Here is a 72,089-nt window from a genome sequence, read left to right as displayed (position 1 = left end):
AGAAAAGCACGCATACAATTTTCCAACACAAGTAGTTTGAGCCATCGAAGACTGGTGGTACGTTTATGAAGATAGAATTCATGTCCATAGAGTCAGATCGCTACAAACACAGATAAGTTCAAGTTTTCACATACCTTTTTGTCGAGAAGTTCCACCGGTTCCTTTAGTAGTTCTTCTACTTGTATGATGAATCGCCATGAAGTCCTTGAGCTGAACTACACTTTCTATCCTAGTCCGAGACTTAGCTATAGTAGACTAGAAATCAAGACTTATAGTTTTGATCACTAACATTGACAAACATGCTTGAGATAGAAACGTATGCGAGTTCGACCGAGCAATGCTCTAACAATCTCCCCCTTTGTCAATTTTAGTGACAAAATTATCCATACATATGGAATACAAAAAAGATAAAGAAACTTAAGTAGCTCCTATTCCACATGTCTAATCTTCAACATTCCTCGAAATCTTCGTCACTTCCAAGTACTCCAATGATTCCAAAGGTTGTAAGTTTAGCATCACCGCTGTTGAAGATCCGTAGTTATAACAATGAGAAAGCATCGGTCTCGATCATTGTTATACATCGTCATGGTATTATTAGACAGCGTCAAAGTTCAATTGTATCCCAACTTCAACAATAATACTATGGTGATATGTATCACTCCCCCTTAGTCAATACTCCATCTCACATGGAAACCACTCCCCCTTACATAATGACCCGAAGACCATTTGTATTTGTAGTGTGAACTACATATTAATTCTCCCCCTTTTTGTCAATAAAATTGGCAAAGGTACAAGAACGAGATCATAATAAAATTTTCGTAAGAGACATTTCATGACTAAAAAGAAAGAACACACATCATCTTATTTAGATGCAATCATATAGCCGAAGCTAATAGCGTTCATCAAGGAGTTTAAAGATACAAGATAACCCCTCTAAAATTCCACAGCCGCACACCCCTCAAGATATGACCATTAAGCACAAGTTCAAAAGAACTCTCCCCCATTTGATGTCATTCCCGAAAGAACAACAAGAGCGACCTTAATTTCAAAAGAAAAGAAGGATTTTATTGGACATCAAAACCATAAGAATGATTTTTATATCCAAAACACAATCAAATTAATCATAAGTAAACCCATGATTAATTTAATCGGAATATGCAATCAAATTAAACACAAAAGTGGTCAACTTAATTGATTGTGCTCAATAAGAAAACTCATGGAGACACAAAAATACTCAACTAGATTAATTACAAGAGAACCCATAATTAATATAATTGGAATACACAACCAAACTAATTACGAAAGTAATCAATTTAATTGTCAATAATTTTGCTCGACATAAGAAAACTTACGGAGCAATAACTAAACAACCAAACAAGATGATTAATTTAGTTCAAAATGCTCAACATAAAGTACCTTACGGAACAACCAACAAAGCTAATCAAAAATAATCAACTTGGTTGTATCGTGCTCAACATAAGACACATTACAGAGCCTCACAGTAATACATACGAATCTGGATCAGGGATGATCAATACTGCGGAATACACAAGGATTCATTCTATCTTCAATCATTATTTGCATAACAACAATAATAGACATAATCCTTGAAAACAAAAGATTTTAACCTATCTTCCATCAACATAATTGACAATATAGGCTTAAATTTTGTATTTTTCAAAAGTCCGTTCATCCTTTTACCAGTACGTGAATACCGAACACGAACGACTTTACTTTTGACAAAGTATGAGACCTTCAAGTTCACGGACGCAAACATACATGTCACATAACAAGTTGCAATATCACAAATCATAAAGATTAATACTGGAAAAACATCATCCTCCAAATATTTTTAGAATGTAAAACCGATAAACCTAAAATATAATACAAGAAGATGAAAAATAATAGCTATGTGTAGTCACAATCATTGCTATTCAGAGCACTAGTTATTCTTCCAACTAAACCAAAAAGAAGACATACTAGGCAACAATAAAACTCAGTGTTCCTTGATGATTTCATACCTCTGGAATGGTCCATCGACATAGGAGTCACTGATATCCTTGATTTTGTTGACTGTAGAGACATCATGTTCATGAGTCAGAACGTTAGTTTTTTGATCAACAATGCGAACAAAGTGTCGAGCCTTAGCGCAGTCAAGAATAACTTTCTTCTGATTCCTGATCAAGATATTCTGAGTACCAAGGATTTTTTCCTGTCCATCAATAAGCTGGTTTATCTGCAGTTGAAGATTAGCAAGTTTGTTTTTTACTTCATTCTGAACGAGAATTAAATCCTTGACCGATTCTCCAATCCAAGATTTATACTCTTTTCTTTCATGCATCTTCTTCAAAATAAACTCTTGAGAAGGATCACTTGCTTTGAGATCATCCTATACAGTAGGGTTAACTTCTTCGTTGGGAACAGTTTCCATCGAGTTCCTTTCTGAAGATTAATGAACGCATATATGATATATATATATGTTCAAAAGTACATCCTGGATAGAAACCCTAGAGTTCCTTGAGGAGATAAGGACGTTTGTGGACTAAGCCATAAAAAAAAATGGACCCAACCGGGAAAACTGCATACTGTGTCGCTTCCAGCCCTAAAGAGAAGGTCACCGTGAAAGAAATACTAAAAACTCACATAAAGAGATATCAAACATACACACTAATGAAAATCAGCTAATTACTTGAGCATCTATCAAACATCATCCTTGTATCTCTCAAGCTAGATACAAGAACGGAACTTTCTGCTACTAGGTAGCAGAGGCAGACATAGTCTCACCATAGGTTTTGATAGAGTAGTTGTGATTCCCACCAGGATATCTGATCTCAGCATTTCTTGTCTTCCCATGGTAGTTTCCATTTTTAGGGAAATTTTTCATAGCTCTTCCTGAAAGCTCAAGAGAAGGAGCTTTCTGATTACTGAGTCTAGGACCTCTAGAGATCGGTTCAAGAGGATTTTCCGAGATGGGTTTCCACACTCTAGGCTTAGATTTACCAGAGTTGTTCTTATAAGCACAGGTCATGCTTTCTTCAGCAGCATAAGAATTTACACCACTAGAATGCACAGAAGTCCTGTAATGATTCCTGGGGAAGAGATCATTTTTATAAGATGTCTGGTTTCTTGTGAGCATGAGATTCACTTCCGTAGTCGACTGACTATTTACTCCATTGATTGTGGAAAGAAGCAAATTACGAAGTTTAGAAATTTGTTTCTTCCTGGGAAAGAAATGGATAGCATAGTGATTCCCTTTTCCACATAAGGTACAGTTTCGTGGAGAAGACGCAATAGACGACATCTGTTTTAACTTTACAGCCCTGTGAGAAGATTGTAAGTTATATAAACTTTTCTCGACACAATCTTCTTTTGGAGGATATTTCTTCATGTACTGTATGTCAAGAGGAACAATTGGAACAGAAAAACTTTTCCTTAAAACAGAGTTTTCCTTTTCCAAGGTCACCGACTATTCATGGGCTAGTGAAAGTGATGCTTCTAGCTTCTCTTTTTCAACACGAAGTCTGTCAAGATCGGATGAATGCGTCTTGATCAACCGTTTTTCTCTAATTGAGATTTCTTTGATAATCCTTTTAAGATCACAAATTTTTTCACGCTGTAGATTATTCTCTTGAAGAAGTTTCTCAATATCCTTAGAGAAGGACTCAATAATGTTATAGAGTACACATTCTCGATCAATAGACTTTTCAAATTCATCGACGAGTTGATCATGATTCTGAAGATCAACAAACTCAGTGGAATTTTTAGCGATTCTGGTGAGCTCCATTTCAGCTTTTGCCATTGTGTCCAATGTCTCATTGGAGGAAGTGTGATCAACACATGATGAGTCAATCTTCTTACCTCGGGATTCGGAAGAATCAACTAAGGAGCAATCCTTTGAGGTATTCCCGAGACAACTGACATAGTTGAAAGCTTTGGGAGGCATCTTGGTATGCGTAAGAGATTCTGTCCTCAGACTCAGATTGCTACAAACACAGACTTGTAAGGTCTTAAACGTGTTTGCATGCTCTGATACCAATTGAAAAAGCGGGGGTCTAACAACACCACCCAATATTTCGCTTAGCAATCTGTATGAACAAAATCGAATATACTTTTAAGAGAATCAACAAGACTCAATCAATTGAAAGTATATCAACGAGTTTATATCTCTCTCTTGATTTGATTCCTCAAACAGAAACTGCGAGTACTAATCAAATACAAGAAATAACTTGGATGGTACCAAAGACCAATATCCAAGTGTCAATCAATATCAATCAACAACCGTTAGGTTGGATTCTCCAATTGATTGATCTAACGCACAACCTGTATTATTTCAATTATAAAGATAAAACAATATAATGCGGAAATTGAAATAACACAGACACCAAAAAGTTTGTTAACGAGGAAACCGCAAATGCAGAAAACCCCCGGGACCTAGTCCAGATTGAACACACACTGTATTAAGCTGCTGCAGACACTAGCCTACTCCAAGCTAACTTCGTACTGGACTGTAGTTGAACCCCAATCAGTCTCCCACTGATACAATGTGCAGTTGTACTCCCTACGCCTCTGATCCCAGCAGGATACTGCGCACTTGATTCTCTTAGTTGATCTCACCCACAACTAAGAGTTGCTACGACCCAAAATCGCAGGCTTTGACAATAAACAAATCTGTCTCATACAGACAAGTCTATCAAAGGATCAATCTGTCTCCCACAGAAAAACCCTAAAGTTTTTGTTTCATCTTTTGATAATAATCAAGGTGAACAGTAACCAATTGATAATCCGGTCTTATATTCCCGAAGGACAGCCTAGATTAATCAATCACCTCACAACAATCTTAATCGTATGGTAGCGAAACAAGATATTGTGGAATCACAAACAATGAGACGAAGATGTTTGTGATTACTTTTTATATCTTGCCTATCGGAGATATCAAATCTCAAGACAATCAATTTGTTTGTACTCGTACGATAGAAGATGCAAGATCATATCACACAACTACGATAAAAGTAGTATCAGTCTGGCTTCACAATCCCAATGAAGTCTTTAAGTCGTTAACCTGGTTTTAGAAGAAGAAAACCAAAGGTTAAAGGAGAACCGAATCTAGTACGCAAACTAGTATCACACGAAAGGTGTGGGGATTAGTTTTGCACAATACTAGATGTCTCCTTTATATAGTCTTTCAAATCAGGGTTTTGCCTTGGTAACAAAGCAATCAATATTCACCGTTCGATGAAAACCTGATTTAGATTCAAGCTAATATTTCTCAACCGTTAGATCGAAAACTTAGCTTGTTATACACAAATGAACTGCACGCTTCTAGGTTTGTTAACCGTACCCAAACGTGTACATTGTTGGTTCAACAATAGTTAACCAAAAGGTTAACCATATGAGCATTTCATATCAACCATGTTCTTCTTCACCATAACTAGTTCAAATGACTCAAATGAACTAGTTAGAGAGTTGTTCAATTGCAAGGAAATCTTATGTAACTACACAAGACACAATTGAAGCAAAGATGATTTGATTCACTTGAATCGGTTCATGAACTTTTATAGCCACGGTTTGCAAACTGCATTCCTTAGTATTTTTAAGATTAAGTTTAGAAATTATCTTTAGATATATAACATTCTCAAGTTCGCAGACTAGGTTCGCGGACTTAAGACACCGGACAGAGTTTACAAACTCCAGCAGAAATTCTCGAGATGAGAACTTCGCCGGTTCGCGGATTGGGTTCGCGGGCTTAGCTCATGCAAGTAGTTTTTCAACTCTAGCAGAAATTCTCGGGTTTGAGAACTTCGGAAGTTCGCGGACTGAGTTCGCGGACTTGGCACTTGTCATTCTTCCGGTTCTCTTGATCAACAAAGTTCGAAAACTTTGGTTCAAGGAATAGGACTTATACATAAATGTTTTTCCACAATAATGCTTATGTCCATCATTGGTTATGTAATCTAAACTCTCATTCCAATCATTGAAACATTCTTAGAGGATATTATATAGTTGTTACACCATTTCTCGTCAAAGCAATTTTCAAGATGATTGAAACATATCATGACCTTCGTCACTAGGTAAAGATAAACTTGGTCGAAGCGAAAATCTTATCAACACATATTTCGAGATATAGATAGGCGAGGTATACTCGGCTCGAAATACCAAATGTGTATAATCTAAGTCTATATATAGCATATGACTTTTTGTCTCAAGAAGTAGGAGATAGAGTAGATAGACTTTTGAGTGACAGATAAGTTCAATTCTTCACATACCTTTTTGTCGAGAAGTTCCACCGGTTCCTTGAGTAGTTCTTCTACTTGTATGATGAATCGTCATGAAGTCCTTGAGCTCAACTACACTTTCTATCCTAGTCCGAGACTTAGCTATAGTAGACTAGAAATCAAGACTTATAGTTTTGATCACTAACATTGACAAACATGCTTGAGATAGCAACGCATGTGAGTTCGACCGAGCAATGCTCTAACAGTTTCAAGAGAATCAACTAGACTCAATCTTAATAAAGTATATCAAAGAGTTATAATATCTCGATCTCTCGATTTAATTCTTACTCAAGCAAATAGAAATCTGCGAGTCTAATTAAATATAAGAGAGATAACTTTGATGGTACCAAAGACCAATATCCAAGTGTCAATCAATGTAAATCACAACCAAAGGTTGGATATTCTAATTGATTGAACTTAGCGCACAACCTGTGATATTTCAATTATATAACAAAATATAATGCGAAAAAGAAATAACACAGACACCAGAAGTTTTGTTAACGAGGAAACCGCAAACGCAGAAAAACCCCGGGACCTAGTCCAGATTGAACACACACTGTATTAAGCCTCTACAAACACTAGCCTACTACAAATTAACTTCGGTCTGGACTGTAGTTGAGTCCCAATCAATTTCACACGGACCCAAGGTACAATTATGCTCCTACGTCTCTGATCCCAGCAGGATACTACGCACTTGATTCCCTTAGCTGATCTCACCCACAACTAAGAGTTGCTACGACCCAAAGTCGGAGACTTTAATAAACAAATTTGTATCACATAGAAAAGTCTACGGTAATCACAGAAATACCTATGAGTTTTGTTACGTCTTTTGATAAATCAAGGTGAACATGAACCAATTGATAACCCGGACTTATATTCCCGAAGAACATCCTAATATTATCAATCACCTCACAATAATCTTAATCGACGCGGCGAAAGAAGATATTGTGGAATCACAAACGATGGGACGAAGTTGTTTGTGACTACTTTTATATCTTGCCTATCGGAGATGTCAATCTCAAGCCAATCGTTACGGTTGTACTCAATACGATAGAAACAGCAAGATCAGATCACACAACTATAAGAAAGTAGTATCGGTCTGGCTTCACAATCCCAATGAAGTCTTCAAGTTGTTAACCTACAGGGTCTTGGTATAAACCTAAGGTTAAAGGAGAATCGACTGTAGCTAATACAACTAGTATAACATAGGAGGTGTGGGGATTAGGTTTCCCAGTTGCTAGAGTTCTCCCTTATATAGTCTTTCAAATCAGGGTTTGCAATCAATGTTAGCTTAGTAACAAAGAATTTAATATTCACCGTTATATGAAAACCTGATTAGATTCAAGCTAATATATTTCAACCGTTAGATCGAAAACTTAGATTGTTACACACAAATGAAATGCACGTTTTTTAGGTTTGTGTAACCGTACCCAAACATGTACATTTATTGGTTCAACAATAATTAACCAAATGGTTATCCATATGAGCACTTTCATATTAACCATATTCTTCTTCACCATAACTAGTTCAAATTACTCAAACAAAATAGTTAGAGAGTTGTTCAATTGCTTAGATCTCATAGAAGTATACAAGACACAATCGAAGCAAAAACGATTTGATTCACTCGAATCGATTCACGAACTTTATAGCCACGGTTTGCAAACTTGCATTCCTTAGTTAATATAAGTATAAGTTCACGAATAATCGTTTTTAGATATAACCAACCTAAGTACGCGGAATTAAGTACCCGGAATAAGCTTGTAACAAGTTTACAAACTCCAGCAGATTTTCTCGGGAAGAGAACCTCCGACAGTACGCGGACTGGGTTCGCGGACTCTTGTTCCGGTTTTCCTGAGCAGCAAAGTAAGCCTAGTTTGGTTCAAGGAATAAGGACTTATACATGTATGCGTTTCCACACAATGCTTATATCCAACATTGGTTATATAATCTAAACTCTCATTTCAATCATTGAAACATTCTTCGAGGACGTTATATAGTTGTTATTCACAAACCATTTTTCGTCAAAGCCATTTTCAATTGATTGAAACATAACATGACTTTTGTCACTAGGTAAAGATGAACTTGGTCAAAGCGAAAGCTTACCAACACATATTTCGAGAAATAGATAGGCGAGATAAACTCGGCTCGAAATAGCAAATGTGTATAATCAAAGTCCGTACAGCAAAACGACTTTTGTCTCAAGATAGGAGATAGAGTAGATGGACTTTTGAGTGATAGATAAGTTCAAGTCTCCACATACCTTTTAGTCGATGAAGTTCCACCAGTTTCTTGAGTAGCTCTTCGTCTTGTATGATGATCACCATGGAGTTCTTGAGCTTAACTACACTTTCTATCCTAGTACGAGACTTAGCTATAGTAGACTAGAAATCAAGACTTATAGTTTTGATCACTAACATTGACAAACATGCTTGAGATAGCAACGCATGCGAGTTCGACCGAGCAGTGCTCTAACAAATTGTTTAGTCCAATTCGATTCCGGATAAGAGAAACTAAGTTAATTCTGATCTTAGTAAGACTTATCAAAGTGGAGGTTTCGGTTATTCAAGTCTAATCGAATGCCTTAACAAGAAATGCTAGTTAACTAACCTAGTACTTGTCTTGTTTAAAAGTTAAAGGTCTAAGTTATATGGATAATTAGAACCTGATGAGAAAAATAGAGTTATCTTTATTTTGGTCTTATCAAACAAGCGATTGTATTTGTACAATCGGTTTAGCAAAGGGACTAAGGTGTTTAGTTGATTTTTGGTTTGCTAAACTATTAGGGAAAATTGCTTTGGACAATTGTTTCCTTGATAACATATCAAAACAAATTACTTTGTAGTTTCAATTTTGATATTGGTTATTAAAAATGGTGTGTGGAACCCTCGTGCTTAACTCTATAGGTTGCAAGTCTATTTTGAGATTTGTAAGATCCTTTCCGGTTTGTCCTTTATTTTTTCGTTTCTTTGTCATTTTGTGAAAAAAATGGGAGAAATATATGGAGTAAACAACTAATACTGGCATTGATTTTATATTGATTGGTATCACTAAGGGAAAGGACAATTGTGCTTAAACGTTTATTTAATGAAAGAGTGAAAGCATAGACTAAGGGGAGTAACATATCATTACAAAGGAATAACAAAAACGTGCGGATTGATAAAATCTACCTATCTTACCTTTAGCGGGAGTAATATTCTTTGTTATCATAATGTCAACATCGTCTTTTAGGGATTGAATGTATACAGGTTATTGTGTTGTTGAATTCGGTAATCAAGCGTATGTGTAATGATTCTTGTAATTTGTTTATCCATATGATGTAAGAGTTTTGTCACTAAAATTGACAAAGGGGGAGATTGTTAGATCATAGCTCGGTTGAACCCACCAAGCGTTGGTATGTCAAGATTGGTTGTCATATTTTAGTGAATGAAAACTCATTTAAAGAGTCGCTTGATTATGTACTAGAGTCAACTTCGTATATGTTAGCTTGAAAATATTAGGATATGAGACACTACAAGTATTGCGAAGACTTGAAAAAGTGAAGAAGTAAGAAGCTACAACGACAACATCATCCTTCCACTTGAGGTTAGTGATATTTGACTTGAAATGTTTCATTCCCTAACGTATCTTTCAAGTCGTGCATATTGAAAACAAAACTATGAAGCATGAACACTCTAAGGTTTATTACTTAACCATTAAACTTTGTAGATAAGACATCGACATAATCGTTTAAATGCTATTGTGATTATGTATGGGTATGAGGTGAGGATTTCATCCTAGGAAACAATGGTTTACATGTGTTTTAAGGAAGTAAATTCATGAACTTGTTCTGTTAATCGAAAAGGAAATCTCCAGGCGTTATTGGTATTGTTATTCATTGCATATCTTGTGAACAACCAATATTTGTGATTAGTATAACCGCTCATGACTTGGTTGTGTTCTTGGTAAAACTATTCACAAAGGCCTGACTTTTGTATTGGTATGACTTTTATTAGTGAAACCGATCTTAAGTAATAACCTGAGATGGTATGATCGAATTTGTGATTTTGTGTAAGACCGGCTCTGGGTAAAGGGGAACCGATCCTATTAAGAGGTGCAACACATCACAAAGGGGAATGGATCCTTGTATGAGGGTGCAACATGTTTTAGCAGAAAGGGGAACCGATCCTATGGACATGTGCAACACATTCAAGTTAGATACATATATATGTGGGGAACCGATCCTAGTACCCAGTCAACCGAATTTTGGAAAGCTAGTGTGATTATGCACGGTACTCACATGGAGGTAGAACCGAAAATTATTTTGGTAGAACCGTTAAACCCATGATTTGTGATTGGGTGTTCTTGATCAATCACATAGTTCTTGAAAGTCAGATGAACCAATTCTAAACTTGTTTGGAAGTGTGGCAAATCGGTTTCAAGGTTGTAAGTATGAAAGAGGACTTACAAATTAAGGATGTCAACATACTTTGAACATGTGCAATAACGCTTATCTTTAATTGTTCAAAGTTATTCCTTAATAGCTAAAGGAAGAAAATCCCAGGATCGAAACATAAATAAGTTAAGAATATTTTATTTAAGGTTTTTAATTTTATTTTAGGAAAATGAGAATTAGTAATGTGCATTTACTAGTTGAAGATTTTCCAAAGAGATTTTCGGTCCTTATTTTGGACAGAGCATTTCCAGGAATTATGGAAACCGAATTTGGAATATATTGCATATCTTGAGAATATTTTCGGTTTCGGAAATTCCTTGGTGTCTGAACTTCCTTGTCTATAAATACTTGAAGTTTGCATTTTAGCAAACTAATCCTTCGTGACAGCAAACTTCCTCGGTTGTGTTGTTACTGGCGAAGACGCCTATTCGGAGAGGAGAGTAACCTAATTAGGGGAAATCTGGCCACTCAGTTTAAAGTCTTATTTGGGATTGAGAAGCTCTATTAGTACCGTTGGTGGGAAACTAGATAATTGCGGTTTATCTTGTGTTTTCGATTGATTTGATTGACTAACGGTGGTTGAACTTTGGTTGCACCTAGTTTGTTTATGCTTGAGAATCTTCTCTTCTGATATAAGATTCACTCAAACTAGATCGAAGTTTTGACAGGGATCTTTAAACTGTTTGTAGATCTAAAGACGTCTTGTGATAATCCGTTGTTAACAGACTCCGTTCTGTGCGTGATTGATCACAAGAGATTCAAGTGGTTGTGTGCAGGCGTTTATTGAAGATCTAAGAATATTTGAAGACAAAGAAGATATTGAAGATTTATGATTTGGGGTTCATAATCTTTGGTGTGTCAATACTTGTTTCGGTATAGAGGATCCAACTATAATCGGTTTATCTTTGTGGTAGATTAGATTGATTAGTTGTGTAGATCTGCATCAATACAATTCTTTGTGATTAAAAGTATTGATTGCAAAATCTCAACAATTACCTTTGGTAGTTGAGAATAAGATATATCTAAAAACCCGATGAAGGAGTTTATTGAGATAAACAGAAGAGCCTTTGTCGAACTCACATCACTTGGTTGAAAAGAGTTGCTACCAAACAGATTTTTTGTTCCTTTACTGTTTGGAATACGAACCAAAGGAATTGTTCCAAGTACGTGACTTATTAAAAGTTGGAGGCGTGGGAATACAGACGGAAATAGGTGAACTATAGGTTTAGTTGCTTGGTCTCAACTATATGAAGTTGGTTTGATTTTGTATAGCGTCTTAATCCTGAGAGTATTCAATTCTGGACAAGGTCCCGGGGTTTTTCTGCATTTGCGGTTTCCTCGTTAACAAAATCTTGCTGTGTCTTTTACTTTTATATTTCCGCAATTATAATTAGAAGTAAAATACACAAACGTTAATTCCTATTTACTTGATAATAATCCTATTGTGTTTGGTTAAGTCCGAACCTTTTATCAAGTAAACATACTTCGTTGTTGTATTGTCTCGATCTCGTATCCATAGACGATCACACGAAGTGTGAACCGATTAGTTGTATTGTCTCGACTCTGTCCATAGACAATCACTTTCGGAGAAAGGACTTATAGGTGGAAAAGTTTTAGATTGAGGTATATTTGGGTACCCTCGTCTTTTCATTATCCTTCCAGCACAATTTCTCCAGGTTTTACAAATATTCCTATCTAGCTCTAAGTATAAATACAGAGTTAGAGTCAGTTGGAGTGGAATTTTGAATGTCAACAAGCTCCTTTCTGGTAGTATTTATATTAGTTTGAATAATATCAAAAGAGGTTTTGTTCCAGTCTCTAAAGCTCTTTTTAATATTTAAGAGTTTAGCTTTTTAATTTATAAGTTGGTGAGTCAACAACAAAGACATACCACGAGTTAGATATGATATCCCTACATGTAAGATCTTCAATCCACATAGCCATAAAATGAAAGGGCTTAGGCATGCAAATGTCTTCAAAATTAAAATCAATATGCATAGGGCAGTGGTCACAAGAGTTTTTAGGAAAACTATTAACACATAATCTAGGGAATGAATATTCATCTATTTGATTTATCAGACATCTATCAAGTCTCTCAAGAATTAGGTCGAGAACTTGCTGCATATTAGACCAGGTAAACCTAGGACCAGAGAATCCAAGTTCATGCATGATAGACGCATTTATGTGTCTAATATATCTCAATTGTATATAGTGTTAGTGCTCGATTCTATACTTATTTGGTTATTTTATTTATTTGTAGGTGTTTTTAGAAGAATAAGGTTTTGCGGCGAAATTGGATGAGAATGCGGTGTTTGGACCTCCGTTGATAGAGTACCGGAAGACCCCCAGAAATACCCCGGAGGAACCCCGAAAAAGTGCGGAAAATGTCCCAGAAAAATCATTATACGGACCCTCGATTTTGGATAAGGGGTAACCTAATTACTAAGGGGTGACCTATTTCCAGGAAGCTGCTAAAGGGAGAACAACACAGGATAGGGGGACACCCACCTTCTTCACGATTTGAATCAAAAAGATTTGGCGGGAAAAGATACCTCACGTCTGCAGATTTTGGACGTGAAGCTTTGGGCAGTTTTAAAGAGATTCAACACCGGAAATTGATTGGGCTGGACTTGATATGACTTAACAAGTTCATTAGAAGCAATTGGACCGATCAACTTGGGCTAGAATAGCCGGGAATTGGAATCAAAGTCAAATAAGGAAACACGGCTTCATGGGTTCAAAATCTGTTATTCAAGGAGATTAAAGGAAAGTAAACTCTTTCCAAAGATACATATATATCCAAGGAAGAGTTTGAGATAAGTGGGAAAGCTCAGAAACGCGTAAAACAAATTTAGGAAGCGATTATTGCCGTGACTGCCAAGAAAGGAAAAAGGGAATTTTGATGCATTTGGGAAAGATTCAATGACCCTTTTGTGTATAAATAGGATGCTTAGGTCCCCTAGAAGAGTGTCGAGAGTTTGGGGTCGAGAGGAGATCTCAGGAGGCGTGAATCAAGAGATTTCTGTACACTGCTGCTGCTGCCATTGAAGAGCATGAAGAACACGAAGAACAGACTTCTATAGACAGTCGTTCTTCAACTGTGAAAAGGACAGACGCCTGTCAGTCTTAAACAACAGCAACAGACGCACTTATTTTCTATCGTTCTTCTCTGGACGCTTTCTGTGGGTAGCAAAATCACTGATTTTATTATTTTCACTCTTTTAATCAACTTTTTGAGCTATAAACATGTATTTTGAGCAAGTGATTAATATGAGGAGCTAAACCCAAACACTGGGATGACGGAGGAAGCCCTATTTCACGCATGTGGTAATTCTAATAATTCTTTTATGACTATTTGCATTGATTTTTAATCGATTTATGATTTTTATTGAATGGTTGTGATTTCGTTTGATGGTGTATGCTTGGTCTATGTATTTTTGATACATCATGCTTTTGATTTACAGTCATTGCTTTTCAAAAATATATTTTGGCAAAGAACAAGAGTCTATATTTTTATTATTTGAACTATAATTGATTGGAATTATTATTTGAGTCGCATGAATGGAATTTGGTGGAATCCTGAGTCTCAGTCTCTCTCGACATTGTGACAAATCTTTTGTATATATATTTTCTATTTTTATTTTAAGTCTAGAACCCAATCTTATCGAGTCCGAGTTGAACGAACTTTACTACCACTTTCAAAACTACATCAATTTTTGGCGCCGCCGACGCGGATTTGCTTTTAGGGTTTTTAGACTTAGTTTTCATTTTTTTTTTTTTTTTTTAGGTTTTTATTATTTTTGTTCTTTTTTACGTTTTTGGGCATTTGTCTTTTGCCTACAGGTTTTGGATCATAAAGTGAATTGAGCCAAGGAGTTTGGTGATTTCGTAAAGACTGGAACTTAAAGCATAAAGACTTGGAGCAAAAGATTAAAGCGAAAAGAACGGAAAAGAAGACAATTTCTTTTTAGATATTTTATTTTTTTTAGGGTTTGTTTATTTTTCTTTATTAAAAAAAAAGAGAGAGAACTGTATTAGGGTTTGCTATTTTTGTAATTTTTTCTTTTCTTTTTGGACAGTTGGACATTGGACTTTGGACATTATTATTTTTAAAACCTAAGGAAGGGTTGGTTTAAATACAAACTGTGTGCAGGGAAGGACGGTGATTACGATATCACCTCGGCCCCTCGGGTTCGTACATAACATAGGAGTTGTGGCCCGAGTCGACTTCAGCGGTTCTTCGCCCGTCTGGTACGGGAGGTAAGTTTTTCGAAACACCCGCGAATTCCCTGTCAGCGGGTTTACTGTATTCCTTAAGGTGAATATATGTTGAGGACTTGAATACGGTTTCTTTTAATTCCTAGTAAAGGGCAAGGACTGTCCATACAAGATAAGGGTTCGGATTTCATCACCGTTCTCTTCTTGCCCGCCTTAGGAACACGAAACCAAACGCGAACCTAAGCCTAAAATTTTGACTAGAACGAGACCTATAGGGTAACGAGATTAATAGGAAATTCGTTCGAAGAATATTGGTTACTCTTTTGAGCATACTTCGAAGTTCTTGACGGTTTCTGTGAGTTGTAACCGGTGAGGCCTTGGGTATCAAAGCTCCACTGAGCTTCCCTCGCCTTGATTCAACTTACTTTGACTCGGATTGATTCCAGAGGGGTTTGCTCAGATTGTAACGAGTTCCTTTTCGAAATAATAGAAGCTGGTCTAGTGACAATCTAAGTGGAGCCATCATGCTTTTTGTTTGCTAGAAATTTAGGTTTGTTTTGGTCGAGTCAGCCTTGTTTGTGATTGTGTAGAATTCCCTTGCAATTAAGAATGTCGAACTGGTATGATAGAAGCCAATACAATGATTATCGACCTGAATTTGAATATGGACATCATCCTTTTTATGACCATGTTGGGAATAGTGGTTGGGAACGCCATCCTTTGGAAGGATATGGGTCATACCCTGGTGAGCCCAATTACTATCCACACATACATCAGTCTTACGAGCAAGAAGATTATAGTACTAGTTCTTCGTCTCTAGAGGATACAATATGATCCCTCTGTTCCTATTCCTCATTTAGAAGAGTCCCTCAGGGAGTTAGCTGAGTCGACGCGTAAGTTAGCTGATATGAATAGTGTAATTATAGACGAAAGAACTACAATAATGAGTGAACTTTCTATAGAGGAATCCCTCAAGCTGATGGCTGAGACGAACGAAAGACTTGCTCGAAATAATCTTACTTTCCAATACAGTGATTCTAATAGTACCCTTGAAAATGAGGATAGTTATTTGCATAATCAAGATGACTAGGATAAAATTGGTAACACTACTTGTTTAGATGAGGTTCAACCATTTTCATGCTATTATGATGATTATGACGAGGATAGTGTTGATGAATAATTTGAAATATGTAGGCATAGTGATCAGGAATTTGTTACTCCAAATGAACTTTATGATGATAGTGTTATTTCTGGTTCAGATCCCGATAATTTTAATAATTATTCACCTATTCAAAAGGACGAGGATTTGACTAGAGATACCCTCATTTTAGACGATGTGGTATTTCCTGTTTACAAAGTCGATAATGATTTAGAGGAACGAGTTTATTCTGAGAATAATGTTTTAGAGTCTAGCGATTTAGAAACAATAGTCTTAGACGAAGAAGATGAACTCGTAGAGATGAGTGAGGATAAACCTGACTTAGAAGAATCAATTGACCATTTCCAGGAATCTGATGACCTAAAAATTAGGGAAGTTGTGACTAGTCTTTCTAGAGACACAGAAAAATCTAAGTTTGGGGGTGATTATCATTCTCCATGTGCTTTAACTCTTAGAAAGTTCCCTCGTGTAGGACTTGGCATTTATGCCTCAACCATATTACAAGATTATCTTCATACATGTTTTCCCGAACCTAATGATGTCCATAGAGAAGCTCAGTTGTTAGAAACCCATCCTCTGGTTGATGTGGTTAACCCAGGCTATGATACCAAGATTGACTTTGTTTTCCCACCAAAAACTTTTCTTCCAATTGTGGGAACATATGATTTTCAGATGTGTCGGATATTAAGTTTTGAGACTAAACCTAATTACTTTAGGATATTAGGGTCGACACATTTTCTTAAGAATGACCATTATTATGGTCAACTTTGTGAGTCAAATCTAATTGACTTAGAGGATCCCCAATTATTCAGGTTGTTGTTATGTGCTTCTAAGTTCTTAGAGTTTTTCCAGACTCTAATACCTGAACCGGATCTTAGCTTTGAGGAAATCCAACCGATGAAAACCTTTTATTTAGACCCTTTTATAGATCCTGAACCTGAACCACAACTAGATGTAGTTGTCTTAAGCAAGGGTATGTTCGGTATCTTCTTGGTCTGTTGCAGATTCCTCTTCTTGTGGGTAACACTTTTTGATCCAGATGACCCACAGTTATTCCGGCTACTACTATATGATTTTACGTGGTGACTAATACTTGCTTAGTCTGGCTGAAGACTTTAAACTTAGCACTTCTTGGGAGGTAACCCAATATTCATGCGACACGGTAATATCTTTCCTTATATCTTTTGCTTCAAATGGTAACAGTTTTTCCTTGTTCATGCTTTTAATTTCATCTTTAGAAAATTGAGGACAATGTTAGATTTAAGTTTGGGGGTATGGGAGAAACTTTTTAGTTGCATTATGAATAAATAAACTCCAGAGCTTAGAAATGTATGCCTATTTAGGATTGCACTAACTAATCTAAGTGGATGGAAGCATTTTGATTGTAGGAGTTGAGGAACCAATCTGATTAGATGGCAACATCTAGAAGAGTCTATTCATAAAAGCACAGAGCTCAGTTGTTAGGAATAACATGTTAGTTTCACCATATCTCGTTGAGTCCTTTTCACTTCTATTTTTATTTTATTTTGTTTTTAAACTATGTTTCTCTAAGTGATAAGTGGGGCCCACGATTCAAGTTGTTACCAATGCTAGGGTGAATTAGAGTGATTGAGATACCATGAAAAAAAAATGGTAGTTACCAAAAAGTTGAAAAAAAATTATTATTATGAAAAAAAAAAAATTGAGACCAGACCATTTGACCAAAAGGAACAAATTCAATAAAGTCGACCACTGGTTCCCTTGTATATTCCAGTGTGTTGATATTAGTCAGACTAATATCTCAATCCATTAGGATAGGTTCATTTTGGCGGAGGCCTTCAGACAGATATGGGAAATGTCGTTCACTTAGTAAACATCAAAACCATCTATGTTTTTCTATATCCATCTTCTTGATCTATCCATGTGATTAGTTTTGACTCCGAATATGATGTCCATAGTGCGACTATCTGAGTAGAGCTCTGTCACTTATATATGAATTTTAGTATGCTTGAGTGCAAACTCGTGTACATCAATTGGAATTTCGCATCAGGGTACTTCCTCTTATAGTCAATAAGTATGCCAACCAAGGAGATTCTTTAGTGCCTTCCAAGATTCTGCGTAGATAGCTAGGGTCTGGAGTAAATATTTTGTGGGTATATCTCTGGTAAGCCCTCCCGAGACTATAACTCGTCCACTAGGGCCACCTAGGGGTTTAAAGGCTTATTGCATACGCTAAATGCAATCGACGATGCCTGCGACAGTGAGTTAGGATTTTATTTTGTAGTTTTGATTTGCTCGGGACTAGCAAATAATAAGTTTGGGGGTATTTGATAGACGCATTTATGTGTCTAATATATCTCAATTGTATATAGTGTTAGTGCTCGATTCTATACTTATTTGGTTATTTTATTTATTTGTAGGTGTTTTTAGAAGAATAAGGTTTTGCGGCGAAATTGGCTGAGAATGCGGTGTTTGGACCTCCGTCGATAGAGTACCGGAAGCGCCCCAGAAATACCCCGGAGGAACCCCGAAAAAGTGCGGAAAATGTCCAAAAAAAATCATTATACGGACCCTCGATTTTGGATAAGGGGTAACCTAATTACTAAGGGGTGACCTATTTCCAGGCAGCTGCTAAAGGGAGAACAGCACATGATAGGGGGACACCCACCTTCTTCACGATTTGAATCAAAAAGATTTGGCGGGAAAAGATACCTCACGTCTGCAGATTTTGGACGTGAAGCTTTGGGCAGTTTTAAAGAGATCCAACACCGGAAATTGATTGGGCTGGACTTGATATGACTTAACAAGTTCATTAGAAGCAATTGGACCGATCAACTTGGGCTAGAATAGCCGGGAATTGGAATCAAAGTCAAATAAGGAAACACGGCTTCATGGGTTCAAAATCTGTTATTCAAGGAGATTAAAGGAAAGTAAACTCTTTCCAAAGATACATATATATCCAAGGAAGAGTTTGAGATAAGTGGGAAAGCTCAGAAACGCGTAAAACAAATTTGGGAAGCGATTATTGCTGTGACTGCCAAGAAAGGAAAAAGGGAATTTTGATGCATTTGGGAAAGATTCAATGACCCTTTTGTGTATAAATAGGATGCTTAGGTCCCCTAGAAGAGTGTCGAGAGTTTGGGGTCGAGAGGAGATCTCAGGAGGCGTGAACCAAGAGATTTCTGTACACTGCTGCTGCTGCCATTGAAGAGCACGAAGAACACGAAGAACAGACTTCTATACACAGTCGTTCTTCAACTGTGAAAAGGACAGACGCCTGTCAGTCTTAAACAACAGCAACAGACGCACTTATTTTCTATCGTTCTTCTCTGGACGCTTTCTGTGGGTAGCAAAATCACTGATTTTATTATTTTCACTCTTTTAATCAACTTTTTGAGCTATAAACATGTATTTTGAGCAAGTGATTAATATGAGGAGCTAAACCCAAACACTGGGATGACGGAGGAAGCCCTATTTCACGCATGTGGTAATTCTAATAATTCTTTTATGACTATTTGCATTGATTTTTAATCGATTTATGATTTTTATTGAATGGTTGTGATTTCGTTTGATGGTGTATGCTTGGTCTATGTATTTTTGATACATCATGCTTTTGATTTACAGTCATTGTTTTTCAAAAATATATTTTGGCAAAGAACAAGAGTCTATATTTTTATTATTTGAACTATAATTGATTGGAATTATTATTTGAGTCGCATGAATGTAATTTGGTGGAATCCTGAGTCTCAGTCTCTCTCGACATTGTGACAAACCTTTTGTATATATATTTTCTATTTTTATTTTAAGTCTAGAACCCAATCTTATCGAGTCCGAGTTGAACGAACTTTACTACCACTTTCAAAACTACATCAATGCAACGCAAACACATTACATAAATTCCTAAGATTAGTATCATCAACCTCTAAACGACCATTCTTGTCATCAGTACCTATCAAAGCATTAAAATCACTTACAAAGAAAACTGATTCACTAGAGGGTATAGGTAGCAATTGACATTGATTATCCCAAAAAAACTTGTTTAATGCTTCTATTAGGTTCTCCATAAATGAAGTGAATATGACCTCTTGAACTTGAGGATAAAATGTTGAGTTCAATCCTTTTTTTCCAAGCCAAGACAAGACCACCACTTCTTCCAATGGCACATTAAAGGTGCAGGGAAAATCCATGTCTCTCAATTTCCTAGCAGCAATATCATTTTTCATTTAAGTTACAGACAAGTACACAATATCAGGGTTGATGTTTTTAAAGAGAAGGTTTAGTTTTTTATTAGCAGATTTTTTCCCTAAGCTACACACATTCCAGTATAACATGTTAACATTATTAACAGGATAATTAGAAACAGGAAACAGGTCATCAGTAGAATTGTTTAAAGGATGATGGATATAGGAATTAACCTGAATGGTGGAATCAAGAATACCATTAGGTTGTGCATTGAATTTATCACCATTCGGTTGAGATCCTTGGGCAGTATTCAGATCCAAATTAGCGGCCTCATTGGGTGAATTATTATGGATGCCATTTTTAGCTGAAGAATCACCAGTAGGCTCATTGAAACTACCATAAGGGTTAAAAAGATTGTGGGCATTGAGGGTACAATTAGAAATATTAAGGGAGGGGAGATTCCCCAATTTGGTAATAGGGGGACAGAGATTGTTGTAGTCTGGTTTATACCACTCAGCAGTTACAGGAATGATAACAATGCTAGCCAGAGTGGAGGTACTAGCTCTGGTTCTTTTACGGAGATCAACTATCATATTGATTTTACTTTTAACATTTGAGAGGGTGCCATGCTCAGCTGCAAGAGAAACAACTTCTTCTCTTGAAATAATTGGTTTCTGAGAAAGAAGAGCTGAACTTTTGAAACGCCTAGCTGAGTTGGAAGTACGAATCAGACCCGAGTTTGCTGACTCAGGAGTAACAATTGAGTCAGCTGGTTTATATGTATGACTAGAAATCTATTTGAAGATAACTGGTAATCCCTTGTCCAAATAAACGGGATGTTGAGTTTGAACATGACCAATATCATAAATTTTTAGAGTACCATATATGTTGTTGAAAGGAACCATGTGAAGATTTTGTTTCAATAATTCTTCCTCTGTCCTTTGAGCACTTTGCTCAACAACAACTGCTTTACTGTTGTTTTTATCATTCTGACTAAGAGTATCATCTTGAGTATCCAAAATTACATCTACATAATCATAGTATAATCTCTCAGGTCCACAGCAGATTCAAAATCAGAAGGATGTACTGGAGGTTGTGGTGGCATTAATTCAAGAAACTTATGGTAGAGTGTATTCAGATCCAAATGAGTTTGCTTCATTAATTTATTTTCGTTTGGCCTTCCAGTTTGGACACACAACATCTTTATGATCAATCACACGACAAGAAGTACAAAAACACCTTGGAACCCTGAACTATCTACATTCAATGAGAAATAGTTGTATTATTTCTGTAGTGACTAGAGGAATGCCTGCTGGTAGAGCACGTTGAACTGAGATACGAATACAAACTTTAACATTCTTCTTGAAGGTATGGTTACCATAAGTTTTTTTTGCATCAATTATCTCCCAAAGTTTGAAGGTAAACTTCTGAAGATCTTAAAATTCGGTATATTCGCATGGTATATTACATAGAATAATCCACATAAGTTCTTCAGCAAAAGAAATTTGACAGTTTACTGGCCAACCAGTAGGAAGAACAACTCTGAGAACAATAACATATCCACAAGCAAACCAAGGATGCTGCTCATTAGCTCTGTTAAAAGCATTCTTGGCTAAGAATCTTATCAAAACTTTGTTTCTTAATCCGCTGAAGGTTGTGACAGTTGGACTTTGAGATAATGACCATTGAGAGCAAATGTGGTGTATGATATAAGCAGTTGGAACCAAAGTCTCACCGCAAATATATCCAACCATACACCATTTCAAATTATTATCATGTTAAACTAAGACCTCAGTTTTATCTTGAAGATCAGTTCAGTAAGAGTTGGGGGGAGTTTTGTAGGTAATGTGAGTTTTTCTGCCGTTTGAGAGGATAAATCTTGAATATCAGAAGCTGTAGAGTTGACAGCTTCTTGGGTTTTGTATGAATAATCAGCCTGATAATAAAATAAAAGATAGGTTCTGCATGAATTTTGAAATGAGTGATTAGGGTGTGTTTATACAAGCATATCTGGATGCAACAATTCCAGATGGTAGTAGAGCATGTGATATGAATGCGACAATGCACTATGATGTTCAGAAAGATACAACATTTGGAGACTATTGGAGACCGAGCCTTAAACTGGGAAATATTTGAAAGTTGAAACTGGTCTATGTAAGTAAGAGGGAATGAAATTGATGAAATTCTGAAAATATTTTTAGTGTGCAAGTGGTCCCAAATTTCTTTGTTTACAAAGTTAACCTCTTTACAAATTCCTCTCCCATGACTTCTACGATGGTTGGCAAACTTTTTCACGTGAGTATGATTTGCTAGATATAATAGGACATGTTTACTGATGATACTCCTACAACATCTTATCATGACATATAGCAAATAGGTAATCACCCAGTAAGTAATAATTGTGGTTGTTGAGTAATAATTGCAGTTGTTTTTTCTCCAACAAGTAAAATACTGTTCCTGAATACCTCCAAACGAAATCAATGTGCTATGGGTGGGTCTAAGGGTGGCATGAATAGATGTTTGGAGGGAAAATATGTATGCAAATTGGTGATATAATGAAGACTATGAGTTTGAGCGGGAAGGATATTATAATTTTGACCAAAGGTCAAAGGTTTGATGAGAGTTGAGTAAAAGGTTTTGTGAATTTTGGAGGTCGGCCAATTGGCAGTAATACAGACATACGGCTAAGGCAATGTACTCCAGCTAACAATAGCGCGTCTCAACAGGTGCTTCCTTATCTGGATCTGCAAAAAATCAAAGATTTTAATTAGTACCCAAATGAACCCAAGATAATTAGGTGATCCACCAATGCACCTCATAATGGCAATACTGAGTGGTATTAATGCTAATGAAGCGTCTAGATTTAGACTTTGAATTTTGGGTTTTGAGGAGTAATGATGCCTTTGAAGAGGTGCACATGGCTTTGAATAGGCGTGAATTGCCAAGAGACGGGACATTTCACCAAGGGCCTTAAATTTTAAACGCTTATACAAGGGGTTTAGATCAATTAAAAAAAACAAAAAAACAAAAAAACAAGATTAAGAGATAATAGCAAATTTTGGGGAAAATGCTCCAGATGGAAATCAACATTCATCCACTTTTGAATTTGTGAGAAGGAATGCATTGAGACTCTAAACAAGAGAGTTTAAGAGGTTAAGAGATTTTCTTCAAGGGGAAATAAAGAGACGAAGCAGTTTAACTAAATATGAAAGGAATCGAGAAAGGAATGCAGAGGAATTTGCTCAATGGAAGATGAAAAGGTTTGCAAGATCAGAGAGGAAAAAGAGAGAGAGAGAGGATAGTGATGATGATTATATCTAGAGGAAGAGACGCAGCGATACCAAGACTGAAGTGATTCTGAAGAAGCTGATGGGATTTATGAGTACCATGTAGCTATGTTGTATGAATGTTGTGTTGCTTATTCTTTTTTTCCTTGTGGTCTAGTCGGACGGTATAGTAAAAAGTTTTCATGAAGTTGTGGTAGTAGTTATGAACAGTTATGGTTGCAAGTTGTTGTAATGAAGGTAGTGAACATGAGTAATATTGTGAAAGTGGAACTTTTTGTTTTTTGAATGCAGGTCTCCAATATACTTAAATAGAGATCTAGAATGGGATGTAATGATTAAATAGGTGTTGATCTCGGTTGTAATTGATGTAGAAGGGTAACAGGGTAGAAACTTGCTTATGTCATGATGACGGAGCATAGCTAATTCTCTTCAACTGTTTTATTTATGTGATCAAGCTTCTTGTGAAGGGACCGATTAATGTCTAGCCTCATTGACCATGCTTTTACTTTATAATATAATTGATTGATAAGACTGGGTCTAATGGTCCTCCAGGATTCAAGCTGAATCCTGGAACCACATCAGCAAAACGCTTTGCCTAGCCGCAGTGGTAACCCAGGATCCGGCATTGAAACGCTTTTAGAATTGGCGCGGCACGCCATTAGAAATGGCATATCATTGAAATAAGAGCACGCGCCATTAGGAATGGCGTATTGACTTCGTTGACCGGTCCACACGCCATTTGTAATGGCGTGTCAGGGTTACATCCTGAAACACGCAGCGACTCTTCTTCTCTTCTCCTCTTCTCTTCTTCTCTTATGTATGTTTAGTTCTTTCAACAAAAAATAAGAAACGGGTTAAGAAGATTATATGGTGTGTCATAACAAATTGGTGGGTGTTTAGGTATAATCTCAATAGGGTTTGTTCCAGCCGGTAAGGGGAAGCTTTGGGTGGTATTTTTGTTGATTTTCATCAACAAATCAAAACTAGGTAACAATTTTAATTTTGATTGATTTTCGTTATTTGTTGTTCATGATAGTTACTCATAATCGTGGGATTGAATTGCTTATGTTGTCATGGAATAGTAGCACAAAGTTTTAGTTGATTTGAAAATTATTCTTTGAAATTAGGGTTTTGGATATTTGGGTTAATTTAGGTGAAACACAAATTATTTGATTGATTGAAGTTGAATCCTCCAATGGCGTTATTTGATTGATTGTAGTCGAATTGGGCATATATAATGTGTGGAAGATTACATGGGTGAATATGATGTTGACAATATGATTTTGTTTGATGTTTTCATATGGGGGTTGTTCATACGTAATGTGAATTTGATTGTGCATAGATAATACCGGTGGATGTTTGTTTGTTATTAAAATTTTGATTGTGGTTATTGTTTGTTTTAGGAAATTATGGAGCATATCAATTTGTCTAGGTTTGAGAAGTTATCTGAAATATCTCAAAATAATGTCCGTTTACAGCATAAATGTGAGAACTTGAAGCATAGACGTTTTAAATTTAGGGGTAGCTGGACCACGGTAAATGATTTTTACCAGATTGTGGTTGCTAATAACCTTCGTGCACTGCTCTTGCTTCATATGTGTGGCTTTTCTTCCGTGTTTCAATTTAAATTTAAGTATGCGGATAATGGATTAATTGAAGCTTTACTTGAGAGGTGGTGGAAGAAGACTAGAACCTTTCATTTCCGTGAGTTTGAGATAGGTTTGACCCCTCTAGATTTCTATCGGTTGACCGGTATTCCAATTGGAGGAGGTAAACCAATCCCACAATTACCAATCGAAACACCCACGTCTGAAGAAATTATAGCTATGGATGATAAATATTTCCGGGGTGTGTTAGATCATTTGGCAGTTAGAAAATATTTGGAGAAGAAAAGTGGCGATTATGAGTCAAAAGCACTTACCATCCGTCTTTCTCACTTGGCTAATTACATTGTAAGTAGGAAACCTCCTGCTGATAACACCGATATTTCCGATGATTTGACTAGGATGTTCTTGCTTTGGTGTATTGGGTCTTTTTTGATTCCCAACTGTACCGGTACAGTAGATAAACGGTGGTGTTCAGTGTTGGATGATTTGGAAGAGGTAGGTTCTTATGATTGGGGTACTCCAATTTTGGGTAATTTGTATAAACATATGGATGAATGGAGTTCGTGCGTACGATCAGATATGGGTGGGATGTGGATGATCTTAGAATTCTGGTATTATTTTTATTTTCGTAATTGTCAGCTTGTTCTAAAAGACGACCTAGAAGATGATAAACTTGATGCACACCCAGCTATTTTTATGTTGTTCTAATGTACTATGAGGTTTAAAATAAAAGTAGTTATTTCAAAAGTTGTGCGTTACTTGTTGCAATAAGTAAGAAAACACATAACATCATAAACATTTGACGATTTCGAACAAACAATATTAACCACGCATAAACATCTCAAGAGAACAAGATTTTATTTTATATGTGAGTACCAAAAAAATAATTGGCCACGAAATGTTTGAAAGGTTGCCCTAATTCCGCCTCATACATGGCCATCGCCTGGGCACGATTACCATTTGCAAGAACCCGATACTGCCTAAAACGACCACAAATCCTTTTTAGCATGCTAACGCGGTGTTGGATACGTATAGCAGAATACCAAATGCTTCCATTCCCAATTTAAATCAAAAATTCTTCCCTCACTCGACACCAAAACGCCATACCCGCCTGAGGATTTTTTGTATCATGATCCATATCTACAAACTTACAATAACTTATGACTAGAGCGTTATCTTCATGCATTGTAAATCGTGGCATCGTGAGTGATTATTGTGGTGGAAATAAAATAGGTGACTTCAAAAAATTGGGAGGAAAAATACTTTATCTATTGGTTGAGTTTAGAGAGCACTAAACCTCCAGAGATAATTGAATTGTGACACGTTCTTCAAAGATTTATAATAAAATTCTACAATGGGTTTAAACGTAATTTTGAAATCCTACAAAGGAATATATTTGAAATAAGGGGAACTTGCAAGCAAGAGGTGTCATCACTTGTCGGCCATTATTTTGCATGCCATTTTCTGTTGCGTGATTTATTTCTGTTATCTGGCAGATAAAGACTGATATATAGTACAACAGATTAGATGTGGAATAGTAGTGTCTCTGACATCTTCAATCATCACCCGTCACAGTGTGTTTTCAAATCACACCCGATGGAGTTGTCCACCACTTGGATGTCAGACAACAGTGTATAGATGAGCATTGAATTATGCAGTTTTCCCTTTTGATTTGTTATCATACACGTGGAATGGAATAAAGTGGTTTGGGATCTGGTGGTTGGGGAGTTTGACGACTTAGGTGCAAATATTTACCGAAGGAAATGTGTTTACCAACACGTTGGTCGCTGGATGAAAAGGAGGTTTTAAATAACACAAACATAAAGAAACTCAAATAAACATTAACATACATAAAAAACGTAAATAGCACACAGTACATAAATCATAAACATTACAACAGACCGGGCGTCATTGACCCGAATAAAACACATGATTAAACATTACATCATAAACACAAAATATAACACCATAAATCAAAGAGCAAACTCAAATGTACTTACTCGGCCCATTCCACCAAATGACAGCCAGGACATTCCCATAAATGTGCACCATAGGTATTCTTATCTTTAGAACGATGCAGTTTCATAAAAAAACCTACATCCAGTGACTGGGCATGACGCCCCCTTTTCATGTTCAACCTTAATCATCCCTTTTTGTTTGAAGTTTTTGCAAAGTTCGCTAATCTTTTTATCATATCTGGACTTGATTGCATCCTCCAACCACTGAGCTTCTTCACGACAATTGTCGAATTGGCAACGAAGGTACCTACTTTGTCCAGGTCCCGATTCTAGTAACAATTTGATGCCAGCACAACCCTTTTGCGGGCACTTGGAATACATCCAAGGGCATTGCATGGCTGAATGGTCATCAAGGAAACAGAGCGGACAAATTTGGTTTGCTTCTACACACACAATTTGTTTTCCCTTGCGATTATAATCCATTTTTAATCGGGTAGACAAGAAGGATCGCCACTAATTTTATGGTGTATTTCTTTGAGTGGTTGATGGAGTGTATTTATAGGAAATAATTGTTATTATTTATCAATGAAATCCCCTTTTACAGAATCTTGCTGTTACAGTGTGTTGATAAGGATAACGAGATTTTTATCCGAAGTTGTGGTGAAAAACAGTGTGTAGATGACTTAAATTGAGTGGTCTGAGTGCTTTCAACTACTAAATTGGGATATGAGAAAGTATACGTAAATAACTCGTCGTTTAACATTACAATGTAAACCGGTGTAGGAACCTGGTAGAAAGTATACGCACATAGTTTGTCGTATAACCTGCGGGTGTAAACAGGGTGTTAGAGAAAAAAGGTCAAATAAGTATAAATACGACGCGCCATTTGTAATGGCGTTACCAGTGGACGCCTTTTGAAATACTGTGCCGCGCCTTTTCTAACGACGTACGAGGGAACAAAATTTTCGAATATGCTACAACACGCCTTTTGTAATGGCGTATAGCACTTTTTGGGTGCGCCATTTCTAATGGCGTGCCTGGATTGCACCCAGATTAGATCCAAGCAATCGCTTGGATCAATTGGGAATCAGGCTAACAATGACACATTAGACCACGCTTTTTCCTCCAAATCCTGGATCTTGGAGTACCATTAGACTAAGTCTAATGACATAATGGCTTCCAGCATTAAAGCCGACGTCAAATTACCGGTAAAAGCAAGTTGGACAAGCAGATGTCCGAGTAAAGTTCATGTACACGGCAGATAGAGTTGTATCGGAGAGTTATGATTCTTAAGAAGTTCATTCTTTGCATCATACTTCGTTATTACTTTTCACGTTTGATTCACGGCATGTTTCTAAGTGGCCGTAATACACAGACAGTTTTATAGTGAAAAGAAGAAAACAATACACAATACAGTGAATTTGGCTCCTAGAAATTCTTCCAAATTTTGCAGGGTTAGATATGCTTAAGAGAATACAAAGACGAGTTACCTGAACAATGTAATACATTTTTTATATACATTAATTGTAGTGCAACACATCACAACAAACAAAACCACGGTTAGACATGCTTAGTCAGTACAATAAAACAAACACCTAGAGTATATAATTAGCCCAAATGAAACCCATCACCTCCAAACTATCAACTTAGTTCAGTACGTGGCCACGCTGCTTTTGAGCAAAACGTTTCCTCAAATGTCGAATTACGTATCATTCCTCAAACTGATGCGCCACAAATTCACAACCAAACACTAGTGTACAATCTTGTTTTTATTCACAAAGCCATCTCCAATCAAGTAAGTTCTTTCTTCTAAACTCTAGATGTAGTTTCCTGTTCATATTGGTACTCCTGCAGAAATTTAAGAGTGAACAATCGTGAGACATAATTTCACAGCTTAGCCAGTAAAGAGTGAAAAACTGTAACACATACTAATATAATTCACAGGTTGGCTAGTAAAGGGAGCAATACTGGCCAAATCAGAGCACTCAAAGCAGGTTCTTTAAGAAATATATTATGATTGGAATGTAGACTTTTTGTGTTTTGCGCTACAAATCTCCATATGGTCAGATTAATCTTTTTTATATTATGTCAAGTCAGATTAGTCGTACTCTGCATTAAGGCATGTTCATGGTTTTAAATCATGCATTAAGACTAGCTTATTGTTAATGCCAGATAAGGTTATAAAGCTTAGCATGACATGTCCTTTAGCTTGACATGTCATATGAGGTGTCCTTTGTAGCCATGAGATGTCTCTCCAACTCATGATAGAAAGGTTGAGAGACATGTGGCAAGCATGACTAGGACACTCATCTAGCCTCACATGTTTTCCTTAAAGAAAATCTGTTTTTATCCATCATGAAGTAATGTGATGAGAAAGTTGATAACAGGTCATGAAGGTTAAGTGTCTTGTTTTTCTATTTCCTTGTTCTCAACTTGTTTTGATATGAACCATATGTAGTGTGTTATTGCTATATATGGTGCTGGTTTTGTATGCCAATCCTAGGTTCAAGTATAATTTCAGCATGTTGTTAGATTTATATGAAGTTCAGTACTAAAGCATAGAGGTTATGGAGCCGAAATTCCAACATGGAAAGGCAAATGTGTTATCATATGGGGTCAAATAGATCCATGTGTAGCTTGAAAAATTGAAGAATGAAAATCCTACTGGTTTAAATGAGTCTCTTTTAGAAAGAGGGGCAATTTGTATTTCGCCCGGACCTAAATCAGCCTGGAATCACCAGACACCCGAGTCGGAGTCCAGTCATTCCAACCGCCAGTGCTTGTGCACACTGGACAGTTCTGCCGATGATATTGGAGACTTGAAAGCATTAAAATGATTCACAGAAAATATGATCAAGTTAAGGAAGCAATTACCCACAATGTAGATGCATTCAGCCCAGAGGAGGAGAGCCTGGCTCAGAACCATAGATTGATGCGTAGGACATTGTATCTTCTTTGGAAACTGAGACGAAATTCAGTGGAACAGTTGTCATCCTCCTCATTTCCTTGAAATTTCCATTATGACGCCCAGATCTGGAACGAGGTGTGAGGAGCTCAGGAGTGGCACTACCAACAGAGACTCGTCTAGGTGTGGCAGGCATAGATCCATTTCCAATTGTACGGTATCCATTTGCTTGCCTGAAGCTGTTAGTTCTTCTTGGGCTAGGTTTAGATCCATACATAGATTCTTTCTCTGTAAGAAGCAGGTCTTGTAACTTTTTCTGATCCTGTAAAGAGGACGGGTCAATCGAAGGTTTAGTATCAACTCTTCCAGAAAAGAACATGGGTCCAAAATGTAATCAGAGCAATACCCGATATCGCCTTTTCTCCTCTTCTTTATGTTGTCTGTTTATTTTATAATCTTCCAACATCTCCACAAGTCGAATCTGTGAAATTTTATAAGCATATAACATTAATACATTACAAGCTTGCCAATAGTCGAAACTGGTGAAGTTTTATGAGCACAACACAAGCTTAAACTGCAGGAAGAAAGAGAGCGCAGGCAACAAGAAACTCACTCCATCGTACAGAAACATTGATCTTCTTTCATTTTCCCAGGACAAGGTTTTGTTGATTAAACTGTCAACTAGGGCTGAAGATGAGTAACATGTTAGAGTAGCAGAAAAACTAGTGGAGCCCCCTAAGTATGACTACCTCTAGAAAATAACGAACCTGGGATTTTGGTAACAGTCACTCGAGCTCGTTCAGCACGTTTAAGATTTATGTGTGCTCCTCTTCCAGCACTGTAACGATTGTCATCCTGAAAAACCAAAACAGATTTTTGAAGCATAATTAGCATTCAGATGCTTTTAACACCTAGAGAAATTCTGAACCGCAAAGCGAAACCATACACTTGTAATTGCTTTATTTGGAAACAGTACATCAAGTCCCACATTCTGTTTATACCAAAAAATGGAGAATGACAATTCCTTGTTATCCCACATGGCTACATATGACAAATACAGCTAAGCATACTTACTTGGTTATAGTCTTCAAGCCATCTTTCTTCATCACAAGCTGAGAGCCATCTATCTATTTTCTCCATCATTTCTTTTCTGTTCCCAGCCTCGTCTTTTGCTTTAGTTACCTGTCCTTCAATGTTAGCTAGAAGTTCAGAAGGATCCACAAGACCTGGATAGATTGATAGAGATACAGAGAGATCAGCATTTAAGTACCATAATCATAAGAATATAATCATTTCGCTATATTGTAGTTAATAAGCCCATACCGGAGTCTATCATTGCAGTAGTCTTCTCAGGAGAAGTGCTTGTATCAGGCTCAATATGTGCTCTTCGGCATATATCCTCCAACTCTAATCTCCGTTTGATAACTAGTTCCTTCATTCTGCTGGCTTTTAGTTTAGTGAGACGCTCCACCTCCGCAGCTGCCTGTACAGAGAATTAGTTTGATCTAAGAATCTGTTCAAAAGCATGTAAAAGCACGTAGGAATAAAAATACAAACCTCCTCAATAATGTCTACTGATAGAACACCAGATTCTGTAATTTGTGCTTCTGACATGCCAATAATGAACAATGTCGTCCGGAACCGACTCCTTTCCTCTTTGGGTGAATCCATCAAGTTCCACAGTTCTGAAAGTGATGCCATGACAGCTTTCAACTGCATTGGAAATTGGCATTTGAATAACCTTACAGATAGGACATCAAGCACAAATTAGGAAAAATTGTGCTTTACCTTCTGAATGCGAGTTCTTCTTTCCTGTTTTAACTTGACAATTGCCTGGTCCAGACCTTCTAATGTTTGATTACTGATGTTTGTTGAATTTCCGGGACCTGCCTCATTTAAGCTTGGATGTACTTGACTCACGGTCTTTCCGAAATCCAATCCAAGCACACCACATAGAGTATGCACTTCATTTACATAATCTAGAACTTTACGTAGTCGGTCAGACTGCAGAAACAGGGTCAATGGTGATGAAGGAGCAAAAATAATAAAAGCTAAGCACTTAATGCCAAAGTCACTTCTAACTAGACATACCTTTTCCTTTTGAAGTTCAAGGAGATTTGCTTGATATTCATTTAGCTTTCTAACAGATAAATCTTGTTCAGCCAAATCAACTGCAGAACCTGTAGTAGTACCATTGAGATGACTATATTCTGAAATTTCTCCATTGATCATCTGAATCTGTGCCTTTATCTCGCTAAATTGTTTCATTCTTTCATCTTTTTCTATTCTCAGATCTTCTAATAGCGGTGTGATAGATGACAGCTGATCTTTCAACGATGTTGACCTTTTATCTGCTTGGATCTGCATTTTCGAAAAAATATCAGTAGCTGGATGGAAGACACAGTAGTCAATGCATCCAAACATTTAAACTATTAGAAGTTAAATCTCATTTGACAACAACTGAAGCTTGAACACCTAAAACTGAAGAACCTACACTACAAATACAAGTAATGACTAGATATGAAATTGAGAATCTTACTTTAGTCGTCTCACACCAAGGAAAACAAAGAAATAGATTTGAAAACTACTTTAATGACAATACCCCAGTCCAGTCGATAACTACATGCAGAGGCAGGGCAACACAACCAGACCAGTACTGTAATTTTCCTGGTACACTGACCTCTAAGGTTACTCTACAATTGGTGAGAGATAATAATGACATTGATATTCAGTATCATTCCATTGATACGCCTCGAGGCCTGCACCTTGTACATTTTCTAAAACCATATACAAAAAGTTTGAGATGGGTGTATGCTTGCTGACGCAATAAACCTGATACAGCAATATCTAAATACGTCCAACCTAAATGTTGGAAAAAGTTCTGGGACACATACTGATACTTGACAGGGTAAAGTCTTTATATCACTCATATCATCAGTAGAACTATCAATTATCTTGCTTCGGAATTGGACGTACTCTCCTACTATCACTTACACTTTAACCTTGCAATACAAGAAATATCCAACAGAACCCCAACATACAAGGTCGTAACTAAACAATGACATTCAATTCACACAGCGAATTCAACTTGCATATAACCTAAGCACTGACTATTTGTTGTTCGTCATTCATATTTCATAACTAGCCCGTACACAGTAACCAAATAAAGCTGAATAGGAAACACTGATTATACTTGTCACCAACCATATATTATGACAATATACAGCAGCACTAAAATGAGTTGGCAATCCTCATATACAGCACTAAATTGATGGTGCCAGCCATGCAAACAAAGCAGAGGTGGTTGGTTCAATAGTGAAACACAGAAGTAAAGAAGCAAAATCATATATTTTATCTTTCTTCAGAGATTGGTCAAATACATACCCGAGAATGAAGATTAAGCTCTCCAAGAGAAGCCATGAGTATAGCTAGCTCAGCTTCTTTAGCCGCAACAGATTGATGAAGGCGTGCCTTGGCGTTGCTTGCCTCCTCAACTTTTCTTCTGTATAACTCTAGACAATCTCTTTCAAGTTCCATTAACATACTGTCCTTGTCAGCTTCACTCTCACCCATCTCATGCCATATATTCTGAATTACACACAAATTAACCCACATAAAGTTAAGAATTTTAGACATCAGAACCAATAATGCTAAATTCGAAATTCAAAAATAAAAAGGAAAAGGACCAAATTTTTTACATATGCAGCCTTCTCAGGAACACCCATGAAGAAAGAAGCATTCTTTGAACTAATTTCACCTTTTTTTTTGGTGTCTGTATAATTTCTTTCCTAAGAATTTACAGGAAGAGGAAAAATTTCATCTTGATCGTATAACTTATTAATGGTCTTTTATTATGGTAACAAAATGTGGGTAGAAACACCATATATACCAAAACCTTGTTCTTTCCCAACACTAGCCATAAAAAAACAGACAAAACTTAAACAAGAAAAAAAAACAGACAAAATTTAAACAAGAAAAAAAGCATACAAAATTTAAAGAAGAAAAATCATGATGAGTGAGTGAGTGAGAGAGAGGGTCTAATGATTTTGTGAGAAGTAAAAATCATAGAAGAAGGAAAGGAAGTAGGGCCACCTGAAGTTCTCTGAGTAAAGCACCGCAACTGGTTTCCATCAAATGAACACTTCTGTTGAGCGGGCTCCCAAGCGCCTGCATTATTTGTACGTTTGCTGAGCCAAGAATCACTTTGCCTCCAGAAAAGGGAGAATTTAAGCTGGACTTGTATCAATATTCAAGAACAGAACATAGAATTGAATGAAGAAGAGTGAAAACAGAGGAGAAACACAGAGATAACTCTCTTCTCCTGTAAGGTTTTGTCAGATCTGAACCTTTAAAGAACTTACAAGAAGAACAGAGCATAGTAGGTAGAGGAAGAGAAATTAAAACATGAAACTGGAGAAATTTTCAGAAGAAAAGAAAACCACCATTAATTAAAGACGACTTCAATTATGTAAAAAAGAGTTCAGAGAATCTCAAAAAACAAAAAGTCGCCATTAAAGACCTTTTAAAGAGGAGAAAACTGTACTCAAAGAGTGAGTGAGTGAGAAAGAGACAAAATAGAGCATTAGGGTTTTTAGAAAATTGAATGAACAATTTGAACTAACTTTAGTGGGCATTTCTGGGGTTTGCCCTTTTCTTTTCCAAATACTATAATTGAATATTTTGAATTTGTTTTATTTACTTATACTTTTCCGTTTTGGAATAGCTGCGTAGCAAACTTTATTTGTAAGATAAAATATAAAATAATAGAAAACAGAGGTAGAGACGTAGAGTACAGAGTGGAAGAATGGAAGATAGTAAAGTCCAAGTCACAGTCAGCCCCTTCTTCTTAAAAAAAACTGGAGTCCTTTTAGCATATGTATATCGTCCCATCGGCCTGAATGATACCCTGACCAAAATTATTCATCACCTGGACGGCTATGATACAGTTAAGTTGGTACAACAACTGTTCCTTGCTGTTCGAACTTCGAACTTATAATGAAAATGTTGGGAGTTGGGACCAAGGAATCTTTGAGATGACAGCACGAGTAATAGGAACCAAACCCCTTTTTATTTACAGTGGTGATTGTATCTGTATGGAACTGGAAGACAGTTGGTATTGATGTTCTGTACATCTCAACCGTCCACTAGCTGTGAAACATTTGGTAGATTTTGCATTTTATAACCAGATATTTGGTAGTGCACGTGGGATGTCGGTATTGAAGGCCCTGTTGAGGATATGAACAACCAAAGCCGAGACTAGTTAGCAACTAATTTATTTATAATCCGGCGGCGGGACGCACAAAATGATTGTATAAAACCATTAGTAGTAATAAAGAAATTCATAAAGAAATTCATAAAGAAATTGCTTCCCCGCGGACCATATCATAAACCTTTTACTTGCCGTTTTTGCTAGTTCAGGGAATTGAATTTTTTGTAATCCAATTTCGGAGAAATGTGGACGATTCCTTGATCCAAACAACACACATTGACTTTATTTATTTCAGAATTTTGATTCTTAAGTTTATTCCTATGTACAAGGTTAAAAAAAACTGTTTGACATATCAGGTGGTATGACAAGTGAGTTGCGGCATTATGACAAAATCACTGAGCGATAGAGATTCTAGCGAACGAAAAAGTTAATATCGCCAACGATTGAGTCTTTATCGCTAGTGCTACCAAGAATATCGCTCGATATTAACTATATCGCCAATGTTCGAATTAAAATCGCCAATGGTCGACATTGTATCTCCTATAAATACCGTACCATCCTCTCATTCCCCTTCAGACCTTCACATCTTCCGTCCTCTTCTCTTCTCTAGTTTAACAAAACTTTCTTTAGTTTTACTTCCTAAACAAATATGAGTGAGAAAAAAAAAAAGAAACAGAAAACTCAAAGGATCTACTAGTACCTCAGCCAGCGGATTAAGTTATGTTGTGGATCAAGAATATGATTTTCAAAATGTTTGACAACTAGTTGGCGATGGTGCACTCCCTATGCACATATCAGGTAATCCGGAACGAGTTAATTCAGTTAATCTAAGAGGTAGGTGGTCTGAGTTCCGTACGGTGTTCATGTTACTATCCTTGGCAACATTTACATCATATACAACCTAGAAACCACATGACTCAAATAATTCAAGTTATATTCGAACAATGCTGAGAGACTACAAACACGTTCTTTTTCAAATATTTTGAATGCGGTAAGTATGTTTTTTATTTTAATTAAATTTTTTGATTATGTTTTTGTTTTATAAAGTTCAACGAACTCTAGTTATGAATATGTTCTTAAATAGGAATTACACCGTCATATTTGTACATGTTAACGGGAATTCCATGTGAAGGAAACTTACTGCCATTTAAATGACTGAATTTGTTATCAGAAGATATATGGAAATGAAACAGCGGGGGTCTAACAACCACACCCAATATTTCATTTAATTAGGCAATATGTATGGACTAACTCCAATATAATTCCAAGAGAATCAATTAGACAGTCAGACTCAATCAAGGAAAATATACAATCCTGTTAAAGGGGCGGGTGGTTCCATTGGAGGGGGAGGCAAGGGTGATATCAATGTCCCTATTATTGGTTAGGGGGTGTCCTATAGGGGTTGTTAATTGAATAGATTACCCTTTTCACCTCAAATGGACTAATTTACCCTTGCTTTTTTGGTTGAAAAGACTGAATTGTCCTTCCCCATTATTAATCCAATTGAATCTGAAAATCAAAACAGTTTTTTTTTCAACTTTACTTCATCTTCTCTTCTCCTCCTCTCCACCATTAAAACTGATTTTTCATCGTCCTCTTGGATTAATCGGCGATTTGAAAAATTGATAATCGTTGATTGGAAACTATATTAGAGATGCCGAAGAAGAAGGTTGACGAAGATTGTAGCCGTTCTAATGAACCAAATCCTCCATTAGGTCAAGAACATCAATTTGAAACTCCTCAACCGTCAAAATCAAGCACAATGACCTTTATGAGGTATGTATCGAAAAACCCAGTTAGGGTTTAGTTTATTGTGTTGATTTAGTTAGTTTTGTATCAAAAATTAGGGTTTTGGATCGAAATTGAAACTGAAATTTGTGTGTTGCATGTGAGTTACGGTTGATAATTACTCCAATTTCAACCGTAACTATGGTTTTTGTTGATGTACAGTTCGTAATAACTGAAATACCAACCGTAAGTTCTTGAATTTATGAGAAATTGTTCAGTTACGTTTTTTCTTTGCAACCGTAAGTAGCTTACGGTTGGTCTCGTGTGTTGAGTTACGAACCGTACATTGTTCTGTGACTTTCATTTGGTATCTACGGTTTGTAATTCCATCAATGTTATCAATCGTATTTGAGTTACGACGTGTAACTCAACATTCATTACCAACCGTAGAACATCCTGTATGTTAGTATTTGGCCAAAGAAAACTTACGGTTGAAAACTAAGATAAAATACCAACCTTAGTTTAGTTACGGTTGATCTCGATACATCAGTTACCAACCGTATCGTTGATATGGTTGGTCTCGATTCACTATTTACCAACCGTGTGAGTGGTACGGTTGGTCTCTGTTCCTTGGTTACAAACCGTAACTATGCAGGCTCACCATTTTGTTTTGTTTTTTGTTGTCTATATTATTTGTTTTACCCTTACTAAATCAATCAATTGTAATGCTTGTGTAGGAAGAAAAAGAGAGGAAATGACTTAACCCCGATTGATCATACGCCCGCCCCTCGCGGTGACAAGCATTTAGGGGTTAATAATAGAGGTATCCACAAGAATGAGAAGATGATGAAGAATAAGTTTGAAATTAAGTTGAGGGAACAACCTGTGGCTGAATCTGGAGTTGAGTTAGAAGGAGTGGAACATAATGATCAAGAAGAGGTCGGAGTCGAAACTAACCGTGAAGGCAACGAAAATGAAATTGGGGAGGAAGAAACTAATAATGATGAAGATGAAGAAGAATCTAAAGGAACCGATGATGATGGAGGGGAGGAAGAGGAAGCAAATGATGAAGAGGAGGAAGATGAAGAAAATGATGAAGAGGAGGCCGATGAAGAAAATGATGAAGAAAAGGAAGATGAAGAAAATGATGAAGAAAAGGAAGAGGAAGAAAATGATGAAGAGGTAGAAAATGATGAAGAGGTAGAAAATACCAAGGGAAAAGAGGTAGTTGTAGCTGCACCTCCAAGGCAAAAGAAAGAAAAGAAGCCGAGAAAGGAGCCCGCACCGAAAGGGATGCATATTCCTAAAGGAAAAGATTTATTGTTGCCACCGAAGAAGAATAAAAGACCTTGGGGCGAGGCCCCAGATAAGTCTTCAATCTTATTTGGTTATACCGGTTCCTGGTCCGCAAAAGTCTGTCAGACAAGGGTATGTATTTTGTTACTTTTCTTAAAACATTCATTATTTTGATACATTTTGTTGTTTATTTCAGTTCACCATAATATGCTTATATTTTTGTATATTTGTTTTCTTATGACCACGCAAGATGCATTAAATTGCTCAAGCGTCAAAGGGGTAAACATTGGCCATTAAGTCAAGAATGTGCTTTGGTTCGCAATCTAGTGGCTAGTACAGGACTAGGGCCTGGAATTCTTCACCTTCAATCGGAGTATGATAGTGTTGTGGTCTCTGCCTTCAGGGAACGATATTGGCTTGAAACCTATACGTTTCATCTTCCATTTGGAGAGATGACAATAACATCGGACGATGTGAAGCAAATTACTGACCTTGAAGTTGAAGGACAATCTGTGTTTGAAGGTTTCGACGAAAACATGTCTTGGACTGACCTTTATATCCTTGTTCAAGAAACACTTGGGTGGGAGAAAGATGAAACTGAGATGGAGTTTCAGTTGGCTGGTGGTTATGACCCTGCTGAACCACATAAACCAAAAATCATCAAAAAGTTATTGTTGAAGAATCTGAGGACCAAGTTTGAAGGAACAACAACAAAGGAAAGGGCAGGTCAAGTGATGGATGAAACAACAATTAGGCGTATATCCACAGCGTATTTGTTGTTTTCTCGTGGGACCGTATTATTTCCCGATAACTCGGGAAATAGGGTCAATGTTCATTACCTACAACTGTTGAAGAATTTGGACAACATCAAAAACTATTCGTGGGCCACTGCAACCCATGCATATTTACTTGACAGCCTAAGAAAGACCTCTAGGGTTGGAGCTACTGAAATTGCCGGGAATGTGGCGCTTCTAATGGTAAGGTTGGTTACATTTTTCTTTGTTTGTTATATTTTTAGTCATGTGTCAATTGTTTATACTTAATTTATTTTTTAGGCATTGGTTTATGACTACTTTCCGATCCTGAGACCTCCTACTAAGTGGGAAGAACATGATTATGGCCCTACGAGAAAGAAGTTCAAGTTCACTGGCAGACAAATAAGGAACAAAGAGGAGAAGCTCATTCAAATGAGGGAGAAAATAGATGCTTTAACTGTTGAAGATGTTATCTTTGACCCTTATTTGAGGATTGAAAATGGAGTTGATGTTCGTAGGTTCACAGAGACCGCAGGTTACAATGGACCATTGTATCATCCCACAGGTTACGTTATGACCAATCCTCGTCGAACTCTACGCCAAATTGATCATATTCAACAAAGGGTTGTAAAGGAAAACTTCAAATTATCCAAGGAAGGATCCGAGACAAAAGGCCTCACCATTGTGCTCAACTACAGGCCAACTCCAACGGTTGATGCTTGGAACAACCGCCATGAAGAAAGATACCAACTCGCAGCGGGAGAGGCAATTCCTTGTAACAACACGAAAGAAGACACTGCTGATTACATGGGTTGGTATTCTCATTTTGGTCATCAATATGTGATTTATAATGATCCGGAGGCCCAACCATATATTCAAGAGGCTATGGCTCAAAGGAAGGCGGTCGACGAGACTAAAGAGAAAAAAGGTCTATTTGGTTTGACTTGGAAGAAGCTATATTTCATGTCGGTACGTTTTTTTATCCTCATGACTTTGGATTTTAAGATTAATGATTATTATGAAATAACCTCTTAACACTCTTTTTGATATGTGAATAGAAAGGGCGAGGACAAGCTTTGGAAAATAGCATGACTTCATGCATCCATCGTAATGTTGTGCTTAAATCTCATGAACAAAAGATCTTGCAAGACCAAATAAGGAACATGCATAATCCAAACATGGCAGAAATGTATGAGGGGTTGGTCACAGACGAAAGAGGCTTAAAGAGGAGTAGAAACTCTCTTGGAGGTGAGGGTAGTAGTCGTCATCAACCTACATCTAGCAGCAAAGAGACAAATGATGAAGAGGTGGTGCACGGTGTGGGCACTATCCAAAGAGGTGGTCGTGGTCGCGGTGGTCTTCTATTTGTCCTAAAACTCGTGGTGGTGGTCCTAAAACTCGTGGTGGTGGTAGCACCAACAAAAGAGGTCGTGGTGGCCGCCATGCTTAGTTATGGATTTATGTTAGTTGTGTGTGGTTATGAATATTATGAAAAACTAATAGTTGTGTGTTAATTATGGATTTTAGCTTATGAAATTTAGCATATGGATATTAACTATGAATTTGAAGTTATTTGTGTTAGTTATGGATTTAAACTTATGGATATTATCTATGAATTTGAAGTTATTTGTGTTAGTCATGGATTTAAACTTATGTATGTTTGTTTGTGACAGTTTTGGTCTGAAATTTTGAGTTACAGAGTCAATTACGATTGTTAACTATTTTTTGTTATGAACCGTTGCACAGACTGGAACAAGCATTTTTTACTAACTTAAGTTATGGTTCGTAAAAATTTATCGAGACGAACCGTAGAGAAAGTTACGATTGGTAACTCTTTTACCCTAACCAACTGTAAAACATCATGTAACTTATAACTTTGATTACAGTTCATTTTGAGTCACAGTTACCAACCGTAACTCTGTATATTTTGATTTTGACAGGTTTACGATTGGTAATCTTTCCGGCTAAGGAATCGTAACTCTGGGATTCAGTTTTCTCCATAGTTACGGTTTATCATCTCTAAATAATTACGAACCATAACTTTCGAATTCAAAATTTTACAGAGTTACGGTTCGTGAGGTGCTTACAGTTACCAACCGTAACTAAACTTTTGGCATAAAAAAATAATTGTTTGCACTGACATGTCCTTGTGCAATTTGAAAATATAGCCGTTGAGACCTTCAACAACTTCATTTTCAAAAAATAGATCCGTTATTGAAATGTCCTTACACTAACAACTTCATTTTTTTTTGTTATAAATATATACTTATCCTCCTTTCTAGAAGTTACACTTCCACATGAATCATCTCTTACCTTAAACTAGATTATGGCTCTAAACCCTGAATTCACTTTGGAAGAAGATTTATGTATTTGCCGCAACTTTGTTCTATGCTATCCAAAAAGAGGGGAAGAACGACGTCGATGTGGTTTTGTGAGTACAAGTTATTTGAGAATTCTTTTTGAAAACTTTTGTTCCGAAACAGGTAACCCTAATCACCGCGATGGAATTATGTTGTACGTTCGATATGGAACTATTCGGGATAACGTTAAAGAATTTATGGCGTTAGTTCGTATTATGGGTGAAATACGATTAAGGGGTCAAACTGACGCGAAGTTTTAGAGATCTCTATTCAAGAATGGAGAAGGTGGAAAAGGTCTAATTTTCAATACTTACCTCATTTCAACATCCTTAAAGACTTATATCGCACTCGTAGACCCGGATATTAGTATCCTTTTAGGTCGCATGAATGAATGAGTTGTAATGTCATTTATATTTGTAACGGTTTGATGGTTGTAGTGTTGGTTTAGTAATGAACATGGTTTAATGGTTTTAAATTATTTATGATTGCTTTGTATTTGGTGTCGGGGTCAGTTACGGTTAGTAACTAGATTATCGATACCAACCGTAAGTGCAAATGACAGTTAAAATTTGTTTCTAAATCTAGTTACGGTTGGTAACTGTATTATCGGGACCAACCGTAAATGCAAATGGCAGATAAAATTTGTTTCTAGAACTACTTACGGTTGGTGATTGAATCTAGTTACCAACCGTACCTCACTAGTTACCAACCGTAACTTACTCTGAAATCTTTCCAATCATATCACATTTAGTCAAAATACCAAAATACAAAACATAATGTTGTATTTCACCAAGACTTGTAAACATTTAAGCATCCTCTTCATCATCGGTCATAACTATGAATTGCTTCGGCATAGACAACATTATGGCCTTCCATAATTCAATCCTTTTCTCAAATCGATTGCACCAAGTCTTGGGGAGTTCACCGTCACAACCAAATTCCCTCCACAATGGAGGTAATGGGCTTCCTTCATGCAATCAGAGTCCGATGTAATGATTTCCTTCCACATGCCCCATGACAATAGTTTTTGTTGTTGACAAATCTTCGAGAAACGGGTTTCTTGTTAGTGCAAATGTATGGCTCATGGTGTTGGAGATTAAATGAATGACGCAATTGAATGTGTTGGCGAGTAGTTGGCCACATATAGGCATGCGCATCCAATATTCGCTTGTCAAACATATATTTCCGGTTAACCGCCTTTCCATTTTTGTGAAGCTCTCATTTAACACCTCATCAGTTTCATCTCTTTCAACTCTCATCATCAGCTTATAGAAGTCGCAGTAACCACGTAGTTCCTTTAAGCATTTTTGACTTACGTAAGTAACTTGGTCACAACCCCACCCTATCGCGTCTGCAAAGGGTCCAAGTTGCTCCACGAAGACGTGGTAACCATAATTCCCATCACCATGAACATCCTCCGTGGCCTTGATATGATCACGAATAAAGTCGGGGAAAAAACGAAGGTAATATTCATAGAGAATGTGATAGTTCCATCTATATCGGCCATTCTCATCTCTAAATGGTGGTTTAGGCACTCCTTTTATATATATCGTCTCCTTCTCACCACTTGAAGGATTTTTTTCAACCATCGGACTCTTTCCATTGTTCCTTGCTAATTGTTTAACACCAACTTTACCAACAAGTCTTTTTATTGAACTATCTTGGGAGGAAACCTCGGGACCGACATAGGAACCTTTACCTTTAACTCCATCATTTGTTTTCCCACTTTCTTTGCAACCATTTCCTTTAACAACCACTTCCTTTGAAACCTCGGGACCGACATAAGAACCTTTACCTTTAACTCCGTCATTTGTTTTCCCACTTTGTTGTTGTTTAGAGCGAAATATCAGACCTTTTCCTTTAACATTAATTTTGCTTGTTGCACTTTCTTGAGTAGGAAGCTCGGTACATTTTTGTTGTACATTTCGACAGCTTGGTTCTCCTTTATACGCTTGAACTCTTTTTCGTTTGTTTCTACCTTAAACATCATCTTCTTCCATCTCATCCTACGCTTCATATTCCTTTCTCAACCATTCATAAACCGAAGGATCTCTTTTCTTTGATTCTTCCGCCAATTTCCTTGTTTTTTTATTTCCTACGTACCTCTTTTTTTTGGTAGGAGGCCTCCCCTTACTCTTCCCCTTTGGTGGTTCCTTGATATCATACCTAAATTGTGGATATACGAAATCTCTCAAGTTACTCAACCATATTTTCCTTTGGCCTTGGCTTAGTGTAGCATATTTCTCGTCTAGAGCTTGACCAATCTCGGTATCGGCAAACGTTCCTCCAAATTGTTGATCAAAAATTGTTTCACGGAATGATAATTGTTTCTAAAAGGGATCAACATCTTGAATCGGGATCACTTTGTCTTGGTATGTGGCTATAACATGCCGACATGGGAGTCACAAACTTGTCATGTTTGGACAAACACACTCTTCTTCATAATCCCCCAATTCATAATGTTGTACTTCATACATTATCTTATCAATAGCGCGGTGCGAAAATTGATGTGTAATTCCCCTTAGCCACTCATTATATAACCATTTGGTGTGTTGTTTACTTCGGCTTTTTTCAAAAGACTCCGTAACTCTATCATGATCACGGCGAAAATACGAATCCATGGCTTCGAATAGCGTAACTAACCCACCATTACAACTATGAAGTTTCTTCTTCAACCGGTTGTGAGATGACTCCGCCGTACTTGTAGCTTGGTTGTCATAGTGCCTATATTGGTTAGTGAACGCCAATTCGAACTTCTCTTTGTGCGGATCCAACCAATTATCCAAAAAATACTTCACAACACTTGGATAACCTCTTTTCCAATGAGCCACTAACATACGAGCTCTATCCTCATATTCATCCACGGTGATAGAATAGGTCAAGGCTCTCCACTCCGTTTTGAAACTTTCCCATTTTAGTTCCGCCAACTTGTCATCCTTCTTAAATTTCTCTTTGGCATCCTTTTGTTGATGTAACGGTAGTTTCTTTATTCCATCCATTTCGCTTTTTTTGGTTGGACAGACAAGGCGCATGCACTTAGTTTCAATACTTTTCCACAAGTGGAACGTGCAAAGAAGGTTATGAGCTTCCGGGAAAACCCTCCTTATTGCATTCAACAAAGCTTGTTCCTTGTCGGTAATAATCACCTTTGGAGTATATCCCTCTACGTAGAATAGCTTCACTTGGTTTAATGCCCACACATAGCTCTCTTCGAGCTGATCTTTCAAGAAGCAAAAACCAACACTAAAAGGAGCATTAGTAGAAGTTTGCCCTACAAAGTTCAACAACGGCATCTCAAACTTGTTGGTTTTGTATGTGCAATCCATTAAAAGGATTTGATGAGAGCACCGTGCCAACTTCACAAACTCAGGATTAGCCAACAAAAGATGTCTTATTCGTCCTTTCTCATCATCATCGTGGAAAACCGAGTAATTATTCGCCTCCCCCAAATGCCTTAATTGTTGCATATCGTTCCTTTGTTCCTATTTCTTAGCCTTCAATTTTGTTCTTGCATTGCAGATGTTAGCCAAAGTAGAAGCATTTTGTGGGTTTCTTTCCTTTAAGTGGGCGAGGATATCAACGGGCTTCATACGAATTTGTGTCAGTGACTCTACGATCTTCTCTTCTTCTTTGGTAAGGCGTCCAACATACAAATGTGATAGCAAACTCTCCGGTATAGGGTGGTTATGACTACCACATACAACTTTCTCCAAAAACCACCTTTTTGCCGCGTTCCTTTTAAATTGAAGCTTGAAGGGGCATCGGGTCTTCTTAGTGAACGTAGTTTGCTTCATATTTGCCTTTGCTACTTGCACAGTACCCTTTTTTGCGTGACTTCTATGTTGTCCACTACACTCGCAAACCATTTGAAAGGAACTTTCACTAGTCATTACAAACTATGATACACATAATCAACTTGCCTCGTTCTCTAGCCCAATGCTTTGCATCATCTTTTTCCTCCCATGTCTCCTCGGTTAAATAGTGAGAGCTAGAATCTTCGGTGAGAAGTTGATTTGCTAAAGGTTGTTTATACATTAGGGGAGGTACATCCACGATCTGGACAACAATATACCTACATTAGTCTAAACAAGGCAACAAAACGAAAACATATATAAAGCTACGGTTGGAAACGACACAGGAAACACCAACCGTAACAGAGATACGGTTGGTAACTACAATCATTTAGAAACCGTAACTTAACTATGGTTGATAATGGTCCTCCAGTAACAAACCGTAAATAGGGTGAAATGAAAATGAAAACAGACAGAGAAATATACGGTTGGTAAAAACACAGATAACAAACCATAACCAAGTTACGGTTGGTCTCGATTTACACATTACCAACCGTAAAGAGTGCAGTAAATACTGCCATGCGCATAATGAGTTACGGTTGGTAACCACTGAAGGACATATTGATGTGACTCAAAAATGTTGTAGTAAAAAGGTTCGTTGAGACTTGTGAAAGCAAAAGAATTTAGACTTAAAAATTAAAGAAAACTTAACTCAAAATTCGATTTCAAGATATGAGAAAATAACCAAGATACTGATTCCACTGTTACACATGAATGAATGATGGTAAATAACCCAAAACTCTAATTATCTTTAAGTCCCTTATTTTCTTAATTCACAAATAATCAGGCAAATTCTCAAAAATTAATTGTATCCCCTAAGCATAGATTATCTAATCAAAGCATAACCTATCTAATTGAATCAGAACTAATGAAGAAAATTATGCAAACAATTAAAAACTCTGCAAAAGCAGTGATTGAGTGAATTATAATTAAATATTAGAGAAAATATAATAGTTACCAAATTATTCATGCGTGAATAGCTTCCCCATTGCCTTGGTTGTGAGAGAATTAACACATCATCATGTTGGAAACACGCTCGAAAGTCATTATTATTGCTCAAAAATGGTTTACAAATGATGAAAAGGGAGAAATATAATGAAAACCGGGTTTGTAACAGTTATATGTGTTACAACCAGAACGACCCACAATATGTGTCACTGATACTGTAGCAAATAAGTCTGCCTCTGATGTACGACCCTCGGCTGTGAGTCGTTATCACTGTAGAAAAACGACTGTCTTTGCTGTTCTTCGTGTTTTTCAGCTATGCAGCAGCAGAAATGGTGGTTTCTGCAGCTTGATTTTTCGACTCTGTGGTGCTCTATTCCTCTCCCAAACTCTCCGTAACCCTTCAGTGATACCCTAAAAGGCTATTTATACTCAACAGGGACAAGAATCTTCGCTTATTACTCCGGAAAATCCTTCCAATATTCGCCAGTAAAAGAAAATATGTTGGAGATATTTTCTTTCCATTCCTTCACAATCATGCATCTGCAGCTGTCCGACCTTCCTTGTTAATCTCAGTCGTGCTCCAAACACGCTTAGAATGAGTCCCCGGTGAAGTAAAACTCATGCAAGAACATTATCTTCACGTTATTTCCCGTGAATGTCTTCTCGGCCAAACAAACCTCCCTGTTTTCTTTTATCCACAATTACAGCCCAGTTTCACCGGTTCTGATGGACTTACCAGTCCTGTTTAGATGTAACAAGCCCAATCCAATCGATTGTATCACTTGAATCTTCCTATAAATCCTCCAAATCCAAAACAGGGATTATCGGGTTTTAAAAGTTGCACTGCCTTGTATTGCTTCCACACGATTTTCCAGCCAAACTGAATCAATTCTGACGACCATACCATGCCTGTGATGCCCAAACAAATCTTCCCAAACAATTTCAGAAGTTGAGTCTCATTGGAACTTGATCAAAATTCGAACCCTAATCTGCAGTCGAAGAAATCTTTTTTTCCCGCCAAAATTCTGTTCAAACGAAGGGGATGAAGGTGCCCCTTAACAAGCTGCTTGGGTGTGAATATCAAATGGGTACCCATAATCATCTGAGGTGCCCCTTATCCGAAATAGAGAGTCCGAATAACACGTTCCTCCGAGTGCTTTAGAAAACTTTTCGACCTGATTTTTCCAAAAATGTTTTATTCCCGAAAATGCCTACAAACACATAAAATATCAAAATTAGTACAAAATCGAGTGCCAACAATAAATAGTATTGAGATCAAATTAGACACTAAAATGTGTCTATCAAATACCCCCAAACTTATTATTTGCTAGTCCTCGAGCAAATTTATTCTAGAAAAGAAAATTCAAACTCACTAGGTGGCCCTAGTGACCGAGTTATAGTCTCGGGAGGGTTTACCAGTGGTGTACCCACAAAACCTTTAACTCCAGACCCTAGTTATCTACGCAGAACCTTGGAAGGCACTAAAGAATCTCCTTGGTTGGTGTACTTATTGACTACAGGAGGAAGTACCCTGATGCGAAATTCCAATTGATGTACACGAGTTTGCACTCAAGCATACTAAAATTCATATAAAGTGACAGAGCTCTACTCAGATAGTTTCTGGACATCATAAACCGGAGTCAACCAATCACATGGATAGATTAAGAAGATGGATATAGAGAAAAACGTGGATGATGTTGATTAAGGTGAACCTATCCTAATGGACTGAGATACAGGTCTGGACTAATATCAACACACTGGCATATACAAGGGAACCAGTGGTCGATAATCCTAACTCTAGGTCAACTCAGCTGGCATATACAAGGGTACCAGTGGTCGACTTTATTGTATTTATTCTGGTTGGTCTGGTCTCAAATATTTTTTTTTCTCAGTCACTCTATTTCACCCTAGCAATGGTAAAAAAAAGAAATAAAAAGAAGTGATCAGGATTCTTTCGATGTTTCTATCACGAGGATATGGCGAAACTACCATGTTTTCTTTTTCTAACATCTGAGCTCTGTGCTTTTATGAATATACTCTTTAGATGTTTCCATCTAACCAGATTGGTTCCTCAACTCCAACAACTAAGATGTTCCCATCCACTCAGATTGGTTAGTGTCGACCTTAATAAGCATAAATTTCTAGGCTCTGGATTTTATTTATTGCAGCAAAAAGTTTCTTCCCCACCCCCAAATTTAAATCTAACATTGTCCTCAATGTTTCTAATCAAAGAGCAATACCAAAAAGTAAAGTAACATGAGGAATCAGTAAAGATAGAAGTCGGAAAGATAGTACCTGGGTGAAAATAGAAATCAAAGACTAATATACAACATACAATCGCCTCGATGGTCCATCAAGGGTAAACAGGGTCCTCCAGAGGGACCTCCTCAACATCACCTGTAGGAAAGGGCTCTAAAAAGGGGTTTCAATCTCTGACCGGTAACCTTCGAAGAACTACTACCATCCGGTGTCTCAATTTCAATAGCTCCATGAGGAAAGACAGCGCGAACAATAAAAGGACCCGTCCACCGAGAACGTAACTTCCCAGGGAAAAGATGCAAGCGGGTATCATACAGAAGAACTTTTTGACCTGGAGAAAATGACTTCCGTAAAATATTTCTATCATGCACAAGTTTCATTTTGTTCTTAGACTCCTTCGCACTATCGTAAGCATCTATACGAATCTCGTCCAACTCATTGAGCTGGAGTTTCCTATGGGATCCTGCCTTGTCAAGTGAAAAATTTAGCTGCTTAACAGCCCAGTAAGCTCTATGTTCTAACTCAATAGGTAAATGACATGCCTTGCCATACACAAGCCGATAAGGCGACATTCCAATGGGGGTCTTAAACGCAGTACTGTAAGCCCATAAGGCATCAGTAAGCCTAGACGACCAGTATTTCCGATTAGGATTAATTGTTTTCTCTAATATACGTTTTATCTCCCTATTGGAAACCTCAACCTGACCACTAGTATGTGGATGATATGGGGTAGCTACCTTATGTGTAATACCATATTTCTTCATCAAAATCTTAAAAGGTCCATTACAAAAGTGAGACCCTCCATCACAAATTATAGATCGCGGTGTACCAGAACGTGTAAGTATATTATTTTTCAAGAACTCAATCACAACCATATGGTCATTGGTTTTACACGCAACCGCCTCAATCCACTTAAAGACATAGTCTACGGCGACAAGGATGTATAAGTTACCAAAAGAATTAGGCAACAGACCCATAAAGTCAATACCCCACACATCAAAGACCTCAACAACTAAAATAGGGTTCAAGGGCATCATGTTCCTACGGGAAATGGTTCCTAATTTCTGGAAACGCTCACAAGTAACACAATAACTGTGGGAGTCTTTAAACAACGAAGGCCAATAGAATCCACACTGCAATATCTTAGCAGCAGTCTTCTTAGCACTAAAGTGACCTCCACAAGCATGATCATGACAAAAGGAAATAATACTGGACTGGTCACTCTCAGGTATACATCTCCTAATAATCTGGTCTGGGCAATACTTAAATAAATAAGGATCATCCCAAAAGAAGTGCTTAACCTCGGCTAAAAACCTAGAACGATCTTGTTTACCCAATTGTTGGGGCATTCGACTAGTAACAAGATAATTCACTATATTCGCATACCAAGGTGTTTGGGTAACAAAGAACAGTTGTTCATCAGGAAAGCTATCCCTTATAGGAAGGGAATCATCAGGGAAATCGACAACTAGTCTAGACATGTGGTCTGCTACTACATTTTCTGCACCCTTTTTGTCTCTAATGTCCGGAGAAAACTCTTGCAACAAAAGGATCCACCTAATCAATCTAGGTTTCGTATCCTTCTTAGACAAAAGATATTTCAAAGCAACATGATCAGTATATATGACGATCTTAGAACCTAAGAGATAGGGTCTAAACTTGTCTAAGGCAAACACAATGGCTAACATTTCATTCTCGGTAGTGGTATAGTTCAACTGGGCATCATTCAGAGTTTTTCTAGCATATTAAATCACATGAAGTAATTTGTTTTCTCGCTGACCTAGCACAACACCAATAGCATAATCTGAAGCATCACACATGATCTCGAAGGGTAGGTTCCAGTTGGGTGCTTGGACTATGGGGGCGGTAGTGAGTAAAGTTTTAAGCTTCTCAAAAGCCTCTAAACAAGCATCATCAAAGACAAACTTAACATCTTTTGCAAGCAAGTTGCACAGAGGTCTAGAAATCAAGCTAAAATCCTTAATGAATCGACGATAAAATCCTGCATGCCCTAGGAATGACCTAATATCTCTTACGGTTTTTGGGACCTGTAAAGTTTTGTCTTTATCTACTTATATACCCTTAGAAGATACGATATGCCCTAAAACAATTCCTGATCGAACCATAAAATGACATTTCTCCCAATTAAGCACTAGATTTTTTTCCTTACACCTAGTCAACACTAATGACAAATGATGCAAGCACTCATCGAAAGACGAACCAAACACTGAAAAATCATCCATAAAGACCTCTAAATTTTTTTCTACCATATCGGAAAATATGCTCATCATGCAACGCTGAAAAGTCGCAGGGGCGTTACATAGCCCGAAAGGCATGCGTCTATACGCAAAGGTACCAAAGGGACAGGTAAAAGTAGTTTTTTCTTGGTCTTATGGGGCAATAACGATCTGATTGTAGCCTGAGTAGCCATCTAGAAAACAGTAATGACTATGTCCAGCTAATCTCTCTAGCATTTGGTCGATAAAGGGAAGGGGAAAGTGGTCCTTCCTAGTGACCTTGTTCAATTTCCTATAGTCAATACAAACACGCCAACCCGTGGTCACTCGGGTCGGGATTAATTCATTGTTATCATTCTGGACTACAGTAATACCGGATTTCTTGGGAACTACCTGAACGGGGCTGACCCACTTACTGTCTGAAATGGGGTAGATAATGCCTGCATTTAACAGCTTAAGAACCTCGGTTCGAACTACTTCTTTCATATTAGGGTTTAGTCTTCGTTGCATCTCCCTAGAAGGTTTGGTATCTCCCTTTAAATAGATCTGATGCATACAAACAGTAGGACTTATACCCTTAATGTCTGCTATGGTCCACCCTAAAGCTTCCTTGTTATTTTGAAGGACGGTCACTAGCCTACTTTCCTGATCACTATCCAAGTCGGAAGCAACAATCAGATGGGCCTAAAAACACATACTTCAGGATATCTGGCAATGGTTTTAGGTCCAATTTAGGAGGCTTTTCCAACGAAGGAACTAGGGTAGACTCAGAAACGGGTAGAGGTTCGAACTTAGGTTTCCATCCATTACTAGTGTCTATCAAAGGGGTTGAATCTAAAAAAGCATTCACCTCATTAATCACATTATCATCATCAAAATCAATCCCAAAGTGAGATAGGAATTTATCTAATGGATCTTCTATCAACGTGTTTGGTAATGATTCCTCGACTAATGTTCCTATCATGTTCACTTCTTCTATGATCGAATCATCCAGTTCAGAGGGTAGCTTACTAATATGAAAGACGTTCAGCTCAATATTCATATTACCAAAAGACAAATTCATAATACCAGTTCGAAAATTAATGATCGCATTGGATGTTGCTAAAAATGGGCGTCCTAAAATCACTGGTATCTGGTTCTCTGGGTCAGGGACAGGTTGGGTATTTAGGATAACAAAATCCACTGGATAAATAAACTTGTCGACCTCTATAAGAACATCCTCGATCACACCCCGAGGAATTTTAACTTACCTATCAGCTAACTGAAGTGTCATCTGGGTAGGTTTCATCTCACCAAGTCCTAGCTTAAGGTACACATGGTATAGAAGTAAATTCACACTGGCTCCTAAGTCAAGAAAAGCTTTCTCAACACGGTATTTACTTATTGTGCAAGAAATAGTAGGGGACCTTGGTCTTTATACTTAGGAGTAGTGGTATTTTGAATAATGGAAATCACGTGACTAGCTAGGAAGGCTTTCTTTTGGACACTAAGCTTACGCTTTCGTGTACACAAGTCCTTAAGAAACTTGGCATAAGCGGGAATCTGCTTAATCGCATCCAACAATGGTAGGTTGATAGTTACCTCCTTAAAAACCTCTAATATATCATTAAAGTTGGACTCCCTCTTAGTTGGAACTAGCAGCTGGTGGAACGGGGCTCTGGGAACAAAGCCGGGCTCAACAGGACCCTCATTGGTCTCTTTAGAGACTCTATTAGTCTCCTCATTTTCTGGCTCAGAAGGGTGAACTACAACATGTTAACTTTCAGGCATGATGACCTTATTGTCAACTTTCTTCCCACTCCTAAGGGTTGTAACAGAATTCACATGATTGTACGATTTCTCTCCTTTTGGATTAGGATCAGTATGGCTAGGGAACCTTACATCTTCTCTTTCAGTGAGAAACTTAGCTATTTGGACAACTTGAAGTTCTAATTTAGCAAGAGACTGGGAATTATTCTTAAAATTCTGCTTGGTTTCCTCTTGAAAATTAACCTGGCTCTTTATTAACATTTTCTGGCTTTGTGATAGCATATCCTGGCTCTTTTTTAATATACTAAGAGATTCCTCTAAGCTAGTCATTCTATTCTCAGAAGGGTTCTGGAACTGGGCTTGACCTGAAGAGTTCTTAGCATAACCAAAACCTGGGGGAGGTTGAGAATTATTAGGCTGACCTTGATTTTGTCCCTTAGAACAAGAAAAATTAGGATGGTTTCTCCAACCAGGATTGTAGGTCTCTGAGTATGGGTCAAACTTCTGACGATTCTCAAACCTAGCATTGTTATAGACAGCATGGGATTTCTCTTCACTAACCTGACTTTCCCAAAATGAGTTATCGGGCTCTATTCCACAACTAACGACTAGAGAGGTTTTATTGGGCTCAACAAGAGACCTATGTTTAGGCTGATTTAATTCCAAAACTTCTAACCTTATAGACAAAGCAGCAAACTTAGCATCTGACCCGAAGCTTGTATCTACTACATTGGTGCTACTTTTATTGACCAAGAGTCTTTTAGGGGGTTCGACACAAGACTCCCACTGTTGGGATTTTTCAGCAATAGCTCCTAAGAAGGTAAAAGCATTATCAACATTTTTACTGGTGAGCTCACCAGCGCACATAGACTCGACCATGGCTTTGGTCGAATAGTCTAAACCGTTATAAATAATCTCAACAAGTTTCATCTTATCAAATCCATGGTGAGGACACTGGGATAGAAGATCATTGAATCTCTCTAAAAACCTATAAAGAGACTCCCCCTCTTGTTGCACACTAGCACTAATTTTCTGCCTAACAGCTCCAATTTTATGCTAAGGGTAGAATTTCATATAGAAAGCAGCAACAAGTTCCTTCCATGTTTCAATGGAATCAGGTGGTAGGTTGTTCATCCATGTCTTGGCTTTATCTCTCAAGGAAAAGGGAAACATCTTAAGTTTCAAAACTTCATCAGTGAGGTCTTTTATTCTAACTGTCCCACATATTTCCTCAAAGTCCCTAATATGAAAATAAGGGTTCTCATCATCTTTTCCTAAGAATATAGGGATCATCTGAAGAGTACTAGGTTTTATCTCGAAATTAGCCATATTGGCTGGCAATTTAATGCGCGAAGCTCGGTTGGTCCTAGTTGGGAACATGTAATCTTTCAAAGTTGCCATCGCTGGCACAGCTGAAGTACTAGGGGTGCCTTCCTCACGAAGAGACAGATTTTCAAAACTGAAGTTTCCAAAAACGGGGCTCTCAAAAGAAGAGTCTTCGAGCTCCCCGCCTTCACAAGAAGAACTACTAGGTTTATCACTAATCAAACGACCTAGAGTGTTTCTTTTCCAAGCCCGCTCTCTAATAACTTCGGGCATACACTAGAAAAAAAAAAGAAAAAAAAAAGTCCTAAAAGGAAGGGAATATCTAAGCAAACACAAACAAGGCTGACTCCACCACAACAAACCTACTAATTTCTAGCAAACAAAAGCATGATGGCTCCACTTAGATTGTTTCTAGACCAGCTTCTAATCCTTCGAAAGGGAATTCGTTACAATTTAAGCAAACCCCTCTGGAATCAATCCGAGTCAAAGTAAGTTGAATAGAGGCGAGGGAAGCTCAGTGGAGATTTGATACCCAAGGCCTCACCGGTATTACAAGGCGGCGCAGTCACGCATTCAACTCACAAAAACCATCATGAACTTCGAAGTATGCTTAAAATGGTAACCAATATTTTTCGAACAACTTTCCTACTAAGCTCGTTACCCTATAGGTCTCGTTCTATTCCAAATTTTAAAGCTTAGGTTTGCGATAAGTATCGTTTTCCTAAGGCGGGCAAGAAGAGAACGGTGATGAAATCCGAACCCTTATCTTGTATGGCCAGTCCTTTCCCTTTACTAGGAAATTAAAGCAGCCGTATTCAGTTCCTCGACATATATGAAAATGAAGGAATACAGTAACTCGCTAGCAGGGGATTCGCGAGTGTTTCGACAAGCTTACCTCCCGTTCCAGACGGGGGATGAACCGCTGAAGTCGACTCGGGCCACGACTCCTATGTCATGTGCGAACCCGAGGGGCCGAGGCGATATCGTAATCACCGTCCTTCTCTGCAAACAATTTAATATTTGAAATACTACCCTTCCTTAGGGTTAGAAAAATAAAAGAAAGTCCAAAAAAAAGTCCAAAAATAAAGTGCAAAAGAAAAAGAAAATTACAAAAATAAAAGATTCCTAATACAATCTAATAAAATTCTCTCTATCTCTCTCTTTTTTGTTGTTCTTTTCCCTTCGTCTTTTGATTCCAAATCTTTAAGTAATCACCAACAGCTTTGGAAACTTCTTTTTCTTTCGCTCCAAATTCCAAAAATCTGTAATGAAAAGACAAATACCAAAGAAACGTAAAATAGAACAAAGTAAAAAAAAAAAAAAACCTAAAAAAGAAAAAAAAATCTAAAAACTCTAGCCTAAAGACAAGTACGCATCGACGGCGCCTGATTCGTTCACTCAGACTTGTTAAAATTGTTTTTAGGATTAATAAAGGAAAAACACTAAAAATATACAAATTATGTCACAAGATGAAGAGACCCTGAGACGCGGGATTCCACTACTTTTCATATTGTTATGGTTCAGTCATTAACTCTAGACAATATAGCTCAAACAAAAGAAGTTGTGACTCTAGTTCTTTGCCAAAAATAGATTTCGTAAAATATTATTTGTAAGTTAAAAGCATGACGCATCTAAAGTATTTAGAACTAAGCATGCGGCATCTAACAAAATAACAGATAATTAATAGAAATCATAAAGCAATTAAATTTATACAAAAAGTCAATAAAAGAATTAATTCATTTACCACAATCATAAAAAGTTGCTTCCTCCGTTGTCCCAGTGATGGGGTCTAGCTCATCATGTTGTTGGAAACACGCTCAAAAATCATTATTATTGCTCAAAGGGTGTTTACAAATGATGAAAAGGGAGAAATAATTCAAAACCGGGTTTGTAACAATTATATTTTTTACAAACCAGAGAACTACGACCCTCGGCTGTGGGTCGTTACCACTGTATCATATAAGACTGTCTTGCGAATATCGTATTCACTGTAGCATAAACGACTGCTTGTGTGGGTCAATGTTCTTGGTCTTCTAGGGTTTCTGCAGCATCAGAACCAACTCTGCAACTCGATCAAACTCCTCTCTTTTCTTCCCCTCACTCTCCATCCTCTTTCTCTGAGTTCCCAGCACCCTATATATACTTAACAGGACCAAAATATCTCGCCATTACTCCCCAAATATCCTCCATTACCCGGTAATCAATAAAAATTATTTTCATGCAAGATACGGGAATTTCTTCCCCGTTTTAACTTCTCACGCAGCTAGCTGTTGTTTACATACTCCAAACTGATTGATACACGTTCCAGAATGAGATGACAACGATGTATACTCGCTCCAACTTTCCAAAACGAATCCAACAGAATCCCGTGAGTCTCTCAATCATGTTTCACGTCATTCCCACGCACACAACCCAAATTTGCCAAGATAAAACACATTACCACCCCTGTTTAATCGAAACAGGGTTGTAACAATCAAAACCGGGCATTGAGTCTCAATTAATCGCCTCAAAATCTTTCGCCAGAAATTTGCCGTAACAAAATATTTGAACTGAAGAATTCCCGCCAATTTTCTGTCTCTCGTGAAGAAGAAGAAGAAGTGCCCCTTATCCGGCTGTGGAGTGTAAATAGCAGCTGTCCAGTTAGGGCCCCCCTTATAAACTAAGGTGCCCCTTAACCAACGGTGAGAGTCCGAATTACACGTGTCCTCCAAGGGTGCCCCGGGCAACTTTTCGAGCCGACTTTCCAAAAATGTTTATTTCCCAAAAATGCCTACAAACACACAAAACACCATAATATGTACAAAATCGAGTACTAACAATACGAAACATTAAGGACAAATTAGACACATAAATGCGTCTATCAAATACCCCCAAACTTATTATTTTCTAGTCCTCGAGCAAAAGAAAATAAAAAATAAAACCGAGTTTCTACTTGGTCACAAGTATCCAAAGAGCTATGAGGACATACATATTCTCAACTTATCTCCAAGTAACTAGAATGCTAGAGAAATTAAAGGTGCCAGCTCTAAAGATGACTAAACAAAAGGGGAGACACATCCGCAACACTGCTAGATAAAGAGATATCCGCTACACATCTAGATAAACATTGTAAGATGCGTCCGCTGATTTACAGCTGGATAAGATTAGGAGAGAGATAAAGATGAGAGGGACATCTGCTACACAGCTGGACTAATTACGTGTGATGAGTTAAACCAGTGCTAGAAAGATCTTGTGCCAGATTGAAAGCGGACTAACAAAGCAACCAAATGTATCTTTCTTCGACTCTCTCATAGTGCTCATTAGAAACAACGTCTTCTTCGGTCTTCAAATGTTGATGATAAACTATCGAACCTCATAGAACCTTGAAAATTAACTTTTCTCTTCGATTTCTTGATTGATTTATAAATTTCTACTTCCCTTTGGCCTTATTGAACAAAACGTAACGATGATTTTTTTTTATTTTTCATTTTTTTTTCAACACAAAAATAACAAGACAAAAATTTAAATGGCCATGATAGAAGGACTTTAGAACTTGGATCTTCGCAACTTGTGATGTCTTGGTATCATGAACTTCAACAACTTATATCATTTGCTCTTATAACTTTTTTTTTTTGAATTACTCTTTTCTATTGTTGCTTCTAAACCTTAAACGTCTTCAACTTTCTTCATAATTTTTTATGTCGCTCTGCTTGTTGATGATGATAAGTTTCTACTGAGAGAGAGTCGTAATCCAGTAACTAAGACTACATTGTGAGGTTGCTTTGTCTTTCTGGCATTTCCTGACCTACTTGCCTTTCCATCATGGATGGTTAGGTCCATCACGGTTACCCTCTAAAAGGAACAAGTTCTCTCCTGAATTTCAAGGATCTCAATGTCTTTTTCTCTAATGTCTCAATAGATTGTTATCTCTAGCATTCCAATTTCTATCTTTTCGGTGAGAAACAGTATGTAAACTTAGCTAACCGGATACCATGTGACACTAGAATTTTTAAAAATGCGACTAAAATACCCCCAAACTTAAATCTAACATTGTCCTCAATGTTCTAAAGATAAAATTAAAAGCATGAACAAGGAGAAATTGTTACCACTTGAAGCAAAAGAGATAAGGAAACATATTACCGTGTCGCAAGAATATTGGGTTACCTCCCAAGAAGTGCTAAGTTTAAAGTCTTCAGCCAGACATTGGAAGAATTAGTCACCTCATAGAATCATATAGAAGTAGCCGGAATAACTATGGGTCATATGGATCAAAAAGTATTACCCACAAGAAGAGGAAACTGCAACAGACCAAAAAGAAACCGAACATACCCTTGTTTAAGACAACTACATCTAGTTGTGGCTCAGGTTCAGGTTCTATAACTGGGTCTAGATAACAGGTTTTCATCGGTTGGATTTCCTCAAAGCTAAGATCCGGTTCAGGTATTAGAGTCTGGAAAAACTCAAGTAAGAACTTAGAAGCACATAACAACAACCTGAATAATTGGGGATCCTCTAAGTCAATTAGATTTGACTCACACAGCTGACCACAATGTAAGAGGTGGTATTCCTTAAGAAAATGTGTCGACCATAATATCCTAAAGTGATTAGGTTTAGTCTCAAAACTTAATAACCGACACATCTTAAAATCAAAAGTTCCCACAATTGGAAGAAAAGTTTTTTGTGGGAAAACAAAGTCAATCTTGGTATCATAACCTGGGTTAACCACATCAACCAGAGGATAGGTTTCTAACAACTGAGCTTCTTTCTGGACATCATTAGGTTCGGGAAAACGTGTATGAAGATAATCTTATAAGATGGTTGAGGCACAAATGTCAAGTCCTACAGGAGGGTACTTTCTAAGAGTTAAAGCACACGGAGAATGATAATCACCCCCAAACTTAGAGTTTTTTGTGTCTCTAGAAAGACTAGTCACAACTTCCCTAATTTCTAGGTCATCGGATTCCTGGAAATGGTCAATAGATTCTTCTAAGTTGGGTTCATCTTCACTCATTTCTACGAGTTTATCATCTTCTAAGACTAGTGTTTCTAAATCGCTAGATTCTAAAACAGTATTCTCAGGGTAAACTCTTTCCTCTAAACCATCATAACAATCATATAAAGGATTATCAGAGAAAGTTTCATATAAAGGCTCATCAACTAAGGATTTAATCATAGTTACCTCCTCCGATTCACTGATAGGCACATCAAATAATGTATTATCCAACATACTGCAGGCTAAAGGATCATGAACTACATCGTCTAAAACGGTGGTATCTCTAGTCAAATCCACATCCTTTTGAATAGGTGAATAATTATTAAAATTATTTGGATTTGTACTAGAAACAACACTATCATTATAAAGCTCAATCGGAGTAACAAATTCCTGATCACTATGCCTACATATTTCATGTTCTTCATGAATACTATCCTTATCATAATCATCACTATAATAACATGAAAATGATCGAACCTTATCAAAACAAGTAGTGTTACCAATTCTAACCTCGTCAGATTATGTGAATAAAAACTATCCTTATTTTCGAGGGTGGTATTGGGAAAACTACACTGGAAATTAAGACTATCCTGAGCAATTTTTTCCACAATCCTATTTGTATTCTCAGTAAATTTCTTGAGGGTCTCTTCTAGATATATCTTAGTTGACTGCTCTACGGACTCTTCTGGGAGAAGAATATTATAAGTATCTTTCATAAATAACTTCCGTGCCGACTCATTGAAACTCTTGAGAGACTCTTCTAGAGAAATAGAAGGATTGTTTTTCTCGTATGACCTGTGGGTATGTGGATAGTAATTGGGATCAAAATGGTATGGACCATAACCTTCAAAGGTTTCGCGTTCCCAATCACTATTCACACTATGGTCATAAAAAGGATAATGTCTAAGCTGCTCAGTCGGATACTCATTGTATTGGCTATTATAATACCAGTTCGACATCCTAAATGCAAGGGAATTCTAAACAAACACAAAGAAGGCTGACTCGACCACAACAAGCCTATTTTATCTAGCAAACAAAAAGCATGATGGCTCCACTTAGATTGTTTCTAGACCAGCTTCTAATCCTTCGAAAGGGAATTCGTTACAATTTAAGCAAACCCCTCTGGAATCAATCCGAGTCAAAGTAAGTTGAATAGAGGCGAGGGAAGCTCAGTGGAGATTTGATACCCAAGGCCTCACCGGTATTACAAGGCGGCGCAGTCACGCATTCAACTCACAAAAACCATCATGAACTTCGAAGTATGCTTAAAATGGTAACCAATATTTTTCGAACAACTTTCCTACTAAGCTCGTTACCCTATAGGTCTCGTTCTATTCCAAATTTTAAAGCTTAGGTTTGCGATAAGTATCGTTTTCCTAAGGCGGGCAAGAAGAGAACGGTGATGAAATCCGAACCCTTATCTTGTATGGCCAGTCCTTGCCCTTTACTAGGAAATTAAAGCAGCCGTATTCAGTTCCTCGACATATATGAAAATGAAGGAATACAGTAACTCGCTAGCAGGGGATTCGCGAGTGTTTCGACAAGCTTACCTCCCGTTCCAGACGGGGGATGAACCGCTGAAGTCGACTCGGGCCACGACTCCTATGTCATGTGCGAACCCGAGGGGCCGAGGCGATATCGTAATCACCGTCCTTCTCTGCAAACAATTTAATATTTGAAATACTACCCTTCCTTAGGGTTAGAAAAATAAAAGAAAGTCCAAAAAAAAGTCCAAAAATAAAGTGCAAAAGAAAAAGAAAATTACAAAAATAAAAGATTCCTAATACAATCTAACTCACAAAAACCATCATGAACTTCGAAGTATGCTTAAAAGAGTAACCAATATTTCTCGAATGACTTTCCTATTAAGCTCGTTACCCTATCAGTCTCGTTCGAGTCAAAATTTTAGGCTTAGGTTCGCGTAGGTTACGTGTTCCTAAGGCGGGCAAGAAGGAAACAGTGATGAAATCCGAGTCCTTATCTTGATTTGGCCAGGCCTTGCCCTTTACTAGAAAATCAAATCCGATTTCAGGTTCTCAACATATAGGCATACAAAATCATCCAGTAAACCCGCTGACAGGGGATTCGCGGGTGTTTAGAATTCTTACCTCCCGTTCCAGACGGGGAATGAACCGTTGAAGTCGACTCGGGCCACCGACTCCAATGTCAGTGTACGAACCCGAGGGGCCGAGACGATATCGTAATCCTCGTCCTTCTCTGCACACAGTTTATATTTAAAACTACCCTTTCGTAGGGTTTTAAAAAAAATGAATAAAAATGTCCAATGTCCAAAAATAAAAATGTCCAAAAATAAAACTTTACAAAAATAAAAAACTTAATTACAGTTTCTAAAAAAATAAAATAAAAATTATTTACAAAATCTTTTTCTTCACTCCTTTTGGATTTCTCTTTTCTTTCCTTTTTGGGCTTCGCCTTTCTTTCCAGCACTTCTCTTTTTCTTTAGCTTAGCTCCAAATCTGAAAGCAAATAAAAGTACCAAAACGCGTAAAAAAGAACAAATAAAATAAAACCTAAAAACAAATCTATAAACAAATCCGCGTCGGCGGCGCCAAAAATTGATTTGATTTTCAATTGAGTTGCAGTAAGATGATTCGTTCACTCAGACTTGTTGAAATTGTTTTTAGGATTAATAAAGGAAAAACACTAAAAATATATAAATTATGTCACAAGATGAAGAGACGCTGAGACGCGGGATTCCACTACTTTTCATATTGTTATGGTTCAGTCATTAACTCTAGACAATATAACTCAAACAAAAGAAGTTGTGACTCTAGTTCTTTGCCAAAAATTGATTTCGTAAAATATTATTTGTAAGTTAAAAGCATGACGCATCTAAAGTATTTAGAACTAAGCATGCGGCATCTAACAAAATAACAAATAATTAATAGAAATCATAAAGCAATTAAATCTATGCAAAATGTCAATAAAAGAATTAAATCATTTACCACAATCATGAAAAGTTGCTTCCTCCGTTGTCCCAGTGATGGGGTTTAGCTCATCATGTTGTTGGAAACACGCTCAAAAATCATTATTATTGCTCAAAGGGTGTTTACAAATGATGAAAAGGGAGAAATAATTCAAAACCGGGTTTGTAACAATTATATTTGTTACAAACCAGAGAACTACGACCCACGGTTGTGGGTCGTTACCACTGTATCATATAAGACTGTCTTGCGACTGTCGTATTCACTGTAGCATAAACGACTGCTTGTGTGGGTCAATGTTCTTCGTCTTCTAGGGTTTCTGCAGTAGCAGAACCAACTATGCAACTCGACCAAACTCCTCTCTTTTCTTCCCCTCACTCTCCATCCTCTTTCTCTGAGTTCCCAGCACCCTATATATACTCAACAGGACCAAAATATCTCGCCATTACTCCCCAAATATCCTCCATTACCCGGTAATCAATAAAAATTATTTTCATGCAAGATACGGGAATTTCTTCCCTGTTTTAACTTCTCACGCAGCTAGCTGTTGTTTACATACTCCAAACTGATTGATACACGTTCCAGAATGAGATGACAATGCTGTATACTCGCTCCAACTTTCCAAAACGAATCCAACAGAATCCCGTGAGTCTCTCAATCATGTTTCACGTAAATCCAACGCACACAACCCAAATTTTCCGAGATAAAACACATTACCACCCCTGTTTAATCGAAACAGGGTTGTAACAATCAAAACCGGGCATTGAGTCTCAATTAATCGCCTCAAAATCTTCCGCCAGAAATTTGCCGTAACAAAATATTTGAACTGAAGAATTCCCGCCAATTTTCTGTCTCCCGTGAAGAAGAAGAAGTGCCCCTTATCCGACTGTGGAGTGTAAATAGCAGCTGTCCAGTTAGGGCGCCCCTTATAAACTGAGGTGCCCCTTAACCAACGGTGAGAGTCCGAATAACACGTGTCCTCTAAGGGTGCCCCGGGCAACTTTTCGAGCCGATTTTCCAAAAAATTTTATTTCCCAAAAATGCCTACAAACACACAAAACACTATAATAAGTACGAAATCGAGTACTAACAATACGAAACATTGAGGACAAATTAGACACATAAATGCGTCTATCAGCGCCAAAAATTGATGTGACTCAAAAATGTTGTAGTAAAAAGGTTCGTTGAGACTTGTGAAAGCAAAAGAATTTAGACTTAAAAATTAAAGAAAACTTAACTCAAAATTTGATTTCAAGATATGAGAAAATAACCAAGACACCGATTCCACTATTATACATGAATGAATGATGGTAAATAACCCAAAACTCTAATTATCTTTAAGTCCCTTATTTTCTTAATTCACAAATAATCAAGCAAATTCTCAAAAATTAATTGTATCCCCTAAGCATAGATTATCTAATCAAAGCATAACCTATCTAATTGAATCACAACTAATGAAGAAAATTATACAAACAATTAAAAACTCTGCAAAAGCAGTGATTGAGTGAATTATAATTAAATATTAGAAAAAATATAATAGTTACCAAATTATTCATGCGTAAATAGCTTCCTCATTGCCTTGGTTGTGAGAGAATTAGCACATCATCATGTTGGAAACACGCTCGAAATTCATTATTATTGCTCAAAAATGGTTTACAAATGATGAAAATGGAGAAATATAATGAAAACCGGGTTTGTAACAGTTATATGTGTTATAAACCAGAACGACCCACAATATGTGTCACTGATACTGTAGCAAATAAGTCTGCCTCTGATGTACGACCCTCGGCTGTGAGTCGTTATCACTGTAGAAAAACGACCGTCTTTGATGGTCTGTTCTTCGTGTTCTTCAGCTATGCAGCAGCAGAAATGGTGGTTTCTGCAGCTTGATTTCTCGACTCTGTGGTGCTCTATTCCTCTCCCAAACTCTCTGTGACCTTTCAGTGATACCCTAAAAGGCTATTTATACTCAACATGGACAAGAATCTTCGCTCATTACTCCGGAAAATCCTTCCAATATTCGGCAGTAAAAGAAAATATTTTGGAGATATTTTCTTTCCTTTCTTTCACAATCATGCATTTGCAGCTGTCCGACCTTCCTTGTTAATCTCAGTCATGCTCCAAACACGCTTAGAATGAGTCCATGGTGAAGTAAAACTCATGCAAGAACATTATCTTCATGTTATTTCCCGTGAATGTCTTCTCGGCCAAACAAAACTCCTTGTTTTCTTCTATCCACAATTACAGCCCAGTTTCACCGGTTCTGATGGACTTACCAGTCTTGTTTAGATGCAAAAAGCCCAATCCAATCGATTGTATCACTTGAATCTTCATATAAATCCTCCAAACCCAAAACAGGGATTATCGGGTTTTAAAAGCTACACTGCCCTGTGTTGCTTCCACACGATTTTCCAGCCAAACTGAATCAATTCTGACGACCATACCATGCCTGTGATGCCCAAACAAATCTTCCCAAACAATTTCAGACGTTGAGTCTCACTGGAACTTGATCAAAATTCGAACCCTAATCTGCAGTCGAAGAAATCTTTTTTTCCCGCCAAAATTCAGTTGAAACAAAGGGGATGAAGGTGCCCCTTAACAAGCTGCTTGGGTGCGAATATCAAATGGGTACCCCTTATCATCTGAGGTGCCCCTTATCCTAAATAGAGAGTCCGAATAACACGTTCCTCCGAGTGCTTTAGAAAACTTTTCGACCTGATTTTCCAAAAATGTTTTATTCCCAAAAATGCCTACAAACACATAAAATATCAAAACTAGTACAAAATCGAGTGCCAACAATAAATAGTATTGAGATCAAATTAGACACAAAAATGTGTTTATCACATATCCAACCGTACTGGACTTACGGTTCGTCTCGAAAATTTTCTACCAACCGTAACTGGTAATACGATTGGGTTTTTCCCTAAATTGAACCAGTTACGGTTGGTATTGGATACTTTACGAACCGTAACATACAATTACGGTTGGTGACTAGCTAATTACCAACCATAAGTTCTTCTGAAATTTTTAAAAATATGATCTTTTTACGTTCTTTAGAGAATTTTTAGAAACAAAAAACTATTGGGAACTAGTTTAGAAGTATACCTGGTGATTTTCAGTGCTGGGTTCTTCACTTTGTTGGGTAATTTATTCAATTGGTTGAGATTGACCTTCACTATGGGTTAAAACATCTCTACCATCTAACAAATACTCCATATCAGGATCTCCATCAAGAGGTATGTAGTATTTGTTTTCTTTATCGTATAGAGATTCACCCATCTCAAAATTGCCACTGGAATCACTCATTTTGGTTGAGTGAATCAAAATTTAGGGTTTCACAAATATCACATAAGTTTTCTTTTTCTTCTCCTCTAAATTTTTTTTTATAACTCTAAAAATCTGATTTTAGAGTTATTATAAGTGAAAATTAATTATCAACACTAATCTTGATTATCATCACTAATCTTGATTATTAATAATAAGGGTTAATTGGTCATTTCCATATTTTTTTGATAAGGGGCACTTGAATTACCACCTAATGACCCTTTTTGTCTTATTAGGTTTGTCGCCCCTCCAATGGAACCACCCGCCCCTTTAACAGGATTGAAATATATCCAAAAGTTATATCTCTGTTTCTCAATGTAATCAGCAAATCAAACATATAGAAATTCGCGAGCCTGATTATTATGAGAAACAACTTGAACGGTACCAAAGACCAATGTTCAAGTGTCAATCAATTGGTAAATCCAACCTTTTGTCGGATTTACCAATTGATTGAACTAAGTACAACCTGTGATATTTCAATATATAAACAAATATAATGCGGAAAAGAAATAACACAAACACCATAAGTTTTGTTAACGAGGAAACCGCAAATGCAGAAAAACCTCGGGACCTAGTCCAGATTTGAACACTATACTGTATTAAGCCGCTACATATTATATCCTGCTACAAGTTAACTTCGGACTTGAATGTAGTTGAGCCATAACCAATCTCACACTGATTAAGGTACAGTCGCGTTTATTACGCCTCTGAATCCCAGCAGGACTCTACGCACTTGATTCCCTTAGCTGATCTCACCCACAACTAAGAGTTGCTACGCCCCAAAGTCGAAGACTTGATAAACAAATCTGTCTCCCACATAAAAGTCTATTCTGATAGATAAATATGTCTCCCACAAAAATACCTACGAAGTTTTTTGTTTCATCTTTTGATATTTCAAGGTGAACATGAACCAATTGATAATCCTGTCTTATTTTCCCGAAGAACATCCTACAAATATCAATCACCTCACAATAACTTAACTATATGGTAGTAGAACAAGTTATTGTGGAATCACAAAGAATGAGACGAAGAGCTTTGTGATTACTTTTTTTTATCTTACATATTGGAGATAAATCTCGAGAAAATCTTCAAGAAGATAGTACTCAATACGATAGAACAAGTAATCCCAGAACACGCAACTACAGAGAAAATATTTGGGTCTGGCTTCAGAATCCCAATGAAGTCTTTAAGTCGTTAACCTATAATGGTTGTAGGAAAAACCTAGGTTAAAGGAGAATCGACTCTAGTCGCAACTAGTATTACACAGGAGGTATGAAGATTAGGTTTCCCAGTTGCTAGAGTTCTCCATTATATAGTCTTCATATCAGGGTTTGATAACTTTGGAACAAAGAAATCAATATTTATTGTTGGATGAAACCTGATTTAAGATTCAAGCTAATATGTTTCCACCGTTAGATGGTATTAACTTGTTACACACAAATGAAATATACCTTCATTTATATATGGGTAACCGTACCTAAACGTGTATATTTAGTTGGCTCAATAACAGTTAACCGAAGTTAGCCATATGAACACTTTTGTATTAACCATGTTCATCTTAACACTTCTAGATCAAATGATAATCAAATGAATCTAATTGTGTTACCCATAGAGTAGTTCAATTGTTTATATTCTCATAGAAGTATACAAGGCACAATTAAAGCAAAATCAGATTGATTCAAAAGAATCAGTTCATGAACATTTTATCCAGCGTTTGCAAAGCTTGCATTCCTTAATTTATAAAGTATTTTTTTCATGAGTATGAAAACATACTTAGCCGATTTTAGAACTTAACCTCATAAGTTTGCAAACGGGTACGCAAACTTAAGTTCCGGAATTTTGTCATGTCTGACAGTTCGCAAACGGGTGCGTATACTGTCGTTCCGGACCAACTCAGGTGAATAAGTTTGCAAACGGGTATGCAAACTTAGTTCCCGGACTTTGGCAGTTAAATTCGTTCGCATACGGGTATGCATACTTGGTTCCCAGACCTGAATCATTCTTACAACAGTTTTCATACGTGTATGCATACTGTGTTATATCCAGACAATGGTTAATCGTTCTAAACTCCTCTCTCAATCATTGAAACATTCTTAGAAGACGACAATAGCGGTCTCACACAAACTATTAGATTATAAGCAATTTTCAGGTGATCGAATGATCAATACGAAACATTTCGAGTCTATGTCAAATTACTGTCTCACACAAATCATGTAAGATGTTACCAGGTAATTTTCACATGTGTTAGAGCATTGCTTGGTTGAACCCACCAACCGTTGGTATGTCAAGTTTAGTTGTCATATTTTAGTGAGTCAAAACTCATTTAAAGAGACGCTTGATTATTTACTAGAGTCAACTTCGTATAGGTTTATTAGAAATTTATTAGGATATGAGACTTACAAGTATTACGTGAAGACTTGAAGAATGTGAAAAAGTAAGGAGCTACAACAACGACATCATCCTTCCTCTTGAGGTTAGTAATATTTGATTTGAACTGTTTCATTCCTAATGTATCTTTCAAGTCGTGCATATTGAAAACATAACTGCGATGCTGTGAATGATTATACTCTAGTTAGACGTAGTATTAAGGAATACAATACGAAGTATAACGCCTATCTTTTGAACTTCGTATATAAGACATCGACATAATCGTATGAATGTTATTGTGATTATGTGTATGGGTATGGGTGAAGATTTCATCCTAGGAAACAATGTTTTACATTCGTTTAAAGGAGGTAAATTCATAAACTTTTTTTTGTGAATCGAAAGGGAAATCGCTAGGCTTATTGGTATTGTTATTCATTGCAAATCTTTGGAATTACCAATATGTGTGTTTAGTATAACGGCTCATGACTTGTTTATGTTCTTGGTAAAACTATTCACAAGGAAAAATTCTTAGGTCGTTTCCATCTAGATACGATTCTAAGAAAGAAGCAAATGATCTTTCAATGCTCTCACGAAGCACACTCGTTGGAAAGTTAAAGATCTTTGATCATGAATCACAGTCTATTCAATCAAAAGGAATTGCTTTTAAAGATGAAAAAATTCCGAAAGCTCCAATGGAGAGAAATAGACAGATGGATGATTCAGATGAGCAGATTGCATAAAATTCTGATGATGAAATTGAACAATCATTGTCATTGATTACTAGACAGTTTCGAGATCTCTTAAAGAAAAGAAATAAGAGATTCATAAAGGATACTCATTGATCTTCTCGTCCACATGATCGAGTTCCTGTCAAAAAGGATCATGAAGAAGATGATGAATATCAGTCACATTGCTTTAAGTATAAAAGGTTTGGTCATATTGCTAAAGACTGTCCCAATCTTAAGAAATACACTGGAAGAAAGGCTCTGGTTGTGACTCTTGATGAGACCTCTGATTCATATGATTCTGAAAACGTTGTAAACTGCTAGACCAATACCCTGATGAACATCCCCCAGTTTCTGACATGTTTGATGTCTCGAGTATTTTATAGAAAATATGTAGCAAGTGGGTCTTGCCTAATTATTCTGACCAATCACGCGCAAGCTAGGTGGCGGGTAGTCATGTTGTGACGAGCCAAGTCATGAGACTTTCCGCAAAGAATAGTATGTAATGTTATTAGGTTAAATAACTAAGTTATTTGTGAAACCGATATTCATAAAATATCGTATGTATTAGATGAATGTAAAGCATCGCTTTTAAGCAATAAGCTCAACATAATTGATGCTCATAAAGCATCGTGGTATAAAGCTCGCTTAAATCAGTCGCGGAGCTTAATGTCTTAAAAAGAGCGCAACATACCATTTTCGGGAAGCTGCCAGGAGCCATTCACGCGTGCCAAGGGCAGGCCGGCCGGTCCCTATAGTAGAGTGAGGGATGGCGACTATGATGACATCCTATTGGTCCCCTTAAATTTAATTTAGGTCGGACAATTCGGCTGGCGAAGTTGGATGGCCAAGATGATTTGCGGAAGTTAATGACCACCTTAAAATTTATGTAAACAGCGCGACCAGCCCCTTTTGGACGATCGTTTGTGAGCCACTTGGGCAAGCCATGGCCTGGACGATTGCAGCTTATGGAAGGGGGGTGGACGGTGATTGTGGCCACATCTTATTGGCCACCTAAAATGGGAGTTAGGCCGACCAATTCATCTGGCAAAGTTGGGCGACCGAGATGATTTGCGGCAGTTAATGGCTGTCGTTGATTTAATTTAGGTTTAAAAAATCGTATGGCAAACCTATTTTGGGCTAGCATTTTTTGGTGTTGGACGCGTGCTGTGAGTTGTTCGGTCGGGCAGCACTGTAGCCAGGTCGCTAGTGAGCATATTTGGACCTTGCCTGTTGATCAAGATTAAATCCAGGCTGGTCAATTCGGCTAGCGAAGTTGGGCGGCCAGGATCGTTTTGCGGCAATAATGTAATGCCGCTTAATAAAATTAGGGTTTTGTAGCTCGCGCGGCCAACTGTTCTGGGCTAAGTGTTTGATTGCTCCGCTCGTGAGTGGGAAGGATGCCGATTGGCCTAAGTATTAGTAGGCCCAACGGTGTGTATCATAGCGCTTGTCTGACCCTGTTAGGAGGTGGCCAGACTTGATAAATCGACTGGCCAAAACGTATGGCCGTGATTCGTTTTGAGACTGACATGGTCAGTCTATATTTAATTCCTTAAGGAATTAGGAGTGTCAACCAACCAACTTCCAGCTTTATTTAAAAGTGCGTGTGGCGCATTTGAAGCAATCTGATTGGTTGATGGGAAAAGGGGTCGGCCAGCGGCAACATAGGGTGTGGCCGATCGGCCACGGGCGGCGCCTGTTGGAGTAGATCAGCCGGCCAAGTGGCGTGGCCACGCCTCCTTTTGCTGCTGCTTTTACTTGCCGTAGTTCCTCTTTATTTCTCGTTTTCTGATTTTGGTAGGATCTTGCTCCTACTAGCTCCATGATGGATCAATTTCCTTGTGTATCTAGGATTAGTTTTGACCAATAGGGTTCGAAATATCGCGAAGGGCGCAAAAAACCTAATTTTTACAAATTAATTAGGTTAAAATTTGAATCTTGTGAGCTATCACAAATTTGATCAAATTTGGCGAATTATGTGTGTTGACACAAAATTCTTTAATTTTATTATCAGAGAGCGGCGTGCTTTCCGAGTGAGTATTTTTATACAGACCTTAATCTTGATATTTCGGAAAATTCATGCTACTCAACTGCAAGCGAACACTAATTGTTATGTCATATCAATATTAAGGGTTCATCCGGGGAACATAGCATAAGAAAAATACTCGATAAATCATACGTTAATGAATAATGCAGTAGGTTAAAATTTACAGAATATATGGGATTGTTGCTTCAAGCACCATTCTGGATAAATTTCATAAATATGTTGAATTGCTCAATACATATGTAAGTAAAGAGGTCTGTACACTCATTACTTTTAAATGGCTCAGTCTCTTTGCAGAGTGACAACACATTAAATACATGGTTTTACAATTTTAGCCCTAAACTAAAAACCACCATCAACAATATTAATCATATATATGATTTCCTTTTACAATCGAATAGTTCGATCAAAGGTTATGGAAATTTATAGCAATAGACAAAGTCTAACTAACCTCAAAATCCGGACTTTTGCAACCCGAAGTGCAGCCTAGATTATTATTCACCTCACAAGTATAAAACCTGTGGAATCAACAAAGTTTGAGACGAAAATAACTTTGATGATTTCTATCTAGCTATCTTTATCAAGTGAAAAACTCAACAATCGATCAAGATCATGATACACGAGTTATTAAGGAAAGATAACTGGACCTGGCTTCACGAATCCCTATGAAGTCTTTGTAGTCGCTAACCCTAAAAGGATTAGGAAGACGACGACTCTAGATACAACTAGGACACACTAAAAAGTAGTGCCGGGATTCAAAGATCCCAATTGCTTGAAGTTCCCCTTTTATAGAAATTCAAAGCATAGGTTGCTTTAGGTTTAAGCTAAGATAACTTTGGAACCAAGCAAAAAATATCCACCGTTAGATGAATCTTTGAATCTGATTTACATAAGCAAGATATACATTTTTGTTAGGTTAAACCGTAACCGAACCGTGTATAAATACTATATTTAACATGGTTAGCCGAAACTAGCCGATTTGAACTTAAAAGCTTAATATTCATTTTCATGAACACATAAGACATTAATCTTGAGTCACAAACATGTGATCAAATAAGTCTAGTGTTTAGAGAATTAATCAAATGCAAATTATCTCGTAGAAATAATTTAATCGCACTTGAAAATATAATTGACATGGTTAAAGGTGTACAAGGTACAAATACCATTACCGTTCGTGGTTCGGTTCAGTCAAAGTACGTGTACCGGTTTGTAAAAATTTTACTAAACCAAGCTCTGGAGTTAACAGAACTTTTTAGGTTTGTGTACCGATTTGGAAACCTTAAGACTGTCACCGATTCCGGAGTCCACAAAATTAATTTGGTTTGCGTGTACCGGTTTGGATACACACCCGAGTTCAGGAACACATAACTGTTTTAGTTTTCATACCGGTTTAGAAACTAATTCCGGTTCCGTAACCACAGTTCCAAAATAAATGCATATGAGTATGCAAACCGATCTGGTTCACGAGTTAAACAGATTATCAAATGATGTGCATAAGAATATGCGTACCACAAATCTGTAAGTCGATATATAGCTACTTCGCTACGTGTACGCATACATGTAATAAGGTTCAGACTTATAACAGTTTTCCCAGTTTGTAAGACTAATAACACTGTCTTGGATCTAAATCTATAATAGTTCTACAATTCTCTCTAAATCAATTCGAAACATTCCCGAATAACATCAATGACACATATCACTGTTCCACTCTATTTTCGAATGATAAAACTTGAATCATGATTTTGATTCCGAACAATAAATTATCCTTAACCGAAATTCATCAAGTATGAACAAATGTTCATTAATCTTAGTCATTATATTTTGAGAAATAATTATCAAGATAAACTTGACTCGAAATTCTTGTATATGCATAATAGTCTAATTAGTTACGCGACATCTTCTCAAAGATAGAAAAGTGAATATAACTTGAGAAATAGGTGGTTCAGTCTTCACTTACCTTTTGTTGATGAAGTTCTCCAAAATATTCGGTTG

The 72,089-nt window shown here is 37.3% G+C and overlaps 1 protein-coding gene across 2 annotated transcripts; it reads right to left on the bottom strand.

Annotated features, from left to right (window-relative positions):
* Window positions 1-28,505: 28,505 nt before the first annotated feature.
* On the bottom strand, window positions 28,506-34,702 carry LOC113298375 (65-kDa microtubule-associated protein 6-like). Of its 2 annotated transcripts, none has more exons than XM_026547100.1 (12): window positions 34,092-34,702; window positions 33,384-33,587; window positions 32,091-32,360; window positions 31,788-32,003; window positions 31,557-31,712; window positions 31,323-31,482; window positions 31,074-31,225; window positions 30,767-30,854; window positions 30,613-30,686; window positions 30,406-30,480; window positions 29,969-30,321; window positions 28,506-28,942 (listed from the first exon to the last, which is right to left on the bottom strand). In XM_026547100.1, the coding sequence occupies exons 1-11, from the start codon at window positions 34,170-34,172 to the stop codon at window positions 29,986-29,988; spliced, it is 1,812 nt and encodes a 603-aa protein (XP_026402885.1). In that variant the 5' UTR covers window positions 34,173-34,702; the 3' UTR covers window positions 28,506-28,942; window positions 29,969-29,985. The 2 variants fall into 2 exon arrangements, with proteins under 2 accessions (XP_026402885.1, XP_026402886.1); XM_026547101.1 differs by having other exon boundaries at window positions 29,973-30,321; window positions 34,092-34,701.
* Window positions 34,703-72,089: the final 37,387 nt, after the last annotated feature.

The sequence above is a fragment of the Papaver somniferum genome, chromosome 7 (genome assembly GCF_003573695.1).
Source record: "Papaver somniferum cultivar HN1 chromosome 7, ASM357369v1, whole genome shotgun sequence".
Taxonomy (NCBI): Eukaryota; Viridiplantae; Streptophyta; class Magnoliopsida; order Ranunculales; family Papaveraceae; genus Papaver; species Papaver somniferum.
The sequence above is the reverse complement of the archived record's forward strand: the minus strand, read 5'-3'. Positions and strand labels throughout refer to the sequence as shown.

Bases quoted from the DNA above. Each gene is read 5' to 3' on its own strand.
- LOC113298375 (XM_026547100.1), bottom strand. From the start codon at position 34,172: ATGCAGGCGCTTGGGAGCCCGCTCAACAGAAGTGTTCATTTGATGGAA. The intron at 32,361-33,383 runs GTATGTATTTGA...TCGAAAATGCAG, and splicing joins AGCTTAATCTTCATTCTCGG to ATCCAAGCAGATAAAAGGTC. The intron at 30,687-30,766 runs GTTCGTTATTTT...ACTCATCTTCAG, and splicing joins GACTGTTACCAAAATCCCAG to CCCTAGTTGACAGTTTAATC.